Source organism: Miscanthus floridulus, chromosome 9 (assembly GCF_019320115.1).
Source record: "Miscanthus floridulus cultivar M001 chromosome 9, ASM1932011v1, whole genome shotgun sequence".
Lineage (NCBI taxonomy): Eukaryota > Viridiplantae > Streptophyta > Magnoliopsida > Poales > Poaceae > Miscanthus > Miscanthus floridulus.
The window spans coordinates 115,092,962-115,157,025 of NC_089588.1; the positions used below are offsets into that span (position 1 = coordinate 115,092,962).

General features: G+C 49.7%; 3 protein-coding genes and 1 pseudogene across 4 annotated transcripts; all 4 read right to left on the minus strand.

Moving 5' to 3' along the window:
* Positions 1-9,987: 9,987 nt before the first annotated feature.
* LOC136480647 (uncharacterized) lies at positions 9,988-10,446 on the minus strand. Its single transcript, XM_066478129.1, has one exon. It carries the CDS (start codon positions 10,444-10,446, stop codon positions 9,988-9,990), a length of 459 nt encoding a protein of 152 aa, XP_066334226.1.
* A 1,408-nt stretch (positions 10,447-11,854) lies between these two features.
* Positions 11,855-14,996, minus strand: LOC136480648 (kinesin-like protein KIN-14O; annotated as a pseudogene).
* A 204-nt stretch (positions 14,997-15,200) lies between these two features.
* Positions 15,201-15,698, minus strand: LOC136480649 (uncharacterized mitochondrial protein AtMg00810-like). Its single transcript, XM_066478131.1, has one exon. It carries the CDS (start codon positions 15,696-15,698, stop codon positions 15,201-15,203), a length of 498 nt encoding a protein of 165 aa, XP_066334228.1.
* A 5,735-nt stretch (positions 15,699-21,433) lies between these two features.
* On the minus strand, positions 21,434-38,914 carry LOC136484163 (sodium/hydrogen exchanger 1-like). Of its 2 annotated transcripts, XM_066481365.1 has the most exons (13): positions 38,263-38,914; positions 37,895-38,013; positions 37,205-37,302; positions 37,062-37,121; positions 36,732-36,973; positions 36,613-36,659; positions 36,459-36,525; positions 36,260-36,360; positions 36,054-36,161; positions 35,831-35,969; positions 35,682-35,744; positions 22,590-22,673; positions 21,434-22,411 (listed from the first exon to the last, which is right to left on the minus strand). In XM_066481365.1, the coding sequence occupies exons 1-13, from the start codon at positions 38,428-38,430 to the stop codon at positions 22,100-22,102; spliced, it is 1,608 nt and encodes a 535-aa protein (XP_066337462.1). In that variant the 5' UTR covers positions 38,431-38,914; the 3' UTR covers positions 21,434-22,099. The 2 variants fall into 2 exon arrangements, with proteins under 2 accessions (XP_066337462.1, XP_066337463.1); XM_066481366.1 differs by lacking the exon at positions 35,682-35,744.
* Between the last annotated feature and the right edge of the window lie 25,150 nt (positions 38,915-64,064).

Consider the following 64,064-nt stretch of genomic DNA (forward strand, 5'->3'; position numbering starts at 1 on the left):
AAAGAATGGCCGGCAGTGATGTACCCCCATCACTGTCGGTTTCTACTTACAACCGACAGTGATGTACCCCCATCACTGTCGGTTTCTAATTAGAACCGCAGTGATGAGGTCTGGTATAAAAGCCCGCCACGGTTAAAAATTTCAACCCGCGCCAACCGTTCCCAGCCCCACGTCCTCTTCTTCGACGCCGACGCCCGTGCACCACCCCAAGCCGGAGCACCCGTCCACTGTCCCCACGCTCCTCTTCTTCGACGCCGAGGCCCGTGCACCACCCCACGCCGGAGCAACCGTCCACCGCCCCCGCGCCGTCGTTCCTAGCCCCGCGCTCCTCTTCTTCGACATCGACGCCCGTGCACCGCCCCACGCCGGAGCACTCCCCACGCCGTCCACCGCCAGACGCCGGAGCACCGCCGAGGCCTTCAGGAGCGCGCGCGGACACTGCTTTCCCACCCCCACGGTGAGTGCGTGGCTCACTGCCCGCTAAGTGTTCGATGAAATGCCCCACGGTTGTTGTCTTCCAATAGCAGTCGATTCCTATTCGATTGAGTTACATGCTGTTACTCCTTGGTTTAGCTATAGGTAGAGTGTCAATTGATGGATTCTTGTCAAATGTGTACAGGTATAATCGCTATAGGTAGAGTGTCAATTGATTTTGATGGAATGTATAGCATGCTTAAAAAAAGGCATCTATAGATGTTTGTTCTAGAAAAAAAGTTTAAAACAACTTTTAAAATTGGCTCGGCAGCAGCAGCAAGTATGATTACTAAACCACATTGATCTCCGAATAATAGACAGTCCAATTATTGAGGTTATTTTTTTATCATGTCAAGGATAAAGAACATTAAATAGATTTAGTTTGGCCATATAACTTGAATAATAACTCTTGTTCAGTGAGTTACCATTACCACTTACCACATGCCTAATTTACTTAAATGTATAGGCAACCATGGCATGGTATGTAGTGCATGTTGGTCACATGCCTAGGATTTATCGAACCTGGGAAGATTGCTATGCTCAAGTCAATCGCTACCCTGGTAATTTGCACAAAAAATACAACACAGAAGCTGAAACTTTGAGGGCCTACTATAGTCATCCGGCCTACCTTACAAAGCATGGGCAACCGGCCTACTATGGTCCAATGAATGTAAACCATGGCCATCCGCTGGCACTGGAGATCGAAGAGAAGCCACCCGCCGGAGATGTGAAGATTAGGAGAATTGCTCCTTGGTCTTGGAAAGATGTCATGCTTTTATTTATGGCTATGGTCATCGCTTTTCTTATTTGGAAGTTGATGTAGGCTTAGTTTCATAGAACAGTAGGTGGACTTTGTTGTATGTGGTCAATCAAACAATGAATTTGTTCTAGGTGAACATATGCTATTATTTGACTTTGTTGTATGTGGACTTATTATTAGACTTTGCATTAAACATATTATATATATATGAACATATGCTATTAGTAGTTGTCCGCGGCCAAAACTAACCACGATCGTGTCACAACCATGACTCATCGTCGCCTGTTACCCCATCGCCGAAGAACTGATCGGCAACTAAGAAGCGGCTGATATCGCTGGGATAGGAGAGCCGCATGATCCAACAATTAGTGATGGTGTCAATCAGGTCAGTGAGAACAAGCAGCCATGGACCCCATCTAGCCTGCCCGATCTGGGTCAAAATGACCAAGATGGTCAGGTAACTTTGGTATCATGTCACTATGTAGCCACACATGCTAATCAATTGAGAGGGTCATAGCTTACTTGGTGTCTCTAGCAGGAGCCTCGCCGGCTAAGGAGCCAAAGGGTTCGAGTAGCAGGACAGGCCAGATCCAAGCGAGGCATGTCAAAGATTCATGTTGGTAGGAATGCACACTGGCATATTGCTAAGTTCGATAAATTCAGGGATCCACTCTCACCGCCTATAGCTTTGACCAAATATAAGACTATCCTCGGGCTATTTGTTAGGGACTTCATCCCGATTAAGTACAGGAAGTGGATTAGAAAAGATGATGACCGGTGGAGGGTTCCCGAAAGCGAGAAGGATTATATATGGGATGTCAAGATCCTAGAGTATTTCACTTTCCTAGCTGAGTATGACAGGGAGTTAGTCAAGAAAAAAGCAAAAGAAATCATGGGGACATGCTTCAAGAATTTCAAGGGGACATTGTACAAGAATTTTGTCCTCCAAAATAAAGAGCCAGATTTCGATGGTGGACAGTTTAGCAAGCAGAAGGACTTCTGGCAGGATTTCAAGGAATATAGGTTATCCGAGGAGTACTTAGAACTAAGCAGGAAGAATAAGGAGAATTCGCAGAAAGCGACTGAATCCTCATCATCTCGGCTCTCGTGGCTACGCCAAAAAGATGCCAGAATTTGAAGCAGAACTTCAAAAGATGGATCGCCTTAGCTGAGGAAGGCGTTTAGGTTGAGACAGCCGATTGGGAGCCTAGATCGGTATTATACTGTATGGGGAGAAATGTACGGCACGCCGAGGACGGGAGCTTTAGCTCCTCAAATCAACCCATGAGCGAACTCATCCAGAGGATCTCCTAGGTAACTGAGGAGGTGAGGCAAGGGACTCGCACTTCTAATAGGGAGAAAGACGTGCTCACCCAAGCACTCAGAACCAAGGAGCACCCTGGTCGCACTAGAGGAACCGGTGTTGTTCCTTGGAAACTAGCATTCCCCAAGAATCTAACACTTATCGGAGCCGCTCGAGGGGTAGAGCGGAACATGAGGCAGAGTATTTGAGGAGACTAAAAGAGATGGAAGACAGAATGGAAGCACGGATTGAGGCGACCGTTGAAGCGGAGTCGAGCAAATTTTGCTGTCCAAGGGGTCAGTAGTACCATCAAAACCCTACTCCTAGTGCCTTTAGCCCACAGTTTAGGGGTCGCAGCAGCTGTGGATCGACCCTCGCTCGATCGAAGAAGAGGCAAATGTGCCTCATCCGGTGGACGACATCACTGAACCCATCAATGTCAGGTTGTACATCCGTCAGGAATGGACAAAGGACAAGGTGGCGCTCGGCCAGGCCTGGCCTGTAGGGAGATAGGACAATTAATGGCCTGCCCAATTCCACTGGGGTACGCTCGCATCACCATTGACAGAATACTTGATAAGAAGTATAACAAGATACCCATTGAGTACCCCATAGCGGAAGACAGGCCTGAAACTTGGTCAAAATAAGGGCTCTCAAGTGGCCTGGCGCAAGCGCTTCATTAAGCTTGACCATCAATTGTCCTCTGATGATGAGGACGACTGCGAGTCTTCGCCCACCCGCGATGATCACTCACCATCTCCCAACTAGAGATCACTCCCCTCCTCATCCGGAGCCATCACCCCCGAGAAGACAGAGGTCTCCTTCTATTCCTCCTCGTCCGACTCCATCTTCATCAGCCCCGAGAAAAGAGACTCCTCCTCCTCCATCTTCATCAGCTACCGGGAAAACAGAATTCTCATCATCATCCTCCTCCTCCACCTCAGCCCAAAACAAGATCAAGGACATCCTCGCAGTCGCAGAAAAGGTCCTTGGATTCAGTCGCTAATGCTCCCAAAGTGGACCAATAGAAAAGAAAAAGGCCGTTCAGTGGCAGCGTTACCACCTTGATGAAAGAAAAATTTACAGCACACATCTCGAAGGAAGATTGTGTTAGTTTCTTCAATCTATGTGCCTCACTGCCTCCGTTTTTGTTGAAGTCCGAATTCGAAAGGCAAACACAGAATAAATACGCTACAACAAGAGACGAAGAAATACACAATAAAGATTTAAGGAACATTATGAAGTTAGTCGAAGACAACCCTGATTTAACCATGGAAGAGGCCGCGAACATCTATTATGATGTACAAGGGACGGGAACACCGGCAATGAAGTATGAAAGGGGCAATCTTTTGGTTCCCGATCATGAGTATAAAAATCTAACAACATATATGCGCCAGTTACATGAATATTACATGGCTCAAGCAACAGAGACGGATGACTTTGGTTTTGAGGTTATTATCCGTTCGCCACATGTTTTCCAATATCCTGAAGAAGAGAAGTTCGATGTCGAGTGGGAGTGCTTGTTCTAGCTATACCAGAAACTGCTCTCTCGATGTTCAAATGTTGACGCTGTGGACTATGTAAGTACCCTACACGCACGATATTACAATTAACTACTCTCTCGAGACACAAATTGTTAACTTTTGAGCACTTCCCATGATTTTATGTAGGTGTATAGCAAAATTTTGCATTCTAAAAAGCAAATAGGGATTACATAGGTTTCTTGGACCCCATGCGAGTCAATGAGAGGACATGTCTAGGCCTCTATGGATGTGACTGTGGAAGACCTAAAATAGAGATTGATTGCTGTTTTCGACGAATTCACGATGAAGAAGAAAACCCACATACTTCTAGCCTACAACTGCGAGTATGTGTTCTCGGCTTTTAATTTTATGCTTCTTTTTTCGTTAAGATTATTCGATAATTAGGATTCTGTGATTGCAGCAACCATTTCGTCTTCATTTGTATTAATCTTGCTAAAAATCTGCTCGAGGTGTGGGACTCGAAGAAAAAACCATTTCATCATCTCGATGCACTGGTGGCAGTGCTGGATTAGTAAGCGATCCTAATAACTATTATTTTCTAATCACACATACCGCTTTCTAATGTTTCTCCTTTTAATGTTGCTCAGTGTCCGAAGAAGACATATCGGTGGAACGCCGGTCCCATTCAAGGTTGTCAAAATGGAGGGGAAGTACCTATCACAGCCGACGGGAAACAATGAATGTGGGTTTTATGTAATGTGGGCAATGCTTCGCTACATCGGCGGGAAATCAGAAGAAGCCGATAAGTTGGTGTGTATAATCCCCATTTCATTTATGTCTGTTAATAATTCAACAAAATGATTTACTGTTCCTCTTTGGATATCATCTTTTTTGGAACGACAGTGCAAGAAATATAAGCACGAAAGGCTTGCTAGACATGGAGATCGTCGCACTACAATCGGAGCTGGCAAAATTCATCTTAGCCGAGGTATTGGAAAAAGATGGAGTATTTTTCATTGCACAATTCATGAAGTACAAGGACCAGTATGGCCTAGAGCGGACTCGCCAGATTATTGTAAGAAGTCCTGAGAAGCATGTGTGAAGTCCAAGAACATTTCTTTTTTATTTTGAGGGATCGAGATGTGGATAAGAACATTTGAATTGTAATCGTAACATTTGTAATGTTTAATATTGATGGACCTGTCGTCTACGTAGCGTGTATAAAGCGAAACCTGATTCCACGAAAAAATATAAATTAAAATAAATTATAAAACAATAAAATACGAACGGGCCATCACCACTGGTTGCAACAAACCGGTAGTGTTGTCGTAACCATCACTGCCGGTTAGAAGCAAACCTGATAGTGTTGTCTTGCTCAACACTACCGGCTTGAACCATGAATCGACACTGATAGTTACAAGAACACTGCCGGTTTGATCCATGAACCGACACTGATATTTACTACAACACTTGCTGGTTTGATCCATGAACCGACAGTGTAGGCTTGCTGAACACTGCTGTCTTGAGCCAAGAACCGACACTCTTAAAGCAACTGTCACTGTCGTTTGGCACTACAAACTGGTAGTGTTGTTCAACTAGAAACCCCTCGGCGGAGCCAGGAACTGACACTGTTTCCTGTAGATCAGTGTCGGTTTTTAAGGACCTGGCAGTGATGTCAACCCCCATCACTGCCGGTATGCCACTGTCGGTTCAAAACCCGGCAGTGAAGTGGGGTTTTTGAACCAGCAGTGATGTCTAGATCTAGGGTAGTGTGATATGGGTACATGGAGTACATTATATAGGCAAGGATCAGGAAGGGTTTATAGAAACACCCAATCCACAGTGATCCTTGCCTAATCAATAATCATCTACCATAATCCCTAGAGGCAGCCTAGCCGATAGGCTTGGGCGCCTAGGCCCATGGCCAGCCCATAAGGCGCCTATTCTAACATGCCCCCACTAGTTGAATCAGTCAGCCACTCTACACGTTTAGACTGGATCTAAACTCCATGAACACTGAAGAAGGCAGCCCTTTGGTGAAGATATCCGCATACTATGAAGAAGTGGGAACATGCAGAACATGAAGATCACCAATGGCGACTCGCTCCCAGACGAACTGGAGATCAATCTCAATGTGCTTGGTTCGCTGATGCTGTATCGGGTAGGAGGTCATGTAGATAGCACAAATGTTGTCGCAATACACCAGTGTAGCGCGCCAAGAGGGGCATGCAGCTCTAGGAGAAGCTGGCGCAAGCCAGGTAGGCCTTAGCAACTCCATTGGCCACCGCGCTGATACTCGGCTTCAGCACTAGGATCTTGACACCAGTGTTCTGGTGCTTGGAGGACTAGGAGACAAGATTGTCACCAATAAACACAGCATAGCCTGAGGTGGACTTGCTGGGGTGTCTGGACAACCATGCCCAATCAGTGTCGGTGTAGACGACAAGACTAGCCGAAAGTAGACGGTCGCAAGCAGGAGACCAAGGTGGAGAGTGCCTCGAACATAGCATAGAATCCTGCTTCAGAGCTGCAAGGTGAGGCTCACGAGGATCATGCATATGAAGACAGACTTGCTGCACAGCATATGCAGTATCCGGCTGAGTGAACATCAGGTACTGTAAGGCTCCAGTAAAACTACAAAAGTCTGAAGGGTCAGAGATAGGAGTGCCATATGCTGCAGCAATCTTCGAATTGGTGTCAACTAGAGTTGAACACGGCTTACACTCTGCCATCCCAACGCGATCAAGAATGTCCAGCATATATTGTTGCTGAGAAAGAAGAAGGTCATCACCACTTCGCTGAACATGCATACCGAGGAAGTAATGTAGTTCACCAAGGTCCTTCATAGCGAACTCCCGCTGAAGGGCTGAGATGATCCACCGAAGAAGGCTGGGTGAGGAAGCTATGAGGACGATGTCATCAACATAGAGCAACAGGTAGGCTGTGTCTGATTTGCACTGGTAAATGAAGAGCGAGGTGTCTGACTTGGCTTTAGCAAACCCAAGGGAGAGCAAATGTGTGGCCATGCGACTGTACCAAGCACGAGGGGCCTGCTTGAGGCCATATAGTGACTTCTTCAGGTGACAAACATAGTCCAGATGAGCTGAATCTTCGAACCCTGACAGCTACTGATAATAAACTGTCTCTGTCAGGTTGCCATGAAGAAAGGCATTCTTCACATCAAGCTAGGTGGATAGGCCAACAGCGTGAGAGAGCTAGGGAGAGCACCTGTGCGAACAGTAGCAGGCTTCACCATGGGACTGAATGTCTCATCAAAGTCCACACCTAGGCCTGCTGGGTAAAGTCGCGGAGAACCCAGCGCACCTTGTGCCTTATGAGGGAGCCATCAGACTGAAACTTGTGCTTGAAGATCCACTTTCCAGGTGACAACAGTTGGCCCGAGGGGGGTGAGGCACGAGATCCCAAGTGTGATTCTTCAGCAGGGTACTGTGTTCCTCTTCCATTGTAGCTCGCCAAGTGGGGTCGGCAAGAGCGCTATGGAAGGTCTTCGGTATCGAGTGACATAGACGTAGCGTGGTACGTAGCAGGCATCCAAAAACTGCTCTTCGGAACGTGTGCCCTATGGCGTGCTATTTGGTCACAGGAGGGACAACAACAACACCTTTGGGCAGTAGGAGCGTCGTGGCTAGTGCAGGCGCAGCCTGGGTGGCTAGTGTAGGTGCAGCCGGGGCGGCGGTTGTAGAAGCAGTTGGAGCAGGCGGTGGTCTAGGCCAGCGCGTGTAGTGGTAGGTGAAGGCGCGGTCTGGACGAACAGGCAGGAACCCGAGTGGGGCCCATGTGGTGCCTGAGGAGGTGACATCGGCGTTGGGGAGCCCGCGGTCGGTGTTGGAGACTATGAGCTCGCGTGAAGCATTGGCGGGATGTGCAGCAGGCGAGGTGGAGCACCTCCAGTCATGCTGGGCAGTTCCTGAGCCACACGTGGCGCGGGAGGGGCCTCGACGTCCGTAGCGCAGGCATGATGTAGAGCACTAGCGCCGGGGGATTAGCAGTGGTCGCTGGGGGATCAGTAGCAGCCATCGGAGGCATCGGGGGCACCCCAAGCATAGTCTTAGAGGGACCGGCAGGGGCGCTGGTGACGTCAGAGGTGCTGGATGGTGTTCCTGCAGACAAAAACTTGTTCAACGGTCCAATAGGAGCGGGCACAACATCAGTAGCATCAAGAAAATCAGTCCATCGGAAAGACTAGGACCATTGCGCTCAGCAAAAGGGAAGGCCATTTCATCGAAGATGACATGCCGAGAGATGATGACTCTATTGGAGGAGAGGTCAAGGCAGCGGTATCCTTTGTGGTGAGCAGAATAGCCTAGGAAGATGCACAAGGCAGACCTAGGAGCGAGTTTATGAGGAGCGGTGGTGGACATGTTGGGATAACACTTGCAGCCAAAGACTCATAGGTGATCATACGTCGGTGGTGTGCCGTATAGGGCAAGGTGTGGCGTGGAGAACTTAGAGTCTTGGTGGGTAATATGTTAAATAGAAGGGTCACTGTGGAGAGGGCCTCCACCCAGTAGTAGGGAGGCATAGATGCCTTGAAAGAGCATGGAGCGAACAACGTTATTGATGGAGCGAATAATGCGTTCAGCTTTACCATTTTGAGGCGAGGTGTAGGGGCAGGACATACGAAGATGGATGCCCTGGGTGAGGAAGAAGTGACGGGTGCTAGAGTTGTCAAACTCTTTCCCGTTGTCGCACTGGACAGCCTTGATGTGGGCACCAAATTGGGTAGAGGCGTGGGCGATGAAGTGGGCAAGCGTACTAAAAGTGTCAGATTTAAGTCGCAAAGGGAAAGTCCACAAGTAGTGAGTGCAATCATCAAGTATAACCAAATAGTATTTGTAACCAGAAACACTGACAATTGGAGATGTCCACAAGTCACAATGAATAAGATCAAACTTGCTAGACGCACGAGAGGTGGACGAATGAAAGGGCAGACGAACATGATGCCCTAACTGACAAGCGTGACATAGATCTAAACAATCCTAATGTGACAGGAAACACTAGACGCAAGCTTCGACAACACCTCATGACCGGGGTGACCGAGATGCCAATGCCACAGTGGGGAGGGAGCCTGAGTGACAAAGGAGTGTGCTAGAGGTAAGCGCAGTGGATAGAGCGGCCCGGAGCTATTGCACCTGATGATCTCGGTCCGAGATGGAAGAACCTTCACAGAACAACCAGCGGGGTCAAACTCAATAGAACAATTGTTGTTGATAGTGAATTGGCGAACAGAGATGAGATTCTTAATAAGTTGTGGTCACACAAGGACATTATTAAGACGTAAAGTAGGGGACAACTCTGTGGAGCCAGTGACAGTAACAGGAAGCATGGAACTATTACCGACAATAATAGATGAAGGAGTAGGATACCATGAGAATAGAACATGTGAAAGGGAGGAAGACTGAGATGTCATATGTGAAGTAGCACCTGTGTCGAAGTACCACTCGTTGGACGAAGGAGGGGTCAACTATGTCATGCTGAAGGCGGAGGCGAGGGCCGTCGGGTCCCAAGAAGGGAGGCCGGCCACAGGGTTGTAGTACCCCAGGGCGACCCACTGTCCTGAGCCATCAGGGGCAGCGACGACAGTAGGCTGCTGCTTGGGCGAGGAGGGCATGCTGTTGTGCCTACTGCTATGCCTGCAGATGAGGGGGCACCGGGATGGATGCCAGCGGAGGACGAGGACCCCCTGGCCACATCTAAATGGAGCCCATCCATGGGTTGTAGACGCTGGGCTAGGGGCGACCACCGGCGGACAGGCTTGCTAGCCGCCAGCCAGCTGCTGCTGCTACTTGCTGGGCGCCTAGAGGGAGGGTGGTGGCCTCCAGTGCTGTTGCTGCCACTAGGGCCCCCCTTTTCCACCACCGCCGTGCCTGCTACGGCGATTGCCGTTGGAGGACTTAGGGCCGCCAGCGCCCCCGGAGCCCGTGTTGGACGTGGGCAAGGTAGCACTAGAGGAGCTTGCTGCAGGTGGAGGCAGCGAGAGCAGTGGCAGGGGACTCCTTCTTGTTCTCTAATGTGAGTTCCTCGAGGATGAGGTCATCATGAGCCTCCAGGAAGGTGGGGAAGGGCCGGCTGTGGCGCAAGAGGGCCTCGACATGGCTGAAGCGCTTGTTGAGGCCACGGATCACGTTAAGGATGAGGGTGCGGTCGATGATCACTTCGCCAAGAGCCATGAGGTCGTCAGCCATCTTCTTCAGTAGGTAGTAGTAGTCGGTGACGGAGAGGTCGCCCTGGATGAAGTTGCGAAACCGCGTCTCAAGGTGGATGGAGCGAGCCTCCCGGTTGCCGAGGAACTGTGACTCAACGGCGAGCCAGGCATGCCGGGCAGTGGAGCCCTGGGCGGAGATGATCTCGGTAAGGTCATCGGTGAGGGTGGCGACGATCCAGGACTTGACAACGCAGTCCATCCGAGCCCAGTCAGGGGAGATCGGGGCTGGAGGTTCCTCGTGGACGTGGTCCTAAAGAGAAAACTTCCCGAGGATGAGCAGGAACTGATCATGCCAGTGGTTCAAGTTACCGGAGTCGATGTCGAGGACGGTGGTGACGTGGTTCCGGATGTTGTTGATGGCGATGGCCTGGGCGTGCAGTTGTAGCAGTGCCATGGCCTCATGGAGGAGCATCGCTGAGGTGAGGTCGGGAGGAGACGTTGAAGATGTGCTGGAGGAGGTGCTGCTAGGTGCACCGGGGGTAGCAGCGGCGGCGGTGGCCGCTCGCTCCTTGGCTACGCGCGCTAGGGCTTCGCTGGCGTGGGCAGCAACCGCGTCGCGATCTTTGACGGTGGCTGCAGCCTCCTCCTCGGCCTGGGCAGCACGAGCCAGGGCGGCCTGGTGCTCCTTGTCGAGAAGTTGGGCGGCGGCGACGGCGGCGTTGTTCGCCTTCTCCTTGGCCTGGCGGGCCGCGATCTCATCAGCAGTGACGTCCCCAGACCTGGGGGAGGACGGGGGAGTGGGAGACATGATGCGCGTCACGGCAGGGCCGGCGCGCGGGCGCTGCACGGCAGAAGCTGGCGTGCAGGGGTGTGCAGCGGAAGGGAAGACCTAAACCTAGGCGGCTGATACCATGAGAGCGAATAGGTCTCGGGAAATTGTGATAGATTGATATGGGTACATGGAGTACATTATATAGGCAAGGATCAGGAAGGGTCTATAGAAACACCCAATCAACGGTGATCCTTGCCTAATCAATAATCATCTACCATAATCCCTAGAGGCAGCCCAGCCGATAGGCTTGGGCGCCAGGCCCATGGCCAACCCATAAGGCGCCTATTCTAACAATTTGTTCTGAATGGCTATCATTTTAGTAATTTGTTAATTTGCTTTTTCCATTTGACAGAGTATGTCTGGGGAATATTAGTTTCAGATCTTTGTAGCAACAAACATGTCAAAAAAGCATATGAAGCTAGATTGCTAGAATGTAGTTGCATTGCCTATTTTACAATAATGAGACAGGTGTTTTTTCAACCCACAGTACAATGGATTACTAACTGTCCTTTGTTACTTCTAATTTTATCCGCTAGAATCTCTGAAGCTGTGGTGTCCAAAATGTTATTGTTATGTACTTTCTGTAGATGAAGAATCACAGAAGTCATTTCAGAATGCTATATTTATGGTACATTAGGATTTCCTTCTTCAAAAATTCCAAATTCATTGCAACCAGAAGCATTAGTAAGTCCAATTACAATTCCATTTCCACTTACCATATTCCTCACATCATTTTGCCCTTCCATGTCAAACCAAAAACAAAAGACTAGGGCCTCCAATAGTTACAGCAGTCAAGAACTATGAAGTTAACAAACATACCAACCAGCACTCACAAAAACCACAAACAACTTTCAGAATCCTTTCACCACTAAAACAAGTTAGAATCAGAACTGTCCAATCGGTATTTATGTAAGGCTAGGTTAGGCTAGACATCCTTCTCCTGTGCTGATGTAGGGGCGGTCTGGAGCCAAAGCTTTCCCTCCGCCGCGGTGCTGATGCAGCTGTCGAGTCGATGCTGTTGTTACTTACGTTGATCTGATCAGACTTGACTGGCAAGCACTTCATCTTGGGCACACTAGATGAGAATGCCACTGACCTAGCCTTGGCTGCATTCTTGCAGCTCGAGTAGCTGAATGACTGGCTCCCACCCAGCTCAGCTGGATATCTGTTTACTGACTTTGTCAGCCTCGGCTTACTAAGAAAATGGCTTCCCGCACTATGTCTTTGCCGGCTGCAGACCCTGGAGCGCATGAAGTGAGAGCTGAACTGTGAGATAGCCTGCTCTTATGCCTTCTCTGTTGTGTGTGGGCTCTCTGTGGCATCAATATGGCCTACCACTAGAAGTGCTTCTCCGTGATCCCTTCTCATCACTGAGAGCCTGACAAACAGATGAAGTGAGCTTCTTCTTCTCTTCAAGTGAGATCTCTGCTCTGCTTATTTGTTCATTGAGATACTTCAGCTCTTCCTCAGCAGTGCAGATTTCCCTGTCAAGCTCTATGAGCCTCTTCTGCTTCAACATTTTCAGATCCTACATCAGAAAGGATCAGTCTTAAATATAATGAGACTTTTGCCATGGTGGTAACAATTGCTCGTTCCATTTGTATACCTACTTCTGGAATTTCTCTATTTGATTCAATTGATCTGGCTCGTTTCGCAAAGTTCAGGGAAAAGACCTGTCTCACCAACATCAACCTCAGAAGGGCTGATGTGCACCACCATTAGAACTTTTGAACCATCACCTGTTATTTAGATAGTCAATATAACAATGGGAGGTTATCTTTGTTGCCAGGGGTTATGTTTTTTGTAAAATAAAATTCTTCAATTCGATCTAGAAGATGTTCCTTACCAAGCGAGTCACTGAGAATCTGGGTAAGCTTGCTGTTTCTGCACAAGTTAAAAGAAAAAGATATAAATATAGACGAAAGCACTGATGAGTAACTCCAATTGTGATTGAAATGTTAGAGTTTTTCAAACCATTAGAAATTTATATGGTAAGATTAACTGAAGAATGAGCTGTTACCTGTAAGGAACATGACTCCTCTTTCTCCTAAGTGCAGCAATGACATCTCCAAGTGCTGATAGGGAGAGGTTTATGGCCTTGCCCTCATCCATTGTAGAGCCAGATGCACTAGTCTTCAGCAACCGCTCACTGCCACCAAGATCGATGAGCCAGAGCTTGCTGACTTCTTCATTGGCTCCATGCCTCCTTATGGTAATCCTTGTCAAGATACACATAGACAGAGCTAAGGCACATAAAATTGGGTACTGTTCAAATTACCAAAACAGCAGCAACTGAAAGTTGGTAATTGGAACAGATTGTCAACCCACCAGTGTGACCAGCTCGAGACGTCATTGACGTTTGTCCAAGATGTTGATCGGGCTCGCCGTCCTCTACAGTACCACTGGTTGGCTTTCTTCAGGTCCGGTATTGAGACATCCTGTTGGCCCCTCAACTTCAACAGCACCACTTTTGGTTGCTAGTATGCTGAGATTACTGAAGTATACAAAGAAAATGGACATTAAAAATTTCCATATTGATTAGTGGTGATCTTTCTTCATGATTTATTGATGAACTTTCCGTTAAAAAGAATTACAGGTGAACTGATAGTCTTATCATGCTGTCTTAGATTCTGTTGACCTGAAGAGAGGCTGCCTGGGTGCCAGAAAGTCCCTGAGACTCCCCAAGTAGACCTCAAGCATGCTTATGGGGAAAGAGAGTGTGGATGAACTGTCTTCTGAAGCGTGAGAAAACAGTTCTTGGATAGCTCGAGGCACAATACCGAGCTTACCGTCAATTCCTTCCTTCAATCAGTTATACCTTCATATACCGCGGAAAGCTGAGTGGAATACAGATGCCATAAATTTAGCTCAAATCTGTTCAGAACAAGCACCAATTAACCATTGTGTAGGTTTTTCCTGTCCCAGTCTGGCCATAAGCGAGGATGCAGACATTGTGCCCGTCAAGTGCAGATCTGAGGATTGGTTTTACTTCTTGATAAACATCCTCTGCATGCACCACACTGAAATGAATCATAATGCCAAAAAAGACAAACCTACAAGTGAGTAAGCAAACAATTACCTTGTGTGGACTCCTGACCAAAAACCCTATCAACACTGAACTCTTTCTTGATCCCAACTGACTTGATTGCAATCCTCTCTTGTTGAACAGTAACTGGTGATTTGGTGTTCAAGTTGTTCGTTTGGACCAGTGGCCGTACCCGGCAGAAGACCCAAATACTTCCTGAATGTTGCCCAATATCTGAAGCTCAGGTTGTTGGAAATTCAAGCACTAACAACTGCTATCCAAAATTGAAGACTGTACCTTTCAGGTCAATGAGCTTGTCTGTTGGGCCCAAGACCACTCGCACGGGTGAGCAGTCCGCTCACCGGCGCTCTCGCACCTTCACTACGGCTGGAGGTAGAAGAGGGAGGGAGAACAGAACACGCGCACATACACAGCTCAAGCACCAGCATTGGCCGGAACTCAAGCAGAGGAGATGGCAAAACTGAGCTCGCTCTCTTTATTGAGTTGCAGTGAAAACAGTATATATAACTCTACTCATCTTGTCCTAATACACAGACATGTCCAGCTGTCATATCGCTACAGTGATTAGATGTGACAGCATGGCTGACTTTGGCGCCTGCCCATGCTGTGGCTACAGTGCGGCAGGAGAGCCTTTCGGCGCCTACTCCTGCCACGGCTATAGTGCAGCAGCAGGGGAGCCCTTTCGGCGCCTGCCCCTGCAGCGCGTACAGAGGGAGAACAACAGATTATTTTACAATTCTTGCCCTAATCTTGCTGCTAACACGAGAACCTACACCATGCCGATCATCTTCTTCAGCTCCGAGAACCGAATACGGCCGAGCGGCTTGGTGAAGACGTCCGCGAGTTGCCGACCAGTTTCGACGAACTCGATGACGATCTGCCCTCCATCGACACAGTCCCTGAGGAAGTGGAACTTGACGTCGATGTGCATGCTCCGATCGTGGAGAACCAGATTCTTCACGAGGGAGATGGCGGGCTAGTTGTCCACCATCAGTGCTGGTGGGTGAGCTTCCCAGCCGGCCAGCTCGCCCAGCAGCCGGCGTAGCCACACAGCTTAGCACGCCGCTGTGGCTGTCGCCACGTACTCTGCCTCGCACGTGGACAATGCTACCACCTTCTGCTTCAGTGACAGCCATTAGATTGGAGCCGACCCAAGGAAGACGAGCACGCCAGAGGTGCTCCACTGTCCGTCGATGTCCCCCGCCATGTCTACATCGCTGAACACAGTGAGCCGCATCCCACTCCCGCTGGTCTTGGGGAAGACGATCACCTGATCCACCGTGACGTAGCGCAGCAACCGCTTCACTGCAGCCCAGTGATCCTCTATGAAGCGGCTGATGTAGCCCACGACGAACGCAATGTCTGGCCTCATGTGAACTAGGTAGCACAGATCACCGATGATGCTCCGGTAGAGTGTTGCATCTACCTTCGCCATGGTGCTGGCCTTTGTCAGCTTTAGCCGCTCCTCCATCGGAGTCAAGCATGGCTTGCACTCAGCCATGCCGCTCCACTCCAACAGCTTCGAGGCGTATGTGCTCTGACCGAGCAATAGCGCCTCCTTTCCCTGCTTCACCTTGATGCCGAGGTAGTAGGAGAGAGCGCCGAGATCGCTCATTCGAAAACGAGCAGCCATCTCACGCTTGAAGCTGTCGATGTCTTCCGCACGCGCGCCGGATGACGATCAAGTCATCCACATACACGCCGACGATGAGCTCCTCCTTCCCCATCGCCACGTGTAGAGCGCGTGCTCAGTTGCACACCGCGTGAACCCAAGCGAGCCTAGCGTGTCGTCAAGCTTGGCGTTCCACGCTCGTGGGGCCTACCACAGCTCGTAGAGTGCCTTGCGTAGTTGGAGCACCTGGTGCTCCTCTCCCTTGACAGCAAAACCCAGAGCTTGTTTGACATAGACCTTCTCCACCAGCTCGCCATTGAGGAAGGCCAATTTTATATCCAGGTGATGGACGTGCCAGTCCATGGCCACTGCTAGAGCCAGTAGAAGTCAAATGAACTCCATGCACACTACCAGCGCAAAGACTTCCTCGAAGTCGATGCCCTCGCGCTGGGCAAAGCCACGGGCAGTCGAGGCACGCCTTGTGCTTGACAATGGTGCCGCGCTCGTCCCTCTTGACCTTGTACACCCACTTCAGGCCAATCGGACGACATCCTTGAGGCGGATCGACGAGCTCGCAAGTCTCATTTTCCTCGATCGCCTTCATCTCCTCTAGCATCGCCCATCGCCAGTTGGTGTTGCGCTCAGCCAGCGCGAACGTGGGTGGCTCCTCGGCACTGATGAGGAGCAGCTCTGGATCATCGAGCAGTCGACTCGCTAGGCCTGAGGCCTCTGTGCCGCCGACTGATGTCGTCCAGCCTATGAAACCACACCTCCTCACCGTCGTGGAAGGCATCCACGAACTCGGTGATGTCACTTCGAGGTGAGGCGAACTCTATCGGCGTCGATGGAGTCTCCTATTCCACCAGAGTGCTTAGCATAGCCCCTAGAGTGCTCGACACCCTAGGCTGCAGTGCTCGACACTACTTCTGGACCGCTCGTCACCACTCCTAGAGTGGTCGGCACCACTGCAGGAGTGCTCAGCACCAGTCTAAGAGTGGTCGGAACCACTACAAGACTGCTCGGACTCTGCTATGGGAGCACCTGGCACCCATCCTGGAGTGGTCGGCACCACTGCAGGACCGCTCGGCTCCACTCCTGGAGTGCTCGGCACCCCTCCCATAGTGCTCGGCACTGCCCCAGTAGTGCTCGGCTCTGCTGCTGGAGTGGTCGGCACCACCTCTCCAGCATCTCCACCACCATGGATGACCAAGTGCTCGACAATGAAGGTGCTGGTGAAGTCGCTAGCTCCCCCCCGTGCCCGGACTGTCCCAGTCCCAGGCCACCTTCTCATCGAACACGACGTCGCACGAGACAACAACCTTGCCTCCACGTGGGTCATAGAGTCGGTATGCCTTGGACCCTCCTCGTAGCCCAGGAGCACCATTGGTGTGCTCCTATCCTCTAGCTTGGTGAGGACCGGCTTTGTCTTCCTGACATGGTCGATGCAACCGAATGTCCTGAGGAAGGACATGCTCGGCTTGCGTCCATACCAAGCTTCGAATGGCGTCATGCCCTCCAGGGCCTTCGTGGGCGCGTGGTTGAGGATGAACACCGTCGTGGTCACTGCCTCACCTCAGAACCTTGCCGGCATGCTCTTGGCCTTCATCATTGATCGAGCCATACTGACCACCGTCTGGTTCCACCACTCCACTATGCCATTCTGCTGCGGCGAGTACGACGCGGTGTGGTGTCGCACCACACCTTGATCCACACAGTACGTAGTGAACTCCACCGAAGTGAATTCACTGCCGCGATCTGTCCTCAGCACGTGCAGCTTCTTCCCAGACTCCACCTCCGCCCGCGCCTGAAACCTCTTGATCGCCTCCGCCGCCTCATCCTTGCTCATTAGGAGTTGCAGCCACATGTAGCGACTGCAATCATCCATGAGCAGGAAGAAGTACCGCCGACCACCATTTGTGGCGACGTGATCGGCCCATAGAGATCACCGTCGACGAGCTCGAGAGCGTCTGCCGCGCGATACTTGGCTACCTTCGAGAATGGCAGCCTCCTCTACTTCTTGGCCAGGCAGCTGTCACATAGCTCGCCTACGTGCTTGATGTGGGGCAGTCGTCGGACCATCTTCTCTAGCCGATCGAGCACTGTCGAAAGCAGAGATGGCCGAAGCATGCATGCCATAGCCATGGCTCCTCGGTGTGTCATGCCGCCTAGGCACACTAGCTGCTCCACCTTCAAGTCGAGCAGGTACAATTGATTACGTGAGCTGTTTTACCTTTGCTAGAAGACGCCGCTCCCGATCCCGAATCTTCAGGATCCCGCTCTCGATTAGTACCTCGCACCACCCGCGCTCAGTCCAGCTGCCCGATGCTTGAACACATTGTGGGATGTAGTACACATCCATCAGCGCTGTGGTGCTCACCAGTTCCGACAGCGGAAGATGATGGTGCCATGGCCTCGAATCTCCACCTTTGAGCCATCGTTGAACCGCACCGACCCCATCACGCCACCTGTCGAGCTCGGAGAAAGCCGCCTTGGAGCCAGTCATGTGGTTGTTGGCGCCTGAAGTCCAGGCACCACCTCTGCTCCACCTCAGCCGCCCACTTGTCCGAGATGGACTTGGGCGTGCAGCTCGTCGAGGTCGATGGCCCTCTGCCGAGCAGTCCCCTGCTTAGCAGTCGCCACCTCCTCTGCTTTTCCCTTTGCCTTGATGTCATGCAGCTGCACAGGACTGTCACCATTAGGAGAGTCGGCTCATCGTCCTCCACCTTAGCCAGGTGAGCCTCAGGCCTTCTTTTCCTTCTGATTCGGCCGCTACTCCCACTCTCTCCCAGATTCAAGCAAGCAGGCCATACGACCTCGGCAGGACACTTCACACCATCAGGGTGGAGGCACTCGAGGTTATTCCTGGTTTATTCATCGTTCATTGGTTTTTTCATACCTTTCCTTTGCATTATTGTAACATTGGGGTGAATATATTGTTGGCCTAGCTGGAACAAGAGAGGAGGATACGAGAGCAGATGTAGGCAAAGATGGAGAGGGTGGAGGCCTGAGCGGGAGTCCGAGTAGCGGAGGATGGCGGAGATTCTTCAGTACATGCAAAGTCTTGGCGCCGCTACGGGTGTAGCTCCGCCACCTTCGCTATTCGCTCCACCTCCACCTCCACCTCCACCTCCTCACTATTCTACTCCTATGAGTATAAATGTTTTAGTTTGTATGTTCATGCTTACGGTCAAACCTAATGGAGTATGAAAGTTTTATTCATGTATGGTATATATTTATCTTGTCTCACACATGCAATCTCTTCTCCTTTGTGCAGAATCAATCGACGGCATCGAACGATCCTCATGCTTCAGCGAATCCTTCACCAAATCCGTGATGATACTTGTGGTTGTTAATGATACTTCTATTTGCAATTGTGGTTGACGATGATGGAGCACTTGGATTGCTTGTGAACTTATTTATGATATATTGTGAGACATGTGACGTTTGTGATATATATGTGACTGTTTGTGATATATATTTGGTGTTGGTGATATATATGTGATGTTGATGATATATATGTGATGTTGGTAATGTTTGTTATATATATCTTCTGTTTGTTTGGATCGGATGTAAAAAACAAATAAAAAATGCTATTTTCAGTCACTTTGCCAAGTGCAATGGCCATGACACTCGGCAAAGTGACTACCTGGGAACTACCTGGGAACATGCTTTGCCGAGTGCAATGGCCATTGCACTCGACAAACAACACAGATTTGCCGAGTGCCATGGTCCAGACACTCGGTAAAGGTCGCCTGTTTGCTGAGTGTCTTCTCGGCGGCACTCGGCAAAGTGGCCACCTTTGCCGAGTGTCTAAGTCAACGGCGCTCGACAAAGCGGGTACCTTTGCCGAGTGCTTGACCTTGACACTCGGCAAAGCCGCCGTCACGGTGGTGCTCGCCGTCACACCCACTTTTCTTTGCCGAGTGTCGAATTGGCACTCGCCAAAGCCTTTGCCGATAAATTGTTTACCGAGCACCCTTTGCCGAGTGTAACACTCGGCAAAGGCTTTGCCAAGTGCCTCAGACACTTAGCAAAGAAGCCGCCTCCGGTAGTGCACTCGGGATAGCTCGCTCGAGAGCGTACCCGAGGGGTGTTTGCTGATGACATGGTCGGACACAGCTTGACCGGCATGAGATGGCTCATAGAGAGCGTACTCGGCGATCGGTGCTGGCGACGTAGTCAGTGGGCAGCATTAACCACTAGGGATAGCTCGCTCGAGAGCGTACCCAGTGGGGTATTTGCTGATGGCAGTGGTCGGTCACAAGCTTGATTGGCACTGAGATGGCTCGTAGAGAGCAGTACTCGGTGATCGACACTGGCGACGTAGTCGGTGGGCAGCGTTAACCACTTCAGGATAGCTCGCTCGAGAGCGTACCCGAGGGGTGTTTGCTGATGCAGTCGAATGCAGCAGTGACTGGCACAGGGATGGCTCATCGAGAGCGTACTCGGCGATCAATGCCCATCCTGATTCATGATAATAAGATCAGTGAGTATTCATATGTTATCCCGAATGAAATAAACATGTAATAAAGCATAAATTAACACTTATGAGCCGTTCAGTCGTGCTGTGCACTCTGCTGACTAGACCATAGCCCCCGAGCAGTAGGATATACCTATAGAAGGCATTGACCCATAGCGTTGGGTTGTTGGCGTAAGTCATCGTTGCAAACAAAGTACACAACGCGGAGCATGTGTCATAATTGTATTTAAAGCAGTCTCTGAACTTGTTGCTCTTCTCTCCATGATGTTGTTTTCCCTCTCATGAATGGTTCGTCGTGTTTAAGCACTCTATCGGCTAGACCATAGCCCTCGAGCATAGGATGTAACCATAGATGGCATGAACCATAGCATTGGGTCATTGGCAGTAGGTCGTTGTAACCAAATAAAGCTTCACACTTATAACGAACATATCATGCAGGTACTTAAATCGCAGAGAGGAAAACAAACAAGTACTGATTATTATTGTGTGTAAAAGACACAAATAAACAGTTGTGAAAGCGACTTAGCTAGTCCAACTGGTTGTCGGCAGCTAAAGCAGTCGGGCGTGTCCGAGTGGTAGTACTCGGCTTCCTCTAGGGCTAGCTGAAGAAATACCTCCACCTCAATGCCAGTCGGGCGAAAACCCTTTGGCCATTGAACGTCTTGAAGCTGAGGGCCGAGTGGTTGTAGGCCGAGATTGTTAGCCGGGCGATCATCCCGTCAGGAGCGCTTCGCCCGACTTGCGTTGATGTTGTCGTGGAGGTCATGCAGTCGAAGGTACTCCCGAACATCTCGACCCAAAGGAATCCGTTTGGGAATCCTTGAATCGATCGTAACATCGTTGGAGGAGTATTGCCAAGAGTGCTCGGGAGGACTCAGACACGGAAGATTCATATCCTGATCGATCTGGCAAGCTGCTGCGGTGACAGTAGGCGCTGATTCGATTCAGCACCGATGTCAATGGGCTGTCTGCAGAACATGGAGCCCCTGCAGCAGCACCATCGCCATGATGATGTTTGCCTGTGGCGTCTCGAAAGTCGCTACTGCTCTTCCCGAAGAGGCAGTCAGATTGGCGCGGTGATGTCGAATGGACGCCGCATCGGCATTATGACTGTTGCTTCAGGCATAGTCCGGCGAAAAATGTAGAAAAGTATTTTGTGAAAACCTCTCCCCTACCTGGCGCGTCAACTGTCGAGGGTTGTTCTCGGCAATAGTTCTTTTAGAGAGTGCAGGACTACGCCAGAAGGCAATGGCAGATGACACAGGTCTTTTTAGACAGGTTTAGGCCCTGCGGAGAGGTAATACCTTACGTCCTGTGTTTGTGCGTATGTATATTAAGAGAGCTCTTTTTGTAAGAAAGTGAGTGTCCTGGACAACTTATAGCCTCTAGTAGCGTTTAGGACAGCTTATAGCATCTAGTAGCATCTAGGACAGCTTATAGCGTCTAGTAGCATCTAGGACAGCTTATAGCGTCTAGGACAGCTTATAGCATCTAGTAGCGTCTAACCTTTCCCAAATCAACCACACCCTCCTTTTATAGTCCAAGGAGAGTTAAGGCCGATTAGTGGGTTGCAGTTTCCAGTAACAACCGAACTACAAAGGCATAATTGCCTGATAAATGTGCTGTCTAATTACATATATAAAGTACGGTAAAGGCCGCATAATCGCCTGATAAATGTGCTGTCTAATTACATATATAAAGTACGGTAAAGGCTCAGCGGCCTTCAGTGGAGCTTTTATGCCCCGACTCCCGAGTGCTCCTCGTCCGAGTGGTTATGCTCCTTGTCCGAGTGGTTCGGTTGTCGCCTGAATCGTTCGCTGGTATTGCAGTACCCAGCTCCAGACGAAACCTCTTCTAACTGGTCAATGAAGCACTGGGTCCGAGTCCGCCAAGTTATCTTGTAGAAAGGGTACCCCGTCGGGGATATCCACGACAGCTGGTTTCAGTTCTCATTTCCAGGAAGCAACGGTAAGCTCCTCTCAGTTGGTGAACCAGGGACGAAGGGGACGAAGCCGCGGCCACCGAACACCGGCCGCATGAAACCATCGTCAAACTTGCGCCAGAAATGGTGGAGGCTCGTCGGGCGGCGTAGGCTTGTGCCATTCTCAAGATCCAGGTGACCAGGGCTGTTCGCGGCCAACTGCTCAAAGAAAGACTTTGGGCTGGATGGTTCAGAAATGGAGCTTGGTTCCCTGGATAGGTGCCTTGGTGGGATCAAGAGCCTGATCAGTGGCTTGGTCAGTAGCCCAAAGACCTGCATGAACAGAGAATAATTGTTCGAGTCAGACCCATGTTGTAGCAGGAAAAGGAATGCCTCTATCACAAATCATGTTCTTATGTTTGGTACTTGTCTACAATATAAGCTTGAAAATCAATCCAGCTTGTTATGCTGTGTGTAATCCATAGGTGTCGGAGATTGAGAAAGAACTTACAACTGTGCTGACAAAAACAACACTGATTGTGCTTGTAATCATGATAGCACTGCTAGGTTGCTGAGTATGGCCTGATCTTGTGAACTGCAGATTAAAAAAACAGCGGTTAGATCAAAAGCATGAACAGACAATTCAGCACTTAACATTCCAGACCTTTTGAGCCATATCTCCTACAACTAAAAAGAACAAAGCGTGGACACTTTTTGGTGCGACATTTGTTTTGGGTCTGCCTCTTCACCCCCTGCGACTGCGACTTCCCTCCAGGCCACCGCAACTTCCCCCGTGCGATCCCTCTCTGCGCCGCCCCTCCCTCTCCCTCTCTCTCCTTCCCTCTCGCGATCGATCTGATCCCTCGCGTCGCCGTCCGCCTCCATCGCACACCGTCCGCCTCTTCCCCTCGCGCCGTCCTCCACCTCCACCACACGCCCTCCGCTTCACCCCCATGCCGCCCCTCCCTCTCCCTCTCTCTCTCTCCTTCCCTCTCACACTCGGATCTTGCTCAGCACTCGCGGAGGCGCGCTGCGATGGGCCTCACAGCGAACCTCCATGGCGGAGCACAGCAGCAGGGGGACACCGTCGCCGCACCCCGGGAGGAACTCGGGACCCCAAGCCCGTCGTTGCTGCTCAGTAAGAGAAACGGGGGTCGTCACGTGCCCTAGGGCTGCCTTCCTGCTCCAATTTGGTACACCGGTAGTTCGATTTTGTTTTTCTGAATGCCTTCGTTTGTGTTGTAGGTATTGTTCGACTTGCTTCATAGGTCACCACGAGGTAGGCCATTGCGCAGCTTCGTGGTGCTCAATTAATGTGCGTGCCAGTTGATATGGTGTTCTGCATTACAGCAAGTACGCCAGGTTTGTGCTTCCTGGGATTCAATTTATATGTGTTGGCTGTTTAGTTATTTTGTACCAACTAATTCTAGGTTACCTGCAAAATGGATCTGCAGCTGGTGATGCGGAATATTTGTTGAGGCTATGGAGGCCCTCTGCATGTATGCTCCTCTTTAACCTGGACTACCTCGAAAGGTCCGTAGAGGACAATTGAGCCATTATGGTCTGCTGCCTCTCCTTACCTTCATATCGGGTTTTCATATTAGTTTCCCTAAATGTTGAAAGTTCTAATGACCTAAATTTAGGTCCATGTGCTATGCTTCCTGTGTAGTTTATGTATTAAAGAAACTAACTAGAATCATCATAAAAGCTTTACAGGACCTAGTCACATGTGTTCATATGATCCTTCGTTGCATCCTTATATGTAATGAAAGATCTACTACATAGACCGGTCTATTCATGTACCTGTAGATTCTGTTTGAAAGATTGCTTCCATGATCACTTAATGATGTGGCCGTTGGCCTCTTTGTTAAGGAAAATGTCCCCCAGAGGGAACTCAGTGACCATGGCAATCTTGTAGTATTCAAAGTAGTGTCGGAGCTTGCGCGACGTAATCAGAATGGCGTATAAGAGCTTTTGTACCTGAGGATAACGAGTTTTGGGCTCATTAAGTACCTTGCTGATGAAGTAGACCGGGCGCTGCATCTTGTAGGCATGCTCGGCTTCCTCGCGTTCGACGACGATAGCTGTGCTGACGACGCGAGAAGTAGCAGCGATGTAGATCAATAGAGTTTCATCTGGTCGTGGCGCCGTCATGATTGGAGGCTTTGTTAGGAACAGTTTAAGCTGCTCGAAGGCTGTGTCTGCTTCCTCCGACTAGGAAAAGCACTCGAAGGCCTTGAGGAGCTTGAAGAAAGGTAGCCCTTTTTCATCGAGGCGTGATATGAAGCAACTTAAAGCAGTCATGCAGCCTGTAAGCTTCTGTATATCCTTGACGCATGTCGGCCGTTTCATGTTGGTGATGGTGGAGACCTTGTCAGGGTTAGGTTCGATGCCTCGAGCACCGACGATGTAGCCCAGCAGTATACCGGATGGAACTCCAAAGATGCACTTTGAAGGGTTCAGCTTCCATCAGTACTTGTTCAGGTTGGCGAAAGTTTCCTCAAGGTCGGCGATAAGGTTGTCGGCGGTCTTGGTCTTGACGACCACATCATCGATGTAGGCTTCGACGTTGCGGCCAATCTGTTGGTCGAGGCACATCTGGATGGCCCTTTGATAGGTCGCCCCGGCGTTCTTCAGTCCAAAGGACATAGTTGTGTAGCAGTATGCATCGAAAGGCGTGATGAACGATGTCTTGATCTGATCTTCTTCCTTGAGGGAAATATGGTGATAGCCAGAGTAACAGTCAAGGAAGGAGAGCAGTTCATAGCCAGCGGTGGAGTCTACAACCTCATCTATCCGAGGCAGGCCAAAGGGGTCTTTAGGGCAGTGTTTGTTAAGATCAGTATAATCAACACACATTCTCCATTCTTTATTCTTTTTTCGAATGAGAACAGGGTTTGCTAACCAATCTGGATGATACATTTCTTTTATGAATTCGGTAGCTAAGAGCCATTTTTTTTCTACCCTAATAGCCTCCTTGTCTAGCGCGAATCAGCAGAGTTTCTGCTTGATCGGTTCAGCAGTCGGCGAGACTTTCGAGGAGTGCTCAATCTTCTCCCGTGGTACCCCCAGCATGTCTGCGGGTTTCCAAGCAAACACATCGGCGTTTGCACATAGGAAGGAGATGAGCACGCTTTCCTATTTGGGGTCAAGGTGAGCCCCAATCTTCACGGTCTTGGAGGGGTCATCGAGGCCAAGGTTGACCTCCTTGACTTCCTTGGACTTGGCGAAGGCGCGAGGAGGCTCTAGCTCTGGGATCTCCATATCTTTGGCAGGCACCGTCTTGGCTTCGGTGACCACGCTAGCCATTTGGATAGAGAGGTCGGTAGCTTCGGCGAGGGCGAGACTCTCTGTCTCGTAGGCATAGGCGATGGAGAGGTTGGCCCGTAGGGCCAAGACTCCAGCAGGCGAAGGCGTCTTCAGCACCAGATAGGCATAGTGTGGCATGGCCATGAACTTGGCCAGAGCTGGCCGACCAAGTATGGTGTGGTAGGCGGTGTCAAAGTTGGCGACGTAGAAGTTGATATGCTCGACGCGGTAGTTGCTTGCCGTGCCGAACTGTACTGGTAGGGTGATCTCTCCAAGTGGTTTGGATGCCCTGCCAGGTACCACACCCTAGAAGGAGGAGTCCGAGGGTGTGAGATCTGTTATCCTGAGGCCCAACTCCTTTAGGGCTCCGGTGAAGAGTAGATTCAAAGCGCTCCCACCGTCGACGAGCACTTTTCTGAAAAGCACCTTCTGGATGGTTGCGTCGAGGACGAGGGGGAAACGCCCTATGTAGGTATGTCCGCCCACTGGTTGGCCCTGCTAAAGGTGATGGGGACCTCGGACCATGGGCGATAGCTGGGGTTGGCGGTGGTTTCTTCTGAAGTGACGGCGAGCACTCGTCAGGCGGCGAGCTTCTATTCTCTTCTGCTCTTTGTGGAGGCGAGGCCTCCGAAGATGGTGGCGACCACCTTGTCATGGTCCTGGAAGGCATTATTATTGCACCCAGGTGGTCGGCGACCTCCGTTCCCACCGTTGGCGTCGTCGTCCAGCTTTTTGTCCTAGAACTCCTTGGCCAAGCTGAGGCAGTCTTTCATCTTATGTTTGGTGTTCTTGTGGAGGGGGCACGAGCCGTCGAGGATCTTCTTGTACTGCTCGTCGTAATTGCGCTTGGTTCATTGATGGCAGCGACGATGTGGTCTGGCCAGCGGCGGCGATTTTGATCGGGCTTGGATCCTTCTGGTCGATCACAGGCCGCTGTGTCCGGTGGAAACTACGGTCGTCATAGTGGCGGTCGTTGTGGCGTCGATCGTCGGGGTGATCATCAGTAGCAGCGAGGTGGGCGATGAGTGCCCATATCTTCAGTTGAAGCGCACCTTGGCTTCCTCGGCGTCGGCAGTACTGGTTGGCGGTCAGTGATCATCTCGCCGATGCCTGTAGGTGGCTTGCGATTGAACTTGGAACGAAGCTCACAGTGATGAAGTCCTCGAACGAAAGGCGGTGATGACCTTAGCTTCCGTGATGTTAGGAATAGAATTCCTCATCTCGGAAAAAGCGTCTGATGTAGCTGCGGAGGAGCTCGGACGGCTTCTGGGTGATCTGGTTGAGATCATGCTTGGTGCCCGGCCGTGTACATGTAGCCATAGAGTTATCAGGTGAAGACTTTCTTTAGCTCTTGCTAAGATCTGATGGAGTCCGGGGCAAGGCTTGTGAACCAGCTCATGGCGGCTAGAGTGAGCATGATGAGAAGATAGTTCACCATGACACTAGTGTCTCCTCCGGCGGCACGGACAGCAGTGGCGTAAGCCTACAACCACTGTGTCGGGTTCATCCTTCCTTCATAGGGTTCAACCCTAGTGATTTTAAAACCACGGGGCCACTGGAGCGTTTAGAGCGCCCTCGTGAATGCTGGGGGTCCTTTAGGGTTGTCGGCGCCATCGTCTGCGGCGTTACTGGTAGCCAGTGGCTCAAGAGCTAAGTCCGGGTTACCGTACTCCTGCTCGTATTCCTGGCGGTGACGTGCCTCTTCTTCATGGCGACCGAAGCGGCATTCATTGATACGTCGTCATGCATCTTGGAGATTGTTGAGGTGCACTCAAATGTCCTGTTTGACCTCCTGGTCATGTTGGCGATGGTGTTCGGTGCGGTGGCCCCTGGCTCCCCCTTGGAGAGGTAATGACTAGTCAGCGAAACAGCTTTGATTGGGGCGGCGATTAGATCTCGGCATAGCTAATCGGTGAATCATGCTCATGGAGCACGAAGGTCTTTGATCCTCTCAGATCTCATTGACTTGACAGTGTGTCACTTTAAGCATAGCGGTGACCTTGGTGAGCTCGGGCATCTACGGGAGGTGGGTGAGCTCATTGGTGGCCACTGCCAGATTGGCGCTTGAGTCTTGAAGACGTTGTGGCCATCAATGCGGAGACACTCTTCGTCAAGGTTGCGATGGAGCGGCCTTCCTTGCGAGTCGAACTGGTTGTTACGAGCAGCCTCGGCCATCGCAAGGGCATGCTCATTTTCATGGTGCTGCGCGCGGTTGACGTTCTAGTTCTCGTGAGCGGCGCATTCTTCATTAGTTTCACCATTCCGAGGGGGGCTATCGACGCTGACGTTCAAGATCGCGCCACCCCAGAAAGGCGGGAGAGGAGGTTTCTCGGTGAAGGTTTCGGCGAGGGTCTCTGTAGAGCCCTAGGACTCGAAGTCTGGATTTTCCTCCAGGATGGTCTGGAGGGTGGCTCCGAGGCGTTGGCTGGTGTGCAGCATGTTGACCGTCGGTGGGAGCTGGTCGGCGAACTGGTCGGTGAGAGGATGGATATCCCCCACTTGGTTGGCGAATTTGCCCCTCAGGGCGTCTTGGTAGGGAGCGGCGGCATTGGTGAGCCCGAAGGATAGGGCCGTAACCCCTGGAGTTTGCCAAGCAGCCTTCGATAGATCCAGATCGAAAGGTGGTCGGCGCTGAACGAGAGTGTCTAGAGCCAACTCGGCGATGGAGAGGCAATCGGTGAGCTTCAGACCGACCCGATCAATGGATTCGATCAGATCGTCATTGTTGATCTGCCTCCTCTGGTAGCGAGGAAGCGGGCGGCGAGGCATTGATGAAGGCGACCTCAGAAGTGGTTCCAAGATCAGGTCTACAGTTGCAGGTGCGGGGGTGGTCGGCGTAGAACTGATCTACACCGGCCCGAGGAGCTCTCCGACTCTGTCAGCGTTGATGACCCACGAGATGGATCCGATCGTGAAGATCTGGCTGGGCTGCGGAAGGGACGAAGAGCCTATGGAAAAAACCATCTTGTTCGACAAGAAAACAGCATGCAGACCCCTACCTGGCGCGCCAACTGTCGACAGAATATTGTCGGCAGTCCTCCAAGGGGTATCCCACGAAGGTAGATTGATCGGCAGAGGAGCGTGAGATCAAGAACAAGAAGGCAACAAAGACACACGAGTTAGACAGGTTCAGGCCGTCAGTATGACGTAATACCCTACTCCTATAGTCTGTTGGTTTGTATTAGCTATCGTATGATATTGCCAGAATTTGGAGGGGTCCCTGCCCGCCTTATATAGTCCGAGGGCAGAGTTACAAGTCGGTTAGATCTAAGAGATAATCGGAAAGTAATAACAGATTACAGGAATCATGGGATCATACGTATCCTAACAGATCTCATAGTATCTTCAGGATATCTCCCATGTGTCTTGCGGGAGGCGCCGAGCAGAATCGTGCCCCGCAAGGCTTTGTCTTGTGGGCTGGGCCGCCCCTGGGGGCGCAGCCCATGTGGTCTACCATGGATATCTGGGGTCATAGCCCCCACAACTCCCTATCTCAACTCCCAATCTTTCCATACTTGGGAAAATTGACCAAATCGCGGGGAAATATACAAGCACGTATATATCGACCGGCCAATCTAGAGGTGGTAGGACGGGTTTTCAATGCAAATGTGCAAGAGAGAAAGAAAATATAAAAGTGGTTAGGTTGATTTGGAAATGGTTCGTGCGGGATTCCTGATGCAAAATTGTATTATATATTTTAGGGGCGAGATTTTATAAAATATTGGAGAAATTAAACTTAACAAATGTGCTCCCAACTTTTTTTTATCTACTTGGAAAACTCATTGATTTACCAATTGCTTTTTTACGAACTATATTGGAGATGCTCTAACTTCATGCAAAACATATGTAATACCTTTAGCTCTTGAACTTTATAGATTCATTTCCTATGTACGATATATTGAACAATTCTCTATTCTAATTATTCCCAGGATTCTTCTAATTAATATGAAACCTTTATAATAACAATACATTAACTTTATATGGTGGTATTATTCATTCACTAGCGGGCTCTTACTTTTTTTTCTCGATTGTATTAAGGAGAAGAGTTTAAAGAAACATACAACGCGCTTCTATTGAGCGTCGAAGGAGGTCGACCTAACACAGCTGAAGCTGGACCATCCTAGCAAAGGACCTCATGTTTCGATATTACATAAAAGGAAACAACCAATATCGACGCAGCTTTGTGGCCTAGGTGGCCTTGCGTCTTCGCGGCTGCCTGGACGGTGCCTTTGCAACGGCCGGGAAGAGCTCGTTCAGCGCCTCGGCTTCGGACGCAGTTAGGTTGCCATTGAAGAGCCTGTCAAAGGCCTCCAACTTCGAAGCGGATGGCGCAGATGGATCCCTGGTGTAGCCCATACACTGCATGATTAGCACCTCACCTCGCTTGGAAGCTGGCACTCGGGAGAGGCTCTGAGCCGCCAACTGCCTGCTCCGCCACAGCAGTACAGGCTTAGCAGGAGGCTATTTGGGAGGCTCACAAATCAGCAGAGAGTCCCTCTTACGTGTGACATTATTGATGAAGTTGTTGAGGCATCGTTTGGCGGAGTCGTCGTTGTCCACAACCTGGTGGGTAATCCCTGGTGGTGAACTGGAAGGGCCATCCACCGTGAGGTCGACCGCGTGTGTCTTCGATGAGTCGACTACCCACTGAATGGGGCATGGGCGTGGTGTCTGCAGCACACAGGAGGCTACCACATCCTCCAGCTGGGGGTCGCCACTGCCGGTGCCTCATCCGGAAGCTGTGGGGTCGCCGAAGTTGATGGGAGGTGCTCAAGGGAAGGCCACATGACGGTCTGACTGCCGATGAGCGAGGCTATGAACTCCTCAACCATCGGGTCCTTTGAGATGTCATGATCCTACATGGCGCCCGGGTACAACGTGAGCGTCAACGGGTCGGGTTCAACCATGCCTGTCGCGTTGGTCAGCCCACCGTGCCTTGCCTCAGTTCCAGCAGCGATCGAGGTGAAGTCCGATGCCGTTTGGGGGCCCCTGTCAACCGCTCGTGACTGTCGGTGGTGACACTCGTTGCCTCAGCGGTGTCGTCCCCCTTCAGTCGGTGCCGACGTCTCCGATGCATCTGCCGTCTACGCCCACCGCTGTCATGCGTGGTCGCACCTGGCACAACAGTTGTTGCACCTGGCATAGCCCTAGCCATGCTCGATGTGTCGCCCTAAGTATACGGCCAGTTGCCCAAGATACGCTTCTGGACAGGGCGTCGTTGCCGGCCTTCTGGGGCACCAACTGTGCCGGAGCCAGAAGGAGGCACCTTTCGCCGCTGCCTACAGTCCCACGTGAGGTGTCGGAACCCCTTGCATCGGAGGCAGCATGGAGGCAGCTTGCAGGTTGCCACCCTGTGCGCGGTGGAGAGACAGTTGAAGCACTTCCCGCGTAGATCCACCGGATAGCAGGTAGGGGGCCGCTGGTTCATCGATGCAGTGCGGGTGGCCATGCCCCTCCGGCACCGCTTAACGACCCCTGTGACAAGACCTCACACCAGCCATCGGTGTTCAGAGCGGAGATGCGCTAGTGGGCGGAGCCCCTTCCGCGACGTCCGAGGCGCTGTCAGGCGGGGACACATCCATAGGCCGAGCAAGCAGGCTATGCACCAGCTGGGGGTGCGGCCGTGGCCGGCGAGTCCTACGGTTGCGCCGCCCGTGCACAATGATAGCACCAGCAACATTGTTGTGCGCACCTCCTGCGACGTTGGCTGGTCGGGCCCTCTCAGCCAGGGGCCCCTTGCCCCGCTCAACAGCAGCGTTGCCGCGAGTGATGTATCCTGGTATTTCCTTTATCAGTAACTTAGGGTACCTTGATCGGTTTACCAATATCAGATGTTGTATATACATACAACATCTAATCTAGGCAAGTCTATTTCCTCTGCAATGTTGTTCTAGGGACCTTTGTTCCTTATGCACATCTGATACAAAAAGCTAGGGCTCATGAAGTCATGAGCGCCACGCCTTCACCAAGCAGTGGCCTCCAAGCAGCCCTCTTATACCACGTGAACAATAGTTTTTTGTGTAAATAGCTTGTGTTTCTTGATATTGCAATCAATTAGGTAATTACTTTTCTCTTGATTACTAGCAAGACAATTATCAAGCCAAAACATAACTCACTCCTTGGAAAATGACTAGCAAGCACCCCTAGGTTAATTTTTTTATTGCCAGAAGTTGGAATTTTGGCCAGATGCAAGAACCAAATGAGCATGGCCATCAGCAATCTTCTTCACTATACACTGTAATTAGTATTAGTTAGTTATGAGGTCAATAAGTCATATTAGCTTATGGCCCTTCCATCTTTGCGAAAGTGCTCCGTTTAATCCGTCCCTGTTTTTAATCTTAGTTCTTTTCTGTAGGTAAGGAAGATCAAAGAGTAGAGCAGAGAGGGCTAGCTCTTAGATGTATCACGGAATCCTTGTGCATTGCAATGTACATCACTGAATTGAGTAACAAGATGCAGAGGTGAGAAACCCTCTCAGCGCTCCACATCTTCACGCCCTCCTGCCCGGCGATGCACATCCTCATGCCCTCCCACGGCATCGCCTCGACCCCAAACCTCTCGTCCTTCGGCTGGTTCGACAAGATCAAGTCCACCATCACTAGCAAGAAGCCCGAGGAGGGCTCCGAGGCATCCTCCTTCACGCTCATCCATAAGGCCAGTCTCAATGGGGAGTTTCATTACATTGTTTTCAATACTGCCATGTCATTTGAAATGAAATGAAACTTGGATGAAACACCCACTCTCAATAGAGAGTTTCATTCCATGGTTTCATAGGCATTTAATTCCAAGACTCATATAGAGTTGATAATCGTGCCAAGAAAGTTTCATCTAGATGAAACCCATCTCTTCTCATTCTTTAATACACTACCATGTCATCAAAAGTGCCATGTGGAAACCTATTTAATGCAAATAAACTCACATAAAGGAACACTCAAAATTATCCTTGGTACACTCCAGAATGCTTCCCCCATTGAGACAGCTCAACCATTGTGCACCAAATAATTTGTACCTAGGATTCCATTTTATTAAAACCAATGGCTAAGAATCAACCCTCAAAGATTTCAACTGGATCCGATGGCCAAGGTTCTTTGGATCATCCCCATGCCTAGGCTTCAACGCTCCACTCTGTGTCCCCACGCGTGGCAAGCCAGGTTTGATCACAGCTACCTCCATAAAAAAATGAAAAACAAAGAAAACCCAGCCGGAAACGCCGCGCTCCGCGCCGTCTTCTCGACCAAAATGGGAAGTCACGATCCCTTCTCACATCTCAATTGTCTCCTAGCTCCCATTTCAATCTCAATCTCATATCAACCAAACGAGAAAGTCATGGTATATCAACAATCAGCCGCTTCCTTGCCAGTTGCCACCGATCACCCGCTCGGTTGCCGCTGGACTCCACGATATAGATTGAGACCGTGTGCCCTACATCATCAATGCAGGATTGAAATCGGCTATGCCAATGAGCACCAGATTGATCGCCACTCTGTTCGGCAATTGATACGCCGGCATCAGCGGTTCCCGCTCCATCTTGTTGCACCACGACAGCACGAGCTGCTCGGCCCTGGCCTGGCGCTGCCCACCGTCTGCCTGCGATGACATTTCTTCTTTGAACCCACTGTGAGTTCCTCACCGGTCTATGTTGAATGGCCTTCGTGTCACATCCTCAATGCACCATGCCACCACGGTCCTTCTCTATTCTCTCCCTTCAGATCTGTACCCATGGCTGTCATGCCTGTGACCTAAGCTTCTTAGCAAGGGCAAGACAATAGCCGCAGATGGCGATAGACTCTCAGTTGCCGCGGCCTTGCACGCCCCAACCGCTAGCATGCATGTCGGCTATTTTCTTATTCATGTGCTTGGCACAAATAGCATATAGGAGTAGGGGCGGAATCACCAGTGTGCCGCAAGCCATGGTGGGCGCCATACCTGGTGGCCGACGAGCACACGGGCCATCCCATGGCAGCGACAATTGCCTGACTAAGATTGGAAGTACTATGCGGCATGTATGATGTATTATACCACACAAGTATAATATGGCTCGGTATCGTTGTTAGTGTTTCAGAGTTTCTGTATAAAAATTATGGTGCAGACAATTAATCTATCCCCACCCCAAATATCAAGCACTGTATCCAAAGAAAGGAAAAATATCGATGGCGCCGAGGTAGCGCAGCACAGCGGAATGCTTCTTGAAGGCATTGACGACGGTGGCCTCGTTGGCCCGCCTTCAGACTAACTAATGTCATCCTGTATATTTTTCATGATTTTGGTTTCTCAGTTGTCGATATGGGTTCTGGCTGTCGGTCGCTCAAAAGAAAGAGGGTGTACGCTGACCCGCCGCCTGCAATCACCGATACACACATCTATAGGCAACTACGTTACATTTATCTTGTAATTGATCGAGGCAATCATTTTCTATCAACATAGGTTTACTCGTGTGTTTTATCATTTTGATTGACATGGACGGGATTGTAGATGGGTTGAATTCCATGAAGTGGGAATGGAACACATATCTTCCATATGGGATGTGAGTGCCATGGTTTTTTGGAAAGACAACGTACGACATCACCATGGTGATATATATTTGTGTGTAATTTTGAAGGATGAGCAGGTGCATTTTGAGCTCATCTTTTTGGACCATGTCTAATTTTTTTCTACAGACCATTATTATCTATCTGTTGGATCTAATATTCTTACAGGGAACCAAAATGGAAGTGGTTGCGTACAGTGACCAAACCATGAGGTTCGACCATTTGCTTCGCGTAGGAGAATGTTATGACTTCACGAGAGTTGGCTTCACGCCTACTCATGTTGGTCCTTTGGGCTACATCTTCCGTTTATGTGCCGACTACTTTGTGGTTCTATCTCCACAAAGTATGGCTAATGCACCACAAAGAGAGCTATGGATTTGTCAGTGTCCTCTTACCTTTATGGAATTCGAGGATGTAACTGTCGGGTTCATAAACCCGGGGTCCCTAATGGGCCCGCCTCCCAGCAAAAGCTTGGCCCAGCAGACGATGTTGCGAACAACGCACAACTCTTGGGCCAGCCCAGATACCTAACGATAGGCCAGAAGAGCGACCCAATCTCTGACCAGAAGGCCTGGCCAATTAGAGGACGATGCTCGCTTCCGATTCCGACCCGCTTCTCCAAACGAACGGCTTGGCCACGGAGGGGACGACGCTCGTTTCTGACAACTGCTGGTGTCTATAAATGCGTGGATGGCAAGCGAATAATTTGGGCTTCATATATATTACAGTTATAATGGACAATGTGTGGATATTTTTTAAGGAAATATCCTTCAATAGAACAATGAGAGCTATAAAGCGCCATACTTCCCTAACCACATGTGTCAATTTTATGGGCACAACAAGAGTTCAAGATCTGCTAGTATAATATGTTTTGGGTTCTAGTGAAATGATTATGCAAACAGAACTATTTTGCTGATGTAGATCAATAGTAAATACTAAATAGCAACTATATTAAGTTATTGTCGAGTTCATAGTTGTAAGATATAACATATGCTGTCAATGTCAGTTTTACAAGAAGACTAGCTAGACAGTCTGACTAATTTTTTTAAAAAGGTGTTCCTTCTTGTAAGTAACCAAGTGGTCTGTGTCTGGGTTGAGGTGCTAAGAGTCTTTTCCACTCTTTTCCCTCTCCCTTGTACATTTTATCCTCTCTTCTTAATGAAGAGATGCACAGTTCTCCTACGTGTACAAGAAGAAAAAAAAAGTTGTGACAGAAAAAGTAGAATGTTAATATATAACATGCCAAGCTTTAGACTTGATCTGTGCCCATAAACTCTGTTACTTCCAAGAGGGAGCAACTCAACTATGGTAGGAACTAAAATATATGTGGATGTTACACAAACACATAAAAAAAATAAGTTTCCTCAATTTACTAAAAACTAGTTTCAACATTGTTTCTTTGAAACGCCTGTTTGAGGGCCAGGTAACTCACTGATTCAGTTTTAAATCTATGATTATAACATCTAAGAAGACTTGCAAGGTTTAATTTTGCAGCTTCAGTTCAAAAACATCTAAAGAGGCTAAACGACTTCTCATGACATTTAGCTGACAGTGAAAGAACTGCAACTTCTATATAAGACAAAGAAATGAAGGCTGTTGATGTTGGTGCATTTTCTATAAACTTTGTGAAAGTCAGAGAAGTTTGACTAAGGATAACAAGAATGACCTACATTTTGGAATGGATGGAGGAAACTCTAGACTATACAAAAGCAGTAATGCATTTCCAGGCCAAAGCTCAAATCAGATGGACCAAACACAATATTTACCTTATTGAAAGCCAATGCAATGGACACGGCACCTCTCATGAGGCCTGCCCACCAAACAATAATCTGAATGACCAATATCATGTGAGGAACATAACAACCGTTTCAGGAGGACATTAAGAAGTTAAGATGTTGCTAAGTTAAAGACTCACTTGCTGCCTAAAAGATATCTTTCCACCTGGAGTTTCTTTGGTCAAATTTGATAGAAAGGATAGTGGGAAAACGAAAGCAGCTCTTGAAACCAGCACCAAGACTAAAATGGTGGAGCTCAAAGCAATAGACTTTACTGGGCTGCATATGATAGAAAAAACAGATTCAGAAAAAATCTTCTACTTGAGCAATGAGGAGAGAGAGAGAGAGGGAGAGAGAGCATGCCTATAAGTTTGACTGACAATCTTCCACTTCTCTATATCCAATGCATCCATGCCAACATAGAGAAACAGAAAAGTCTCAGAGATAAATGACAATGTTGCAAAGGCATGCCTGTGGTCCATCCAATAGCATATTATTAGTATAAGCATTACCATAGTGAATGCATGATCAAAGGCAAATGTCCACACAGAAGCTATGAAGCTACTTACTTGGTTGTGACCCTGGAACTTTCTGTTACATTGTGCCAGGTATAGTGTGACATTACAATACCGCAGAAAAACACTGTGAGAATGCCACTCAAATCAAGCAACTACCATAAAAAGGCAACCAGTCAATAACAATTTACAGCTGTATTTGCTTTTCTGAAATACAAAATATATACAGAGGTTAAGAATGTAGGGTGCTCACTTCGGCTAGCATGTAAGATAAATAAGCCATTAGCATCATAATGGAAACTTCACGATCAGTTGAGTGCCTGGGGTGCATGTCAAGTCAGAGGAATATAAGTTGTGGAAACGTCATCAATTTCAAGTAAAGAAATCGTGTTGTGTCAAGTACAAACCTGCCAAAGTAAAACTTCTTAATGATATAAGCACTAAGAAGTCCAGACTGCAGCCAAAACACATGTCAGTAAAGAATAAACTTAGGCAAAGCTAAAGGTGGAAGCAGCATATAACTTACAGCTACTCCAAGAATGGTGCTGGAGCCAAACAGATAAAGGAAACTGCCAATAAAGTTCAGTAATTTGGCACCACTTATATCTCCAAGATCAAAGTTCTGGATTGCATTGAACAACACAATGGAAGTTGCGTCATTGACAACACCTTCACCAAACACGAGGCTGTACAAGAAGGGTGTCTCATCTTGGCTTAACACCTGCAAGGTGCAAACGGAGTCTGTGGCCGAGAATATTGCCCCAAGTGCTGAAATTTAACATATATACAAGAGTCAAAAAGAAAGAACTGCATATGGGCAATGGAAGTGCATATATATGTTGGGTAATGAACTTACCGAGATAGTCTCCAAGCTCAAGTGCCCCAATATTAAGCCTTGATATTAGTCCTAGAGCGCCTGTGATAAAATGTGCGAGTTAGGCAGGCAGAAACCCAGAAACTGACAATCATGGTAAAAATGAAATTTGGGAGCAAACCTACCAAGGGATATTATTGTAAAAGAAATCAAGGTGCCAACTGCACCAAACAGTGTAATAGTAATGAAGTTTCGAAAGAACTGTTTCTTCTTCACTTGGAACCTGGCTTAGGGAAAGAAAAAAAGGAGAACTGTGAGTGAGTTATACATACAGGTTCTTACTGCCAGATATTCAGTAAATTATTCATGACATATTTCTTTAACGCAAATTATACATGCCATATCACCTACGCTCTAAATGCCAAATACTCAGTGGAATAATTGCAGATTTATTTAATAGAACACCATAGTTGCTTTGCTACTCAAGTGTCTAGATGAGGGAATCTTTTCGAGATTTAGCTCAGAAAGCACCAAAGAGAAAACCTATCGAAAGATGTCCAATAACAGTAACCAAATACAGGTAATGCAAAAGCAACTGATGACTGTTCCTGTGTTAATTAGAAGGAAAAGAAGGGGCGAAAATTCCAAGCACAGGGATGGTAGCAACAGCTCTCCTGAACTACAATTGTTATTAAAACCATAGCAAATTTCTCAATCACTAATGTGTCGCCCAACTCAACTTGTAAAATGTCAGGCTCTTCTTTCTTTGTGTTTTTTTGTGTATATTATTATGTGCAGGAAAAACTGATAAATAAATTGTAACCATAAACAAAACAATGGCACCATAACGCTAGAACATAGCATGAATTCCATACCCCGCATTAAATATGATGGGCGGCAGCAGGTAAATAAAGAAGAGGTCCTCGCTAAACACCGGCACGCGCGAATGCTTCCCGCTCGACGCGAACAGGATCACCACTCCAGTTCCCAGCCCCTGCAAGCCACACGCATCAAACAGGCCACAATCACCCTCAATTCCCAACAGACAACATCGCAATACCAAGATGGTTATTTAGGACTCGAAACATTGGCCTTTCGCAAATTTGCCATTGGACCCCACATTCGTAGATACAGATGGATCATCCTAGCCGAGTGGCAACATAATCCAGGACTCAATCTTTTGATTTTTTCACACACAAGAGGGCAAAAGCGAAAAGGGGGCGGAGGGGGCGGTTGGACTCACGATGAAGAGCGCGGTGATGGACTCGTTCATCCAGCGGTTCTCCTCGAGGAGGTGGCCGACTATGATGCAGACGCACATGAGCACCACGAACAGCCCCACCGCCGCGATGGAGCCGTAGTCCGCCGACGGGTCGCCCAGCGCCATCGCCGCCGCAGCCTTCAGCCCCATCGTCCCACCTCCCTCGGACTCAAAGCAGCTCCGCCAATGACCCCACCCTATTAGGCTATTAGCTTACCACCGCACCAACACCCGCCCGACCCCTAAACACTCGATTCCCGCTCAGCTTGCCTTCCGAGCAACACCGCCGCCCGTGCGCAACCCGCTAGGCGGGAAAAAAAGCCCCATCCAACCCGGATTGTGTGCGGGGAAGGGCAATGTATCTGCTAGGCCGCCGGAATTGACGAAAAGTAGTCAGGACTCAGGACTCCGGTGGACTGTGGAGGAGAAAATCGGGGGCAATGGGGAGATCCTGGCGCGGGCGGCGGGTCTCGGGGCGGTTCTTCGATTCGGGGGAGGGTTTATCGGTGGGGCGGGTGGCGCGCCACGGCGAACTCGTAGTCGTAGGCGAGGAGGAGATACGATTCGAACGGGAGGATTTGTGCGGAAATTTTATAACAACAAACGTACCATGATTCTGTTTTTTTTTCCCTGCTTGGGCTTTGGCTTGGTTTGATATTTCTGGAAGTGACGCGAAGAGAGGGTTGGTGCCTCGGTGGGGATGGCACACGTGTCGGTAGCCAAAGCCTCACAAGTCGCAATCAGGGACAAGCACAACCACAAGTAATCGGAAGATGGTGGGCCCAACCGGTAGAGCTGCCTGGGCCCCACGTGTTCCCCACTTCCCCGGTTCCCTCTCCCGCGCGGCAGCAGCAACCGCCCCACGTGCTACCGGTGTACTCCGTCGTTTGATCTGGATTTGGGATAGGGCAAACGGTACAGCGAAAGGTTGGTTGCACTGCCAGGAGGATGAAGGAACTTGCCAGCCTAGGATCTGCGACTGGCTTATATGTAGGTGTTGAAGATGATACCCGAGGCGCGAGGCTTCCTCTTAGATAAATATCCATACATCTCTGTGTCACTGTATGTCTGGCCCAGATGATTGGGTCCGTCTGAAGCTCTGGGCCATTCTTTTTTTTTTAATGTTCGAACCATTCTTTTTTGCGAGAAAAAAAGAGGCTTTTTTTATTGCTCAGGCATAGGATTACAGTGTTGTGCGAGCTTATATGGGCAGCATTGTTTCGCTCTCTTCTCGTGTGGATAATCTTCCACTCAGAAATCAGGCCTCCTGCCTGTTTTGCCTCTTCGGCTATAAAATGTAGCGGTCCTCGGTACGTCTGGCTTTTCAACAGGGCACAGACTCCAGAACCACTAACTACTGGATTCAGCTCGGCAAAGCCTTTATCGAGTGCGACACTCTGCAAAGAACACACGGCAAAAAATGGATCGGCAAAGCCCTCTTTGCTGAGTGTCTTTTATCGAGAACTAGGCAAAGGCTTTGCCGAGTGCCCCGGGGACACTCGGCAAAGAAAAGAACCGTCACGGCGCCGGTCCCGTCGACGGTCACTTTGCCGAGTGCCAACCCGGCAGGCACTCGGCAAAGATTTTTTATTTTTTTTAAAAAAAAATTCTTTGCCGAGTGCCAACCCTTCAGGCACTCAGCAAAGAGTTTTTATTTTTTTTTACAGAATTTCTTTACCGTGAGCCAACCTTCAGGCACTCGGCAAAGTTTTTTAAATTTTTTTTTTAAATTTTTTTGCCGAGTGCCCCCCTGTCCGGCACTCGGCAAAGTTTGATTTTTTTAATTTCTTTGCCGAGTGCCCACTGCCCGGCACTCGGCAAAGTTTAGTTTTTTTTTAAAAAAAAATTCCTTTGCCGAGTGCCCTTAGTCTGGCACTCGGCAAAGTTTGATTTTTTTTTAAAATTTCTTTGCCGAGTGCCCTTTGTCCGGCACTCGGCAAAGTTTGATTTTTTTTTTAAAAATTTCTTTGCGGAGTGCCCTCAGTCCGGCACTCGGCAAAGTTTGAATTTTTTTTTAAATTTCTTTGCCGAGTGCCATGGTCACAACACTCGGCAAAGCTGGAAAAATGGTTTTCTGGACACCAATTTTTCCAGCTTTGCCGAGTGCTGTGACCATTGCACTCGGCAAAGGGGTCCTTTGCCGAGTGCAACACTCGGCAAAGTGACCCAAAACTGTAATTTTTAATTTTTTTTTACATTCCATCATGACAAATAAATTCATACAAACATACATCACATATATATCTCATTCATCACATATATATCTCATCCATCACATATATATCTCATCCATCCACACATCCATCCGCACATATCACATCCATCACAATATATATCACATATATAATAATAAGTGCTCAAGTCCATCCAAATAAATACACAAGTCCATCAAAGTCCACAAGTGCATCACAAGTATATCACAAAGTGAACAACGAATGAAAAAAATACAACGTGCACTCATCTCGGCCAAGGCGACTGTGGTGAAGGCCCAGCTCCATCATTCGGAGGTGCATGAGGTGGATTATTCGAACCACCATCATATGGAGACTGCACAAAGGAGAAAAGATTGCATATGAGACAAGATTATTTGGATAGCTAATCTAGGAAGGTAGAGGCCATACAAGCAAAGCACAAGCGAAAGTAAAAAACTTTCATACTCACAGGAGTAGCTGTAGCTGCAGGACGCGGAGGCGGAGGTGGAACCAACAGCCCAGGTGGCAGAGAGAAGCCCACACATTGCCCAAGTCCTTGTAGGAACTCCGTAATGTCCGTCAGCCTCTGCGCCTGGGCCTGCCGCTCGGCCCGCTCAGCCTCCAGCTGGGCCGCCATCCTCTGCTACCCGACCTCCAGCTCCTGACGTTGCCCTATTTCTTGTTCCAGCCGGGCCTGCAATATTTCACTCCAATGTTTCAGTAATGCAAAGCTAATTAAGGTGTGCAAAGATCAATGCATGACGAGTAAAATAGGAATAACCTCGAGTGCGTCGACCCGGTGCTGTGCAGCGGTCGACCGTGTGCGAATGGGCGGGCTCTCGCTCGTGCTCCGTGCTCGGATCTGGGAGAGAGAGGGAGTAGAGGCCGTGTCGATGACGCCGTTGCCAAGCCAGAACCGCCCATGCTTCTTGCCTTGCCCCGCCCTCATGATGGCCTCTCCATCGAAGTCCTGTGTGCTCGGGTCGTGGTCTGACCCATGGAGCGACCTCGCCACCTCAGTGTACTCACTGATGCGGGAGTGGACGCTCGGGTTCGTGTATGCCTCGGGTGGGTCCTCTAGGTTGAAGGAGACGTCGGACGTCGCCTTGCCCTTATGGGACATACACCATGCCTCGAAGTCCGAGCAAGCCTGGCCACTATGTGACGCCGACTGGGAGAAAGACAGCACGATGATTAGAAATAGGCAGAACTGAGCGTCACAATAGATAAATGAATTCGCGTACCCATGCTTGTTTATATCCGGCGAGGTTGCGGCTGCCTTGATGCTCTTCATTTACCTCAAGGTACTGCTCCCGGGTCAGCTGCATCTCTCTTGCATCTTTCTTGGTTTTCCTCTCTCCAAGCTTCGACCCGTAGTAGGTTACGATGGCCTAGATGCGCACCTCGTGATGCATGTCGGAGACGAGTTTTTTACAGGCTTTGGTAGTCACCTGCTCCGCCCTGGCCTTAAATCTCTCCTCGCATCTATAATAAGTCTGCATACAAAAGCGATGTATTCATTCATTATTTCAAGAAAAGTCTGCAATGTTGTGCGAGGGAGACTTACCCAAAGCTCTGCCTTCACCCGCGCCGCCTTGTTGTGGTACTCCGCATCGGTGGCGAGGCGTAGTGGTCAAACGAGTAGGCCGGCTCCGTCTTCGATGCATACGTGACAATGCCGAGGAAGTGTTGCCTGCACAGAAGACCCAGGATGCCGTTGACTAGCCGTGCGTTACCACCCGACACAACCACCCAGTTCCTACACAAGTGATTAAGAAAAATTATTAGTTTTTTTTCATCATATCATATGAAGTAGTGGTGATAACATATAAAGTTACTTACTTTTACCCTTCGGGGCGAATCACTGGGCGTTGGTGAGGAAGCGGAACATGTGGAAGGCTCACGGGACCTCGCAAGTAGACACTCGAAGAGGAGTCGGAGGAAGTAGAACCCGTGCCTGCCGCCTCCAACTCGTCGTCCTCGTGTGGCCCCTCCTCCTCGTCCGTCTGCCGAACCAGTCATCGTCCGACTCATCCACAGGGGCCACCTCCTCTGACTCCTCACATGGCGTGGGAGGAGACGGCCCCCTCCTGCGTTTGGCAGTCCTCCTCCTCCTCCTGTCCGATCCCTCCGCCGCCCCCTCCACCTCCTCCTGCAGCCGGTGTTGTCTTTTGGTATATCGAGTTCACGGACCTATGACGGTCGCCCGCCATCTTTGTTCAACCACCTGTAAGAAAAAAGAAAAACAAGACGTAATTAGAAATAGGTGAAAAAATGAACAAAACATAATTACAAAAAACATAGTAATACATGTATTAGAAATATTTGCAAAAATGAACAAAACATAATTACAAAAAACATAGTATTACATGTATTAGAAATAATCTTCATGATTGAGATTAGCTAGATCATAGGTCTCATCATCACTATCAACATTGTCCAACTCATCAACACTATCCGAAGGAGGAATGTTGTCTTCATTGTCATTGCCTAAACGTAATTGCTCAAGCATTTGTATGTCCCTCAGATTTCGCACCTCATCTCCAGCGTCCTCGTCATCATCCCTTTCATTGTCTACTTCCATTCCTATGTCTTCGGTTAAGTCTATGTCAAACCTTCCTTGTAGTCCCTCTTCTTGATAGAACTCTCCATCATATGTGTTTAGGTTGAAGTTGTAATCTTCATCGTTTGGGACAGGTAGTTTACCGTGTGGTGATACCTTGTGCACAATAGACCAACCCTTAAGATGCTCGGCGTATTTGCACGTGTATGACGTATAATAAACCTGGACGGCCTGTTGAGCCACAATGTAGACATCTTTTCCTAGATAGACGGAATCCTGTCGAATCTCGACTAGCCCAAGCTTAGGGGTCTGTCTGGTTACTCCAGGATGAAACCAGTGGCATTTGAATATGACAGGAGTAAGAGGTTTGGAACCATAGAATGATAGTTCGTATATTTCTTCAATTCTTCCATAATAGTCGAGTCCATCAATGCCGGACGTAACAACTCCGCTGTTTGTGGTTTTTCGATTGGACCGACTCTGCTTGTAGCTTGCTGTGTGAAAACGATATCCATTCACGTCATAACCGGTAAATGACTTGACCCTAACAGCACAGCCGTTTACAACCTGTCTCAGCTCGTCACTTATAGACGCATCAGTTTGGGATTTTTGTTTGAACCAACAAATGAAATCGGGGCTCCCTGGTCCCGCACCCCATGAAAGAAGGGTATCATTTTCTTGCGGGGTAGGTTGCCTTGATCCATGCCAGGATTGATGAAAAAATTCCCTGTACCAACGAGAAACAAGGGGGTTGGACGAAGAAACAAGGACATACGGCGAAATAAAACAAGTTCGTTCAGAACTTACCCAATGAACGGTTGCACCTCGACAAGGTTGGTCAACACATATAGCATGATACTACGCAACTCTTCATTTTTCAATTGCTTAGTGGTTGATGCACTTGCGCTTCCGAGTTGCCCTTGAAAAAGGCTGAGGTTCGATTCATTTTTGCCAGCATTATAACGAGGGGTGGATTATAAACGCTAGGAAGTTTCTCAGTGTAGTATTTCTCTGTGAAGTTTGACACCTCCTCTAGAATGTATGCCTCTGCAATGGAAGCCTCAATTTTGGCTTTATTTCTACATTTTTTGCGAAGAGTCTTCAGACATCTCTCGATTGGATAGCACCAACGGTTCTGCACGGGCCCCCCCATCTGTGCCTCATATGGGAGGTGCACAATCAAATGCTGCATCGGCAGGAAGAAGCCGGGTGGAAAGATCTTCTCCAACTTATAGAAATAAAGCCAAAATAAAACGATATCCATTCACGACATAACCGGTAAATGACTTGACCGTAACGGCACAGCCATTTGCAACCTGTCTCAGCTTGTCACTTATAGACGCATTAGTTTGGGCTTTCTGTTTGAACCAACAAATGAAATCAGGGCTCCCTGGTCCCGCACCCCATGAAAGAAGGGTATCATTTTCTTGCGGGGTAGGTTGCCTTGATCCATGCCAGGATTGACGAAGAAATTCCCTGTACCAACGAGAAACAAGGGGGTTGGACGAAGAAACAAGGACATACGGCGAAATGAAACAAGTTCGTTCAGAACTTACCCAATGAACGGTTGCACCTCGACAAGGTTGGTCAACACATATAGCATGATACTACGCCACTCTTCATTTTTCAATTGCTTAGTGGTCGATGCACTTGCGCTTCCGAGTTGCCCTTGGAAAAGGCTGAGGTTCGATTCATTTTCGCCAGCATTATAACAGGGGGGTGGATTATAAACGCTAGGAAGATTCTTAGTGTAGTATTTCTCTGTGAAGTTCGACACCTCCTCTAGAATGTATGCCTCTGCAATGGAAGCCTCAATTTTGGCTTTATTTCTACATTTTTTGCGAAGAGTCTTCAGACATCTCTCGATTGGATAGCACCAACGGTTCTGCATGGGCCCCCCCATCCGTGCCTCATACGGGAGGTGCACAATCAAATGTTGCATCGTCAAGAAGAAGCCGGGTGGAAAGATCTTCTCCAACTTACAAAGCAACACGGGTGCCGCTTTTCCAAGTCATCAATGCCGGTCCGAGAGAGCTCCTTAGCACAAAGCTGGCGGAATAAGTAGCTCAACTTTGCCAGCACTTGCCAGACATGCTCCGGGATATAGCCTCGAACCATCGCCGGAAGAAGCCGCTCAATCCATATGTGGTAGTCATGACTCTTCATCCCGTTTACTCGCAGAGTGCCTAAGTTCACTCTCCTCTTTAGATTCGCTGCATACCCATCAGGGAACATTAGCGTCTTGATCCATTCAAGTACTTCCCTCCTTTGGTCCTTTTTCAAGACAAAATCGGCCTTAGGCCTTCTCCAGGTCTTACCATGACTAGGAGGCTGCATCTCTTGATTTGGTCTATCGCACAATGTTGCTAGGTCCACTCTAGCCTTAGGGTTGTCCTTAGACTTTTCAGTGTCCATGAGTGTTGCCCAAAGTGCCTCGGCGACATTCTTTTCAGTGTGCATTATATCAATGTTACGTGCATTTAGAAGGTTGTCTTTGTAGCTCGATCGTATGTCCATACCCCTTTGTCCCAAGCACGGATCAATTCATCAAACACGGGCTCCATGAACACACCCATATTACTCCCTGGGTGTCTAGAAATTATCAACGACAAGAATACGTTATGTCGTTGAAAGGAGACACCGGGGGGGGGGGAGATTAAGGGGGATAACGAAGACGGGCCAACATGTGTATGGGGCAGCCATCATTCCATAAGGATTGAAGCCATCTGTTGCCAGCACGACACGTACATTACGAGCCTCATCTGCATTGTCATGATATTTGTCATTAAAGCGGATCCAAGCTTCACCATCGGATGGATGTACCATCTTGTCAGGATTGTACCGTTTGCCATTTTTGTGCCATGTCATATGTTTCGCGGATTCCTCGGTCATGTATAGTCGTTGGATCCTCGGTAGGAACGGAAGGTACCGTAGGATTTTCACGGGAATCGTAAGTTGCCTCTTCTGGCCATCATTAGAGTCTACCTCCAGGTACATGGAGGATTTACACTTTGGACAGAACTTTGCATGCTCGTGTTCTTTCCTAAACAGGACGCACCCCTTCGGACAAGCATGTATCTGCTCATACGGCATCTTAAGTGCTCGAAGGAGTTTATGTGACTCGTACATGCTCTTTGGCAGAATGTGGCCCTCTGGAAGCAGGGTGCCAATCACGGCCAACATCTTATCGAAGCCAGGTCGACTCAAGTTTAACTCGGACTTCAACCCCATTAAGCATCCAATGGCATCCAGTTGAGACACCGTTGACCGATCGTGAAGGGGTTTCTGTGCCGAGTCCATCATGTCGTAGGACGCTTGTGCGGCTGCCTCCATCTCCTCCTTCTCACGTCCCTCATCGAACTATCCTTGGTGAAAGTCATCTAACATGTCTGGTACCCCGGCATCAGCATCAAAAGCCTCCACCCGTGGTCTCACCACCTCCTCTCTCATGTGATGGGCTTCACCATGGTGGACCCACCGGGTGTAGTCCGGCGTAAATCCATTCTTCACAAGATGTTTACCCATTTCCACCTTGTTTACCCTCCTCCTGTTTCCACATTTACTATAGGGACACAAAACTAGGCAATGTCCTTTTGCAGCCTTGCCAAATGCACTGTTCAAGAAAGCATCGGTCTTGTTCATCCATTCCGTGGTGTAATTACTCTGACTTCTCCAGGCCATGTACATCCACTGACGGTCATCCATCCTCTAACATATGTATCAGCGAGTAATGTAACCATCAATTGCATCTACATGGTGTTCCTACTATCTAATAGGTGAGGATAGGTCCTAATCCTACCCGCGGATGCGTAGATGAGGTTAGTTTCCATGCTCTACTCCTATCCGAGACAGAATTTCGGTAGCACCTCCCCGCTGTTCTCCAGATACACGTCCTGCCAAAGAAGAGTGCGTATCCGGAGAACCACAGGGAGGTTATGCCGAAACTCTGTCTCAGACCGGAGCAGACCATGGAAACTAACCCATCTATGTATCCGCGGGCTGTCCAAAAAATGTGGACAATCTGAAACAGATACGGTCATAGATATGCAAAGATCTGCATACCTCCAACTGTATCTCTTTCGAACGGGAGACGCCTAACTAGGTTACGCGATCTACGACCATGATATGGAAAGAGGGGTTATACCTAGGGTGGCGGTGGAGTCAGGCTAGCGGGGCCATGGCGGGTCGGTGCAGTGGCGAGGCGGCGCGGTGCAGGTAGACCGGCACAGCGACGGGAACTCCAACTCGGCTCCAACGGGCTCTTCTCTAGAAAAATGGAATAAAATACTGTCATTTAAAAAATCGGCAGAACCTCCCCTGCACGGTGAGGTTTCCAAAACCTGCAAAAAACAGCGGCATGATGGCCGACAAGCACATATGTCTCAAGAGAAGCCATGTAATTTGGATATCAATCCATGCAGAAGAATATATTCAAGTAGTACCACTACTTCTACTACTACTTCCACTATTGCTACTACTACTACCACTACTTCTACTACTACTACCACTAATTCTACTACTACTACTACCACTAGTTGTACTACTACTACCACTACTTCTAATACTACTACTACCACTAGCACTACTAGTACAACTAATACTACTACAACTATCACTACCACGACAACAAAAAGAGAGAAGGCATACCTGACAGGCGCCGGGGGTAGGGGCAGGCGACGTCGGGGTCGGGCGGCGTCGGGGTCGGAGTCGGGGTCATCGGAGTCGGGAACAGGACCGAGGACGGGGCTAGCGGCCGGGGGCAGGGCCGGCCGGGGGGTAGGGCCGGCCTGGGGCGGCCGAGGGCAAGGCGCGGCCGGGGACGGGGCCAGGGCGTAGGGCCGAAATCACATGTAGAGATGTCCTGGTTTGTAAGCATCGTACGTGACAACGTGCACGAAATCTTCTGAAATTTTTATCATAGCCTCCACATATGATATCACAACGTCTCAACAAGTTTCATGATTTCGGCACTTAGTTTGCTTTTTATAGAATTTAAAAACACTTCGCACGCAAGTTCGCGGTCATGTTTCATGAACAAGATGTCCGAAATTTCGGGTCCGTTCCTGGATACGACCTCACACTACACTCAGTAACATGACTATCATTTTTTAAATCATTAAATTCCATTATTCGTACCACGTGCAGTTCAAAATTATATTTTTTGAAAAAAATCAAGTAAATGAAATAAAGTAACTAAATATATCAAAAAGCCATAAAAAAATCTCCAAATTCTAACTAGGAGTTCCTGGTGCTTTAAAAGGGCTGCACAAAAAATTTGGAGGCCAAAACCAAAACAAAATTTTTGCCGAGTGCCGGGCATGGCACTTGACAAAGGGGGTCTTTGCCGAGTGCCATGAATAAGGCACTCGGCAAAGAGGGCTTTGATTTTTTTTTTAAATTTCCTCTTTGCCGAGTGCCTTCACAGGGCACTCGACAAAGACATTTTTTTAAAAAAAAATAAATCTTTGCCGAGTGCCGTGCAAGGGGCACTCGGCAAAGTATTTTTAAAAAAAATAAAAAAATTAAAAAAATCTTTGCCGAGTGCCGTGCGAGGGACACTCGGCAAAGTATTTTTCAAAAAAAAAATTTGCCAAGTGCCAGATCTGGGACACTCGGCAAAGAAAATTTTAAAAAATAAAATAAAATCTTTGAAAAATAAAATAAAATCTTTGCCGAGTGCCTAACAACAGGCACTTGGCAAAGAAAGGGCGCGGCGGAACACCGTTACGCGGGTCATCCTATGCCGAGTGCCGCGCTTTTGCCGAGAGTCTGGCACTCGGCAAAGAAGTCCTTTGCCAAGTGCATTTTTTTGCCGAGTGCCCGGCACTCGACAAAGAACTCTTTGCCGAGTGCAATTCTTTGCCGAGTGCAGCACTCGGCAAAGAAGGTCTTTGTCGAGTGACCGATTTTTAACACTCGGCAAAGAATTTTGCACTTGGCAAAGTCACTGTTTCCAGTAGTGACTGGAGTCCCTAGGTCTTCAGCAGCAAGGCGACAACCTTCCCGAACCGCCATGGCCTCGACTTCTTCCGCATCCCTCGCTAACGGAACCGCCCTCCAAGCAGCAAGCAGAACTGCACAGCTATGGCTTCTAATAACCACGCCGATTCCACCCGATCCCGTCGAGCTGCATGCGGAACGCTCCATCAACGTTCACCTTCCTCCATCCCACTTCCGGCTTCAACCATGTCCCAGGTCTGCGCTTGAGTTTGGTTGCCCCTCCTGCAAACAAGGAAGAATGCACAGGCTGCTTGCCCGTTGGATCAGCCATGCCATTGCTGTGCCTGATGTTACAAAGCTCTATCCAATACCATTTTAGGAAATTAACAGAGCCCTCAAGAGAAAATTTGCCAGCATGAGTAATATCATTTTGTACTTGCCATGCCCTCAACAATGACATCAGACTTCTCTCGCTCTCATGTTCCGCTCAACCTGCATAAAAAATGTTAGCAGAATCCTGAAATTTGCCGAGTGTTTTTATGTTTGCCGAGTGTATTTCCTCGGGCACTCGGCGAACAAGTTCTTTACCGAGTGCCGCGCTAAATACACTCGGCAAAAAAAAACACTCGGCAAACAGTGCATTTTGCCGAGTGTCAAAACAAAAACACTCGCCAAAAAGTTGTTTGCCGAGTGTTAAAAAAATACACTCGGCAAAGAAATGAAAAATTTTTTCTAGGAAAGGAGAAGAAAAAAAATAAAAAAAAAACTTTGCCGAGTGCTCAGATCTAAAACAATGGCCAAAAAAAAGTAAGAGAAGAAAAAATTTTTAAAAAAAACTTTGCCGAGTCTCCAGCACCCCACCCGCGCCCTCTCGTCCCCACCCCTTCTCTCTCCTCCCGGCCCCCAGCGCCCCCTCTCATCCCGACGGCGCCGCCTCCCTCCCCTCCTCTCCCGGCCGCTCCCTTCTTCCCCACCCCTCCCTTCTTCCCGGGCACGGCCTCCCCACCGGTGGGATCCGGCGGCCGGTGCCGCCCCCTCCCTCCCTCCCTCCCTCCCCCAACGGCGAGATCCAGGGAGGGGCCCCGGCGGCGCACCTTAGGCGGTGGTGGAGGGGTGGCCCGGCGTTGCGGGCGCGGCACGGATCCATGGCGTGGCGTCTCTCTGCCTCCGGCGGCGCCCTCTCTCCTCCCTCCGGTGGCGGCGTGGCGCAGGGAAGCCGGACCCGGTGGCAGCATAGCGCGGAGACGCCAGATCCGATGGTGGCGTGGCACGGGGAGGGCGGATCCGGTGGTGCCCTTTCTCCCTCCTGCGGTGCCCTCTCTTCTCTCTCTCCCTCCGATGGCGGCGTGGCGCGGGGAGGGCAGATCCGGTGGCCGCGCGACGCGGGGAGGCCGGATCTGGTGGCTGCGCGGCGCGGGGAGGCCGGATCCGGTGGCAGAGCGGCGCGGGGAGGCCGGATCCGGCGGCGCCCTTTCTTCCTCCGGCGGCACCCTCTCTTCTCTCTCCCTCCGGTGGTGGCGCGGCGCGGGGAGGCTGGATCCGGTGGTGGCGGTGGCGGGCCAGCGCCGGTGCGAGCGGGGTGGCCGGATCCGGCGGCGCCCTTTCTTCCTTCGGTGGCTGATGCTTCTTTTATTTTTTTCAAAAAATGTTTGCCGAGTGTTTTTGGGGCACTCGGCAAAGTCTTCGCCGAGTGCCCGACAAAAAACACTCGGCAAAACAACGTTTGCCAATAAACCAGTTGTCGAGTGTCATTTGCCGAGTGTAACGGTTTGCCGAGTGTTTTGGGGGCCTGACACTCGGCAAAGCTTCTGTATCCGGTAGTGAGATTATGTTGGATGAATGTTGAGGAACTGTGCCTCATCCGGCAGATCCCAGAATTTCCTCATTGCATTCTGAAGTTGCCTCGCATGCAGGCATCCAACTAGCGCATCGTTCAGCGATTCAGTATCCGTTCCACAAATATCACAAATATCTCTTCAGACAATGTTTCGTCGATAATTGTTCTGCTGAGTTGCGAGCCCATTATTCATCGTTTCCCACCCAAACACCAGGATTTTATGAGGTAGCGGGATCTTCCGGTATTCTTTCCAAATTGGTCTAGTTTCAGGATTTGCAGACGTTGACTGACCACCCTCCTGTTCCTCCATCCGTCGCTTCCTAGCCATAAGGTAGGCACTCTTAACTGTGTAGCTGTTAGCCCGAGATCTTTTGCACAGGTGAGCAATCCGCTCACCGACGCTCTCGCACACACACTCGGCTAGAGGTTGAAGAGGGAGAAAGTACAGAGCACACACACAGCACAAGCATCAGCGTTGACCAGAACTCAGCACAGGAGATGGCAAACTGAACTTCGCTCTCTTTACTGAGTTGCAGTGGAGGCGATATATACAACTCTACACATCTAATTCTAGTACACAAACATATCAGACTATGTCTAAAGTGCAACAGGAGTGTCTTTCGGCGCCAGCCCCTGCTGCGGGTACAGGGGATAGCATCAGATTACTTTACAATTCTTTCCCTAATCCTGCTACTAACCCAAAGTAGGAACCTCCACCATGCCGATCGTCTTCTTCAGCTCCGAGAACCGAAGGCGGGTGAGTGACTTGGTGAGGACGTCCGCGAGTTGCCGACCAGTTTTGATGAACTCGATGACGATCTGCCCTCCATCGACACAGTCTCTGAGGAAGTGGAACTTGACGTCGATGTGCTTGCTCCGGTCGTGGAGAACCAGATTCTTCGCGAGGACGATGGCGGGCTGGTTGTCCACCATCAGTGTTGGTGGGTGAGCTTCCACACCGGCCAGCTCGCCCAGCAGCCGGCGCAGCCACACAGATTGGCACACCGCTGTGGTCGCCGCCACATACTTCGCCTAGCATGTGAACAACGCCACCACCTTCTGCTTCAGCGACAGCCATGAGATTGGAGCCGACCCGAGGAAGACGAGCACGCCAAAGGTGCTCCGCCGTCCATCGATGCCCCCCACCATGTCTGCATTGCTGAACACCGTGAGTTGCAACCCACTTCTGTTGGTCTTGGGCAAGACGATCAACTGATCCACCGTCCCCTTGACGTAGCGCAGCAGCCGCTTCACCATGGCCCAATGATCCTCTCGGGGATCCTCCATGAAGTGACTGACATAGCCCACGGCGAACGCAATATCCGGCCTTGTGTGGACTAGGTAGCGCAGCCCATCAATGGTGCTTCACTAGAGTGTTGCATCTACCTTCGCCGCAGTATTGGCTTTCGTCAGCTTCAGTCGCTCCTCCATCGGAGTCGCGCATGGCTTGCACTCAGCCATGCCACTCTGCTCCAATAGCTTCGACACGTACGCGCTCTGACCGAGCATGAGCGCCTCCTTCCCTTGTCTTACCTCAATGCCGAGGTAGTAGGAGAGCGCGTCGAGATCGCTCATTCAAAAACGAGCCGCCATCTTGCGCTTGAAACTATTGATGTCCTCCGCACGCGCACCGATGACGATCAAGTCGTCCACATACATGTCGACGACGAGCTCCTCCTTCCCCCATCGTTGCGTGTAGAGCGCGTGCTCAGTTGCGCAATGCGTGAACCCAAGCACGCCCAACGTGGCATCAAGCTTGGCGTTCCATGCTCATGGGCCTGCCATAGCCCATAGAGCGCCTTGCGCAGTCAAAGCACCTTGTGCTCCGCTCCCTTGACGGTGAAACCCGGAGCTTGCCTGATGTAGACCGTCTCCTCTAGCTCACCGTTGAGGAAGGTCAATTTTACGTCCAGGTGATGGACACGCCAGTCCTTCGCTACTGGCAGAGCCAGCAGTAGACGGACAGACTCCATGCACGCTACCGACGCAAAGACTTCCTCAAAGTCGATGCCCTCGCGCTGGACAAAACCTCGGGCAACGAGACGCACCTTGTGCTAGACAATGGTGTTGCGCTCGTCCCGCTTGACCTTGTACACCCACTTCAGGCCGATCGGACGGCATCCTGGAGGCGGATTGATGAGCTCCCAAGTCTCGTTTTCCTTGATCGCCTTCATCTCCTCCAGCATCACCCATCGCCAGTTGGTGTCTCACTCGACCAGCGCGAACGTGGGTGGCTCCTATACACTGATGAGAAGCAGCTCTGGGTCATCGAGCAGCCGACCCGCCAGGCCTGAGGACCCTGTGTTGCCCACGATGTCGTCTAGCCTGCGGAACCTCTCCTCCTCGCGCATCGTGGAAAGCATCCACAAACTTGCTGATGTCTCTAGGAGGTGAGGCAAACTCGATCGGTGTCATCGAAGGAGTCCCTTGCTCCGCCTGTGTGGTCGGCACTGCTGTTGAAGTGCCTGGCACCACCGCTAAACTGCTCGGCATCCTTCCTGGAGTGGTCGGCACCACTGCAGGACTGTTCAGCACCACTCCCAGAGTGGTCGGCACCACTCTCAGAGTGCTTGGCACCCCTCCTAGAGTACTCGGCACCACTGCCAGAGTGCTCGCTCTACTGCTGCAGTGGTCGACACCACCTCTCCAGTGTCTCCACCACCGTGGATGACCAAGTGCTCGACGACGAAGGTGCTGCTGAAGCCGCCAGCTTCCCCCGTGCCCGAACCATCCCAGTCCCAGGCTGCCTTCTCATCGAACATGACATCATGTGAGACAACAACCTTGCCTCCGCATGGGACATAGAGCCGATACGCCTTGGTGCCCTCCTTGTAGCATAGGAGCACCTTCGGCGTGCTCCTGTCTTCCACCTTGGTGAGGACCAGCTTTGTCTTCTTAACGTGGCCGATGCAACTGAACGTACTGAGGAAGGACACGCTCGGCTTGCGCCCGTACCAAGATTTGAACAGCGTCATGCCCTTCAGGGCCTTTATGGGCGCGCGGTTGAGGATGAACAACGCTATGGTCACCGCTTCACCCTAGAACTTTGCCGGCATGCTCTTGGCCTTCATCATGGATCGAGCCATGTCGACCACCATCTGGTTCCACCGCTCCACTACGCCATTCTGCTGCGGCAAGTACGGCGTGGTGTTGTGTGGTGTCGTGCCACACCCTGATCTACGCAGTACGCAACGAATTCCACCGAAGTGAATTCACCGCCGCGATCTATCCTCAGCACGCGCAGCTTCTTCCTGGACTCTACCTCCGCCCGCGCCTGGAACCTCTTGATCGCCTCCGCCGCCTTGTCCTTGCTCATCAGGAGTTGTAGCCACATGAAGCGACTGCAATCATCCACGAGCAGGAGGATGTACTGTCGACCACCGTTCGTGGCTGGCGTGATTGGCCGACAGAGATCGCCGTGGATGAGCTCGAGAGCGTCTGTCGCGCAATACTTGGCCGCCTTTGGGAACAGTAGCCTCCTCTGCTTCCTGGCCATGCAACTGTCACACAGCTCGCTTACATGCTTGATGTGGGGTAGCCCTCGGACCATATTCTCCAGTCGACCGAGCATGTCAAAGATGAGATGGCCGAACTAGGCATGCCACAACCATGGCTCCTCAATGTGCCATGTCGCCAGGCACACCGGCTGCTCCACCTTCAAGTCGAGCAGGTACAATTGATTACGTGAGAGTTTTACCTTCGCGAGAAGATGCCGCTCTCAATCCCAAATCTTTAGGATCCTGCTCTTAATCAGTACCTCGTATCCGTGCTTGTCTAGCTGTCTGATGCTGATGATGCTAGAACACAGCTGTGGGATGTAGTACACACCAGTCAGCGCGCGGTGCTCACCGTTCCGACAGTGGAAGATGACGGTGCCACGACATCAAATCTCCACCTTCGAGCGGTCTCCGAACCGCACCAACCCTGTCACACCGCCATCGAGCTCAGAGAAAGCTGCCTTGGAGCCAGTCATGTGGTTGCTGGCACTAGAGTCTAGGTACCACCTCTGCTCCACCTCGCCACCCACTCGTACGAGATGGACTTGGGCGCGTGGCTCATCGAGGTCGATGGCCCGTGATGCAGTCCCCTGCTCCTCGGCCGCCACCTCCTCTACTTTCCCCTTTGACTCGGCATCGTGCAGCGCACAAAACATCAACATCAGGAGAGTTGGCTCATCGTCCTCCACCTGAGCTAGGTGAGCCTTAGCCTTCTTCTCCTTCTGGTTTGGGCACTCCTTGGCCCAGTGGCTAGCCTTCCCGCAGCAGTGGCAAGTGTCCCTGCCTAGGGGCTTGCTGTCCTTCTTCTTTTACGGGGCCTTGCCGCGGCGCTTCCTGTCGCCACCGCGGATGGAGGAGCCTTCCCCGGACTGCTTCTGCCTATGTCGAGCAGTCCACTCCTCCTCGATCATCAGTGGCTTGCCACCGACCGGTGTTGCAGTCGCCCCTGTGCGGTCGTCCACCGCCCGCAGACGCCCTATCAGATCCTCAATCGAGAGAGCGATCTGGGTGTACTTGGGTGGCACGACGCGTAGGTACTTGGAGATTGCCTCCTCATCATCGATGACGGCGCCGTACACCGCCAGCTGACTGATGAGGGATTGTAGCCTGAGGGCAAAGTCCTCCACCGCCTCCCTGTCGTGGAATGCTAGGTCGTCGTACTCCCGCGCACAGCTACTGCGCCTTCGCCTTCTTTGCGCGGTCGGACCCGACCCGCATGGCCTTGAGGGCGTCCCAAGCTTCCTTGGTGGAGTCCTTCGACCCCAAAGGCTCCCGGTACTCCGGAGGCACGGCGGCTAGGATTGCCTCCAGCGCCGAGCAGTCCTCCTCTTCATCTTCGGTGCCCTGGTGAACCGTCTTCTAGAGCCGTCGGGCTCTGAGCTTGACCTTCATGGTCACCGACCACTCGCCATTGGTGTGAGTGAGGGCCGGCCAGTTGGCTCTGCCAACTTCCCGCACAGTCCTCTGGATGACCACCTCGCGATGCACCAGCAACCGGGATTGCCGTAGCGTCTTCTCGCCACCGCCTGACTACCGTCGCCCTCCATCATCGCAAGCGAACACCCAACCTTGCTTCGATACCACTTGTTAGCTCGAGATCTCTCGCACAGGTGAGCAATCAGCTCACCGACGCTCTCGCACACACACTCGGCTAGAGGTTGAAGAGGGAGGAAGTACAGAGCGCGCACACACAACACAAGCACCAGTGTTGGCCAGAACTCAGCACGGGAGATGACAAACTAAACTTTGCTCTCTTTACTAAGTTACAGTGGAGACGATATATACAACTCTACACACTAATCCTAGTACACAAACATGTCAGACTGTCATGCTGCTACAGTGACTAGATGTGACAGCAGGGCTGACTTTGGCGTCTGCTCCTACTATGGCTACATTGCAGCAGAGTTGCCTTTTGGCGCCTGTCCCTACTGCGGGTACAGAGGGAGAGCAGCAGATTACTTTACAGTAGCGCCCATTCTTATCAAAATGCCAGACAAACACATCTTCAATTGGGGTGTTCGGCAGTTCAATCTTCAGGATTTCCTAAACATCAAGCCCATGAACATTGGGGTGTTCGGCATCGGACTTTCTGTCCCGATCCTATTCTCCAGATGTAACCCTTTTTGACCAGCTCAAGCCCATGAACAATGGCCCTCCATGTTGGTGATTGGTTCACAGGGAACGTCTAGTAAATTTCCATTTGGATAGTACTTTGCCTTCAACACTCGCGAGTTCTTGGCACTCGGCAAAGACATCCTTTGCCGAGTGCCCGATATAAAATACTCGGCAAAGTTCTTGGCACTCGGCAAAGCTTGCGATTCCGGTAGTGTCGGGCACAAAGGCTCTCCGGTCGCTCTAGGAGCTTCCATGCTTGCCTTCCTAGAAGGGCTTGATTAAAAATACGGAGGTCACCGAAGCCGAGCCCACCATCACTTTTAGACCTTGTAAATCTGTCCCAAGCAATCCAGTGAATATGCAGTGCAAACAATACTTGCTGCTGAATGTCAGTGGCATTGCCCAGCCAAATTCTAGATTTGAAATAGATAACTCCCTGTGACAGTGCATAATTTCCTGAAGGAGAAGTCACTGATAATTCCTGCAATAGCTTGGAGGATTCAGGATCTTTCAAGTATGCTTCCTGAAGTTGTTGTAGCCAGGGAGAAGTAAGGACAGAAATTGCCTGCAGGCCTACAGTATCGGCATGATTAGTCCTAGAGAGTGCATCTGCCACTCTGTTCTCTGTACCTTGCTTGTAAATAATTTTGAAGTTGAGACCAAGCAACTTAGTCAGGGCCTTATGCTGTATTGGAGTTGTCAACCTTTGATCATCCAGGTGGATCAAACTCTTTTGGTCTGTCTAAATGAAAAATTCAGAGTGTTGCAAATAGGACATCCAGTGATCTACTGCTAGGAGTATTGCAAAGCACTCCTTTTCATAAGTTGAAAGGCCTTGAGCTCTTGGTCCTAGTGCCCAGCTTACAAAGGATATGGGGTGTCCATCTTGCTGCAACACAGCCCCTATCCCCTTCTCTGAAGCATCTGTTTCCAGGGTAAAGGGTTTTGAAAAATCAGGGAGTGCTAACACCGGTGAGGTAATGGGTGATTGCTTCAATGCTTGAAAGGAGGCTTCAGTTTCAGATGTCCAAATGAATAACTCCCCCTTTTTCAGCAAGTTGGTTAGTGGCTTGCTTTTTTTTTTAACAATGGCAGGAGCTATGCCTTTCAATTAAGACGAATGAAGTTTATATACAAGTAAAGGTAACCAAGCGTGGTGCCAAACACCGCGAAAGGTTAGCCCACCCACGCAACGCGGTAGAGTACACACTACCATGAGTCATCGTTGCCGAGCGTGGTTGCAAAGCAGCCAGCAGCTCCGACTTCCCATGGCAAAACACTGACGACCCATCCTAAAATGTCAGACCAACGGGCCCGAAGCAGGAGGCTGCAACAGGTCATCATTGCCGAGCTCAACGGCTCCGCGAAGAGTAGCTCCGACTTCCTGCCTTGATCCCATGCCCCACCCGCGGCGATTGCCGAGCCTCTAAAGCTGAAACCCAGCCATCGGAGAAGGAGGGTTTGACCCGCGTCATCGTTGCCAAGCTACATCCCCTGATGCAGCAGCTCCAACTTCCCGATGCAGAACTCATCGTCTCGCGTCAACCGGGCGCCGAAGAGGCAGAGGACATCCGCCGAAGGAGACATCACGGCCGAGACAAATTTCCACAGCGACGCCTTCAGCAAGGGTACGACGCAGATAGCGCCGCCGTCGCTTGTCCAGAAATGGACCGGGTTTCCACCCATGGAAGACATGGCTAGGGGCACAAGAACACGACGTCCCCAACAAGGAAAACGACGCCCACAGGCGTCGCTGTCGCCAAGGCTTTCGCCCGAGGTGCCCCTAGCACAAACGTCGAGCCAAGATGCCGCACCGTAGCCTGTCGCCACCGTCGTCGTCACCGCCATCCCGCAGAAGCCCCTTCAGATGGTCATCGACGCGACGACTGCTCACAATAGCCGCACAGCTGCGTCGGCCGCCACCCCCTCCGACCGGGCAACATGCAGAGGTGGACTTACCCTGCCACGCGCGTCACCCTGCCGCACGCCGATGCCATCGCCGGCACAAGCACCCACCGTCGACGCTGCCGACCTCCACCAGCCACCGACAGGCGCATGCCCCACCTCGGGCGACGCCCCCTACACTGGGGGCACCGGATCTGGCCATCAGGGTGCCAGACCCAGTGACCCCGGCTGGCGCCGCCGCCTCCATGCCAAGGCCGAGGAGGAAAGGGGGAAGCGAAGGAGGAAGAAAGGGCCCCCGCCACCGCTCGGCGCCTGCACGGGCACTGGCCAGCGCCGCAGCCATAGCAGGTGGCCCCGCCGAGCCCCACGCGGCTCGCGCGAGGGCACGCCCCGCCGCCCCGCTACTGCGCACGCCGCCACCAAGCGCGAGGAAGAGGAAGAGACCCAGCCCTGGGCGACGCAGCCGCCACCACGGGCACCGAACCCGCAGATCCGCGGCGTCTTGGACAGGAGCCGCCGCCACCGCCGCCCAGCGCCCGCCCAGGCGCGGCCCGCCGGAGATCCGCGCGAATCCGGTCGTCGGACCGCCAGATCCGGACGCCGAAGCAAGGAGGCTGCCCCAGACAGCCGCTGGAGAAGCCGGCGCCACCACCTGCCCCAGCTACCACACCGAGCCCTAGGACGCGAGCTCGTCCCCGACCGTCGCAGCTTCCACCGAGAAGAAGAGCCTCGCCGCCGCCCTCCCGGCAAGCTGCACGGCCATGCCGGCGGCCTGCTCCGGCGACGGCGCGGCTGGAGGGAGGGAGGGAAGGAAGAGAGGCGGCTAGGTTTTGGGTCGCCTCCCATGTCGCCTGCGTGCGGCTTGCATATAAGCCCAAAGTTGTTGACGAACTTTCTGTAATACCCGGCCATGCCCAAAACCTGCGTAATTCCTTCGAAGACTGAGGTGCAGGCCATTCAGTTATGATTTGAATCTTTTTGGGATCAGTTGAGATACCAGCTGAACTAATAACATGTCCCAGATAACTCAATTCTTGTTGGGAAAATGCACATTTGGGAAGTTTGACGTAGAACTTGTTCTGCTGAAGCACCTTGAATACATCCTCAATGTGTTGAAGATGATCTTCCCAAGTCTTGTTGTATTTAACACATCATCAATGAAAACTACGATGAATCTCTGAAGGAAGGGGGCTAGTATCGTGTTCATGATGCCTTGAAATGTTGCTGGTCCTCTGGTAACTCCATAGGGCATGACCTTATACTCGAAATGGCCGTTGTGGGTTTGGAAGGCCGTCTTGAATTCATGTCCTTCAGCCATTTGGATCTGGTGGAAACCGGAACAAAGATCCAGTGAAGAGAACCATTTAGCTCCATGAAGTTCGTCCAGAAGTTCATCAATGATTGGCAGCGGATATTTATTTTTAACTGTGAGAGCATTCAGTTGGCGATAATCAACACACAAGCGCCAGTCCCCTGTCTTCTTTCTGACTAGAAGTACCGGGGATGAAAAAGGGCTGGAAGTCTCCTGTATAAGACCCTTGTCGAGCATCTCATGAATCTGCCTTTCGATCTCGTCCTTCTGAAATGTATTATACCTATAGGGACGGAGACGAAATGGCTGAGCACCCAGCTGGAGTGGAGTGGTATGGTCTCCAGGCCATTGGGGCGGCAAACCGGGTAAAGGCTGAAATATAGACTAATACTACTGAATGAGAGAATGAATTTCCATGGGATACTGGTTATCTACCTTTGCATGTTCAGAAGTCTCAAAGATTGCATGTAGCTGGACACAGTACAATATTGAGTCCTGTCTTTCCATTACAGTCATCTGGTAGGGTGTAACATGAGGCCCCACAATAGCTTCTGGCTGCAAGCCATGTATCCTTACTGTTTTTCCCTTGTGACCAAACTGGAACCACTTTTCAGCCCAATGAATGTCTATAGGACTATTCCTTGCTAACCAGTTGTTGGTATTTATGAGTGCAAATAATAAAATAAGAATTCAGCAAGCGCACAGAATATCATTGTAGCATTTCACCGAGAGTGTTCCAGGTATCGTTATTTATATTTTTACCATAGGGAAACAATGGAATAAAGATTATTGAATAATAAAGGAATGTCAACTAATCAACATACCAGCATAGCTAGAATAGGGTAAATGTATAGATAGAAATTAAGCATAATGATACTCAGGGGATAAATCCATGATAAAATTAATAGACTTGATAACTTGGGAGTATAACGGGCGAGGTAGATTCCTATGATATTCCCACTACAGAGTTATAGAAGTACCGTGGCATATAAACTTATTATAGCAAAAGATTAACTCTCTATTCATGCATAAGGGACATCACTAAAGAAGAGTATAGCTAAATATGCCTCTTCCGTCGCAACCAGGTCCTACTAGTCCTACATATGGGAGATGGGATACAAAGGACCAATGAGGCTGTCACACCCACGGTCTACCATACGTTTTGGCATGTAGGGTGCATCCGTAGGCACTGCAAATGTATAAGCACCACGCTTACACAAAGTCTGCTACTTAGCCATGATCGATCACTAAACTAAGCGCTCTGTGATCCTATGCATAAACATAAAGATAACTTCGACTACTCTAAGCGTATAACCAAAGTAAACATAACCATGTATATAAGAATATGACATGCAAATATTGAAGTCTCATAAGATATGAAAGTGTAGATACAATAACTTACCAAGCCTCTGAGACTAGATCCGGAATCTGGACATGAGTCCAACTTGACCCTAAATCTATAATCTACTACATTGGAGAGTTCTAGACCTATTCCTCCTGGTGTGTCTTGATCTGAATGAGATCGAATTGATCCCGAATGAGATGGCCTCCTGGAGGGGTCTGGGGGTCCTTTTATAGGGGGAGATGGAGTAGGGGGCAAGTAAGTGCCACGTCATCGATCCACGTCACGTCTTCATCTCGTCCCTCGATTCGAACTGACATTGAAAGCACGGTGAAGATCGATCCTCAAAGGCGGTGGAGAGTCCATGTCGAAGGGGAGACCGAACGGGCGTCCCCATAGGTCGGCCGACCTAGGGAGGGGGTCGTCCGACCTGCTTCCAGCACCGTTCGGCCCCATTTTTTGCAGGTAGGTGGGTCCACTCCCCAGGGTCACAGATATACATGCTTGTGGGTCAAATAAATGTGTTACCATGTGTCCCTTTTGATCCATTTTCAGGATAAATCAGCCTGCATACAAATATTCACCAAGACTTGTGGAATTTGTTAGTTTAAACCTCTAATCCAATGTTGGTGATTGATTTTAAGGATATATGCAGGTGAAATTGACGGTTTATTTTTGTTGTAGCGACCGTCAACACCAGTCCATTTCCAATATGATATCATAGCAGCTGAGGGGGTGATCTTGAAAGAAGTCTTGAAAGTAATTCCCTGAATGACCCACAGTTGATCAGGCAGCTCATGTGTACACTGAAGTACATCCCCATTTGCCACTCTAACTTGAACAGGGTGCAATAATGGTTTACTTCCTGGGACAACAGCTGCTAAATGGTCACTAATGAAACAGTGTGTACTGCCTGAGTTCAGTAGCATATAAACCTCTTAATTAGCCCAGAACCCTCTCAGTCTGACAGACTTGTTTCCTTCGGTTCCTTTCATGGCTTGGATAGAGATGGCAAGAAGTTCTTCTCCAGAGTCAATTTCTTCTTCTTCATGAGAATGTTGCTCAGATTGGTCTTCGGACAGAAAATTCCATACCTCCTCCATTGCATGAAGAGACACTGATTGAGGACATTTGTGGCCCGAACTCCACTTCGCACCACACTTGAAACATAGTCCCTTAGATTTTCCGTAAGCCTTCAGAACTGCAAGCCTATCATCTCCCCCTTTCTGCTTATTCCCTTCAACTGTTCTTCTATCTTCACCAGGGCTAGGAGAAAACTTTGGAGAGTTGGTGCCCGTAAAACTTGGTGTTCTGGTTGGCTCTTGATAAGCTCTTCTGGTTGTAGTATTGGAGTCATTTCTTCTGATGCTCACATTATCCAGAAGCGCCTCCTCCTGCAACAAAGCCAAAGAACTAGCCAGATCTTGTGGCCTATACCATAACAACAGATTTAATGTCTTTCTGAAGACCATCAATGAACCTATTGGTGATAACAGAGGTGGTGAGTTTTGGGTCATGGGCTAGGAGTTGATGAATCAGATCACTAAAGGTTTCGATGTATTCATGCACATTGGATTGCTGGCGGATGTGGAAAAACTGCCTAAGCAGATGATTGTGCGCATCTCTATCAAATTGAGCACAAACAGTAGCAGCAAAATCAGCCCATGATAGAGAATGAACTGTTGACTGCACGGTTTGCAACCAGAGAGCTGCAGAACCGGTTAGATTCATTGTGGCAAAGCGAACCCATACTACAAGAAATATGACCTTCTATGACGATTTTCTCATGACGACAGCTAAATTTGTCGCTAAGTCATTCTGTTTTACGACATTTTTTTGGTGGGAGTGTGACTTTATAATGAAAATGGTGTGCCCATCACTAAGATCTAGTAGCAGTCGTCGTAAACGGAAGGATTTCCATGTTACGACGAACTACAATTCGTCATGACATGCCAAAAGACAATTGTCACAATTTTCAAATTATTTAAATTTTAACATGCTAAGCTTAATTCCACGTTTCATATTTTGAATTCAATTTTTTATATTATCTCAAATGGAGAAATTACCAAAACCAATATTCTAGATCTCGATGAGATCAACAATATTGTAGTAGATGACTTTTTCATTAGAAATTGTTTATAGTCCTAAAACTATATTCGAAGATCTCATATTTTAAAATTCAAATTTTCCAAACTACCTCAGATGGAAAAGCCAATAGAAGCAAAGTTGTAGATCTTGATGAGATGTACAACTTTGTAGTTAATAACTTTTTCATTGGAAATCATTTCTGGTTCCAAAAGTTTATTTGACATTGTCACATGTTGAAGTTCAAAATTTTAAACGACCTTGGATGGAAAAACAAACAGAACAAAAAGTGTAGATCTCGACGAATTCTAAAACTTTCTAATTGAAACTTTTTTCATTTAAATTGAGCCTCATATAATCATGACAATATTTAAAAAAAATCATCCATGTCACATTTTGGAGGTTCAAATCCGATCTCTTCAACCACACTCTAGGGTGTTTCGACTTTTTTTGTATTTTCTCTTCGACCATATATGGACTGTTTTAGTGTTTTACACAGCACTGCATATAGGCTTTAGTGTATTAGGAGTATGCTTCTTTTTAATTCCACCTTTTTTTACTGTGTGCAACACTGCAAATCAAGACCCGAGTTACAAAACTAATTTTTATTGTACAATTCTCTTAGTATGCACTATCATCATTCAAGTTATATCATGGTATGAAGAGATAGCACCTGCCTTGATGTTAGTCCTTTTTTTTTTGTATGCCATTGTTGATAAAAAAAACAGACATACCCTGTTATGCTTAAGGAAGATGAAAGTGACATGTAAGATTACTCTGTGCACTTCATTTTTGCTCTTAGTTGATGTTCATGCTGTTTTGTCTTCTCTATTTTAAGTGCCTACTAGGTGCAATATTAAATTATTTTTGTAGTCAACAATCTATAGGCAACAGATAGAGCACACTATGTGATTGTAGTCAACAAAGATGGTATTGGTGAACCCAGCCAGACATACTAGGCATTCAGGGAATTTGCCAATATGAGATGACCCAAAT

Coding starts and splice junctions, on each gene's coding strand:
- LOC136480647 (XM_066478129.1), bottom strand. CDS start 10,446: ATGGACTGCGTTGTCAAGTCCTGGATCGTCGCCACCCTCACCGATGAC.
- LOC136480649 (XM_066478131.1), bottom strand. CDS start 15,698: ATGGCTGCTCGTTTTCGAATGAGCGATCTCGGCGCTCTCTCCTACTAC.
- LOC136484163 (XM_066481365.1), bottom strand. CDS start 38,430: ATGGGGCTGAAGGCTGCGGCGGCGATGGCGCTGGGCGACCCGTCGGCG. Junction 37,303..37,894: donor CCCATCATATTTAATGCGGG/GTATGGAATTCA, acceptor TCCCTAAGCCAG/GTTCCAAGTGAAGAAGAAAC. Junction 36,361..36,458: donor TATCTTACATGCTAGCCGAA/GTGAGCACCCTA, acceptor TTTTTATGGTAG/TTGCTTGATTTGAGTGGCAT.